The following is a 51,247-nucleotide window of genomic DNA, read 5'->3' as shown; positions in this document are numbered from 1 at the left end:
GAAATCGATACTTTTCTAGGAAAAAAATATTTATCTCTTAAAAAGGCACCACACCCAGGTGGTTTTGAAGATGAGTTCCTCAAACCTAAGGAATAGATCATTCACACACTAGGTCTATTCCAGGTCATATAAAAAGAAACTAATATGGGTCGTTTTGAGACCTACCCTAAACTAATATCAAAACTAGACAAGGACAACTAAAGAAAACCATAAGCCAATTTCACTTATGAACCTAGACACAAAAGTCCTATATGAAATACACAACAATTTCATCCAGCAATGTACTGGAAGAATACATACCAGGACTGTAAGGATGGCTCAACATTAGAAAATCTATTATCGTAGTTTCTATTACTGTAGGGTAATGGAGAAAAGCTATATGATCATCTGTAAGACTAATACTGAAAGTATTTGGTAATAAATACCCATTTCTGATTTTAGGAAGCAATAAAACGAATTGGTAAACTAGAAAAAGAACAAAGTGCAATTAATTTTTTAAAAAGGTAAGTGCCAGAAACCTTCAAAAACCCATCATGAACGAAAGGTAAGATGCAATTCAAGTAACTTCGGAAAGAGGTAAGCAAGCCCTGAGGCTAGTAAACAGCGTTGTGCTGGATTCTTCAGAAAATGCAAAATTGTTATTTACAGATGAAATCTTACCTACAAAATCCAAGAGGATTATTAGAAAATAAAGGTTCAGCGAAGTGACCACATAGATCCGCACACCAAACCCCAAAGTATCCTAGGGCACAATAATAGTCCATTAGGAAGAGCAAATAAACCAAAGCAGCAACAAAAACTTCCAGGAAAAAAACCTAAAAAGAAATGTGCAAAACACCAAGGAAACTGGAAGACTTCAGCTGAATAACGAGGGAAGACTTGAATTAACGGAGAAATATCCACAGTGCTGGATGAGAAATCTCAATATTGTACTGGTATCAAATCTGGGCAAACTAATCTATGGAAAACCAAATCCCAGGAAGCCTCTGCCATTTGGCAGCAATCCACTATAGAATTTGAAATGGAATCCCAAACAAATACCGGAAAAAGGCTGCCATTTGGCGACAATCTGCCTAACGGCTGCAGGTTCCCGACGTCGCGTGCGGAAACGCCCTCTGAAGAGCGTGACAGCCAGTGCAGAACCGCCCCCGCGCCCGCAGCCCCGGCTAAAGGACTCGCGGCCGGATGTGGCCCGTGGCCACGCCCCTCTCTGCGTCGTGGGCGGGGCGCCTCCTGGGCTGCTGCCCCAGCGCGTTGCAGTCGCGCAACGACCGCGTGGTAGAATATCCGGCTCCGTGGCTTTTGCTTCGGTGTTTCCTAGGCATCGTCGTGCAGGGAGTGTCAAGCCCGCCCCAAATGGTCGTTTCCCCTACAGTTTCCTGTAAGTGACGGTCGCAGTCAGTCCAGTGACTGGAAAAGGGCCGCATTGGCGTTTTCTTCCCCTTCCCGCTTCCCCCACCGCCCCTCAACGTCTCTCCCGACCTCTCGGCCACGCCCTGGGCTGTCCTCCTCCTCTTCCCAAATGAGGCCGCTTCCAAAGCTCCAGGTTTCCCTAAAAGATAAGACCTTTCTCCTACGCTTCATTCATCTTAGCCGATCTCTGGTTTCTCGTATATATACTGTGGAGGGTGTGTTCTTGGTCTGACACTTCTCCCAGCCCTTCCTCTCGCTGCCACTGAGGGGTCCTGCGGGTACACACCATGGAAACGCGACTCCTCGCCCTTCTTTTAATATACCTTACCTGTCTGCTACAGAATCTTCCCGCTTCCGACGGAACGGACCATCCCTCTCCGCACAGCGCCCTCCTTCCGTCCCCAAACCCTTCTTCTCGTTAAATAATAGCAACAATTAATGAAGGAGTGCCTTAGGCGTTAAGACCCTGACCTAAGCACTTCACAGGCATTATTTTAATCATGGCGACAATCTTTAGGGAGATACAAATGAGTAAACCGAAGCACAGGAAAGTTCAATAATTTGTTCAAGGTGACATAGCATGGATGTGGTGGAGTTGAAATTCGAATCCATTGCGTAGCTCACTCAAAAGCAGGTGCTGTAGTCCTTTCTCTTTAACGATACCTGGACATCCCCCTGTTAGTTGCTTCTGAGGAATTGTTTCTGAATGCTGTCTCGAGCATCCCTGTTTGTGGAAATTTGGCCTCTGTCTAGGAACTGTCAGAGCTCTCCTCGTGCAGACTCTTGAGAGTTCACATTATATCAGAGGCTAAGATCTGAGCTTACTAATATTTTGTGTCCTCCAAATGTGCTTATTATGCTTCTTAAAAATGTATTCCTAACCCAGTACTCGCTAACCAGCCCTCTTCCTTTGCCTCAGTATGACTTTTTCATTATCACTGTTCTCAGCAAACATTTGAGCAGCTAGTTTATGTAAGACAGTAAAGATAATTGGAGTTTCAAAGAACTCTGAGGTTTAGTTCCTGACCTCAAGGAGAAATATGAAATTTATTCATAAAAAAAGACCAGCAAAATAGCACACCAGCACTCAGTTGCACAGAAAAGTTCTACAGGAGCCACTTTGGACAAATTTGTTAAGTGCTGGATTATGTCCTCATCTGTAAAATGTTAAGGTTAGGCTAGATCATTAAAGTTATGTGACTCTTAAGTTCAGAGAAATGAGTGATTACTACTGATGTGGGAACTGTTGGAGAGGCTGTATTGTGTTTTGGTTTTTTTTTTTTAATAGTGTATTCTTGAGACATTATAGAAACAAAGATTAGGTTGAAGGTTTTTCCTAGCACTTTTTTTTTTCTTTTTCATTTTGAATATCTGATAATGGGTGGAACCTTGCCTTGGAAATAAAGTTCACATTCATATCACATTTTATACTCTAATTTTAGGAGATTCATGACCCATCCCTCCCTTCCAAAGCTTGCATGTTAAAGACCCCCCTGATTTAGGAGGATACAATGGACTGCAATTCAAAAGGCAAGACTAAACCAGACGTAGAGGATCCTTATCTTGTAGGCAGAGTGGAACCATTGGAAGTTAAGAAATAAAGCCTGGCAGGAGTGTGAAGGGTGAATTAAAGTGGGAAAAGGCAGTGAGACTGGTTAGGCAGGCAGTGGAATAATTAGGTAGATAGTTTAGGAGATATTACAGGGCTGTGCCAAGCAGTAATGGAAATGGAGGGAAACTGCAAGAAATACTGGCAAGGACAAATCAAAAGGATGCGGTACCTGACTGGATATAGAATTTAAAGACAGGAAGGAGTCCATGATAACAAGGCTTGAGGCCTCTGCAGCCGTAGTTACATACCTTCTCTTTTTTATCTGTTTTTGATCGTACTGTGTCATTCCTGATGTATACATGTTCAAAGAGAGTATCATTACTGACCCAGTGGATAATAAGGGAATAATATGAACAACTATATACTCACAAATTCAACAACTCAGATGAAATAGACCACTATCAAAGCTACCAAAATGTACCCAAGAAGAAACAGATAAGCTGAATAGTACTGTAACTATTAAAGGAATCAAATTTGTATTTAAAAGTCCAGATGGCTTCACTGGTGAATTTTACCAAACATTGAAAGACAAAATAATAGTTCTACACAAGCTCTTCCAGCAGATAGAAGAAGGAAGACTTCCCAACTCATTTTTATGAAATCAAAATTATCTGAGACCAAAATCAGATAAAACCAATATAGACAAAACCAAATCCATATTTCTCATGAACAAAGATGCAAGAATCCTCAAGAAATTTAGCAGATTGAATCCGACATGTTAGAAGAAAAATGCTTTGTGACCATGTGTCATTTATCCTACGAATTCAAGTCTGGCTCAACATTCAGATATGAGTATAATCTACCACATTAACAGACTAAACAGGAAAAACTACATGATCCTCTGAATAGATGCAAAAAAAAAAAAAACCACTAAAAATTCAACATCCATGATTTTTTAAAACTCAGCATCACAAACCCAAGAGGTTTCATCTGTGCTCCTATAAATAAATAAATAAATAAATAAATAAATAAATAAATAAATAAATAAAAATTTGGTTCATCCAAGATGAGGTCAAATTCATGTCTGGAGCCCCAAAAAAGAATCCAACCCATCTAGAGGTCATTGGTTCTTTAATAGCTATGGTAATGACCATCATCTGAGGACTTCACAAGAGGACTCTCAGGCTGGGACTCCTTGAGCAGTTGAGATGTGCCTGGCCAGATTCTGGCTTTCCAAGCAAAACTGCTCTGGCAATTCAGCATCCCTACGCCTACTCCATCAAAGAGACCACATCGGTAAAATGGCAGAGAGATAATGTAAGAGTGAGGAGGGGTGGTAGCATTTGACATGGTCTTAGTAGTCTCTTCAAGAGATGGCATTCACTACTTTTCTATGCATTTGTTTCTATCTTAAAAATTGTGCATTTTTACTTCAGCAAACAAATAGAATATAACCATAACATTTATAACGTACGTGGCTGTCTTCATATCTCAATGTTAAAAAAAAAAAAAAAACAATCTAGGAATAGAAGGACTCTGATTAAAGGCATCCACAAAACCTAGAGTTACATCACACTTAATGGGGGAAAGACTGAATGTTCCCTCCTCCCAAGATTGGGAACCCAACAAGGATGTACATTTTCCCTACTCATACCCAATATTTTGGTGAAGTCCAAGCAATTGCAGTAAGGAAGAAAAATAAAAGGCATTCTGATTGGAAAGGAAGAAATAAATTTATCTTGATTTTGAGATGACGTAACTGTCTATGTAGTAAAGCTCAAAAATCTACATAAAGGTCCTAATGTTAAGAAATGAATTTAGTAGGGTGTCGGGTAAAAGGTGAAACAATTGTGTTTCTACACTAGCAATGAACAATTGGAAGGTGACCCACTCCTCTCTCCCACAAATGAAATACTTAGGTATAAATCTAACAAAATATGTGCAGGATCTTTATGCCGAAAAGTACAAAATGCCAATGAAAGAAAGCAATGGACACCCATACAGTATTCATGGATTAAAGATTCAGTATAGTTAAGATGTCAATTCTTCCCAAATTGATCTATGCATTTAATACAACTGCAATAAAAATCCTATCAGGATTTTTGTACGTATAGATTAGTTGAATCTAAAAGTTATAAGGAAAGATAAAGGAACTAGAATAGCAAAAACAACTTTACAAGTGAAGAGCAAAGTTGAAGAATCCACACAACCTAATTGTATGGCATACTATGAACCTATAGTAATCAAGACAATATGGTATTGGTGAAAGGATAGACACATAGACCAATGGAATAGAATAGAGTCCAGAAATAGACCCACAAAAATTGGCCAACTCATTTTTGACAGAGGTGCAAATGCAATTCAATAAAGAAAGCATAGCCCTTTCTATACATGGTGCTGGAAAAACTGGATATCTACCTGTGAAAAAAATGAAACTTGACCTACATCTCACACCACATATAAATATTAAATCAAAGCTGCATCATAGACCTAAAAGTAAAAGTTAAAATATGAAACTCTTGAGGAAAACATAAGAGAAAAAAATTTTTGTGACTTTGGATTAGGCAAAGAGTTCTTAGATACAATACCGAAAGCACCATATTTAAAGGAGAAGACTGATATGGGGTGCCTGGGTGGCTCAGTTGGTTAAGTGTCTGACTTCAGGTCATAATCTCACGGTCCATGGGTTCAAGCCCCGTGTTGGGCTCCATGCTGACAGCTCAGAGCTTAGAGCCTGCTTCAGGTTCTGTGTCTCCCTCTCTCTCTGCCCCTTCCTCACTCGTGCTCTCTCTCCATCTCTCAAAAAATGGATAAACATTAAAAAAATTTTTTTAGGGGTGCCTGGGTGGCTTGGTCGGTTAAGCGTCCAACTTCAGCTCAGGTCACGATCTCGTGGTCCGTGAGTTCGAGCCCCGCGTCGGGCTCTGTGCTGACAGCTCAGAGCCTGGAGCCTGTTTCAGATTCTGTGTCTCCCTCTCTCTCTGCCCCTCCCCTGTTCATGCTCTGTCTCTCTCTGTCTCAAAAATAAATAAACGTTAAAAAAAATTTTTTTTTTAAAGAAAAGATTGATAAATTGGACTTTACCAAAATTAAAATATTTTGCTACATGAAGGATACTACAAAGAAAATGAAAGGTATGAAAAAGAAAAAGAAGATGAAAGGTATGGCTAAATGTCACAAAAGACTTGTGTCCAAAATATTTAAAGAATTTTCAAAACCTAACAAGAAAACAACTCAATAAAAAATGGGCAAAGTTTGAACAGACACTTCACTAAAGGTATACAGATGGCAAATAAGCACATGAAAAGATGTTCAGCATCATTAATCATTAGGGAAATGTAGATTAAAACCACAAGAAATATTACACATCTATTAAAATGGATAAAATAAGTAACAGGACTAAGTGCCAGCAAAGATGTGGAGAAACCAGAACAGTTGCTACAGGAATGCAAAATAGTACAGCCACTTTGGAAAGCAGTTGTTCAGTTTCTTATAATGAAGTTAAACATACATTTACCATATAATCCAACAATTCCACTTCTGTATGTTTGTCTCAGAGAAATGAAAGCATACGTTAACACAAAAATACGTACATAAATGTTTATAGCAGCATTTTTAGTAATTGTCCGAAATGTCCCAAAGCAAAGCTGGTTCAACATTTGAACATCAGTCAGTGTAATTCACCATGTTAGCACACTAAACAAGAAAAACTACATGAACTAAATGCCCTTCAGTGTGTAAATGGATAAACACATTGTGATTCATCCATACAATGGAATAGTATGCAGAAATAAAAAGGAACAAACTAATGGGGCGCCTGGGCGGCTCAGTCGGTTAAGCATCGACTTCAGCTCAGGTCATGATCTCGCAGTTTGTGGGTTCGAGCCCCACGTCAGATTCTGTGCTGACAGCTCAGAGCCTGGTGCCTGCTTTGGATTCTGTGTCTCCCTCGTTCTCTGTTCCTCCCCCACTGGTGCTCTGTTTCTCTCTTTCTCTCTCTCTCAAAAATAAATAAACATTAAAAAAAAAAAGGAAGAAACTATTGATATATGCAGCAACTCAAATGTGTTTATTAAGCAAAGGAAGCCAATCTCAAATGGTTACATACTGTATGATTCCATTTATTTGATATTCTGGAAAAGACAAAACTAAAGGGACAGAGAGCACACCAGTGATTGCTAAGGTTTAAAGGTTTTGAAAGGGTCTGACTGCAAAGGAGTAACATGAAGGAATTTTTTGAGATACTGGAATTGTTCTGTATACTGTTAATGGTTGTTAAAAGAATTTATGCGTGTGTTAAAATGCATAGTACTGTGCGCACACACACTCATACTGTATGCAAATTTAAAAGTAGATTTTTTAAGTTAAAAAAAAAAAGCACTGTAGTTTGTCCAGAATCTCTCTTAAAATCCTACCCTTGACTTCGACAATCCCTCCAGCCACAATGCCAATTTTTCTGTATAAAACTGTGTTTCATAAAATATAGTTTATGTTTCTTGGCTCTGTCTCCTTGCTTACCATTCATTCTTTCAAAACATAGTTTAAAACCTTCAGCAACATAATGCATGCACATGATTAAAAGATCAAGGAGTGTGGACGGTTTATGATGAAAAACAATTGTCTCCATCCCATTTGCTTTCTTCTAATTTTAGATTCAAACCTTTGACAAACTGAGTTGAAAAAAAAAAGAAATATAAGCAAATGCAAAGACTAAAAAAAGTTTATTATTATAATAAAAATTAAAAAATAAAGGATATATCAACAGATATATTGCTCTAAAAACTTAGAACATGAAAATGTTAATGACTGCTTACGTAGACCTATAAATCTGTCTACAACCCAGTTATACAAGAAATCCAAATTTATTTTTCTATAATTCTTACTTTCTTTTCGAAGGCTTCACTCAACTGGAGAGGGATGAAACCTGCTGTCTGCCAATTTGGAGTTTGAGGGATGGGGATAGAGAGATGAGGAAGCAGGGAGTGGTTTTCATGTTTCCACAGCATGGGTGGGGGGAAGATACTCAACTAGATTTCAGTGTTATCTGTTCATTCAGGTACCTTTTGAGATGTCCGTCGTTCTGTCTGGTCCTGCCATTGATCCATGCTATTTGCTACTGAGATGTCTTCATTCCTGTCTGCCTAGTCCCATCAGGTATGGTGGCTCTCTCTCTGTTACTTCCATGTCATGCCATGCAGGGATACCAAATGCAAGGTGATTTAAAGCCTGGTCAGCATAATCTGTCCTCCTGCTCATTTGTTCTCTGGTATCATGTTACTATCCCACAGCTCAGAGTATAGCCTCCCTTTCCCCCGGCCTTAGATTCCTCGTATTTGCATGGATCCTTACTACTTCTCTGGTGTCCAATGAATCAGAGTACAGGGTTTATCTTTTTGAGGTCTATCAACTTGTATACTCCTATCACTTCCCCACAATATCTATTTTCTTCTTCCTTCGTCTGAAAATTTCTTTCTAGTCTTGTTGCAGCTTGGGGTGGGGGTATGGGGAAGTGAGACTCAGTCCAATTCTCTCCAGTTATATTTCTCCCAAATATTGTATCTATATATGGAACCTTCTCTATTCTCCTAATGGCTTACAATTTTAGAAATCAAATTCAGGAAGAATTCTTTTTTTTCTGTTTACTACCCTGCTTTATTCCGTCCCTAAAACAATGAGCTCACAGCTGCCTAGCTGCCTACAAGGAGTAAGGAATAAGAGAAGGAATAAGAGGGAGGAGAGATAAGAAAAAGATGAGCCAAAAGGAGAAGAAAAGTTGACATTTCAAAATATTATCCAGTCACATAAAAACATGTTGAGATGACAAATTGGTAGAATAATGTTCGCTAATATTTATCAAACACGTACTATGTACCAGATGTTATTTTAAGAACTTTAGGTGTATCAACTAATCATCATAACAATAATTAAATAGGTGCCATTACTGGGGCGCCTGAATGGCTCAGTCAGTTAACCGTCCGACTTTGGCTCAGGTCATGATTTCGCGGTTTGTGGGTTCGAGCCCTGCATCAGGCTCTGTGCTGACAGCTCAGAGCCTGGAGTCTGCTTCGGATTCTGTGTCTCCCTCTCTCTCTGCCTCTCCCCTGCCTGCTCTCTTTCTTTCTCTTTTTCTCTCTTTCTCAAAAATAAATTTAAAAAAATTTTTAAAAATAGGTGCCATTACTATTCTGATTTTACAAATAAGGAAGCCGAGATACCAGATGGATTAATTCAGCTAAGCTTTGTTCAGTAGTGTCCCAGCTTGTATTCAAACCCAAGAAGTCTGGTTCTGTAGTCCACCTTCTTAACTACCATGCCATTGATTCTCAAATGACCTCTCCCAAGGGCTATTTGGAAATGCATGGGAGTATGGATCTAGCTTTCCTAATGACTGGGGAGTGTTACTAGCATTTAGTGGTTAGTGGCCCAAAATAATTGTCCTGCTATGTGAAGGATGATCCTGAAAAATAAAGAATTGACCCATCCAAAATGTAAATAGAACTCTCATTGAGAAACACTGCAGTATAGTACCTCTGAATTGCCAAGATTGACTCAAAGAGTTAACAAAACAAAACTTCTTCATGGGAGAAGTCATAAATGTTATCCAAAACACAAATTGATAGGCAGATTTTCCACTTAGTTCTTTTAAGATTTTCAGGGAATAGGTGAGTCCCATATTATATATGATAATCTCCTCCAGAATATGAAAGGATATAGAATACCTTTTAATTGATTTTATGAAGCTAATGAAACACATACAAATTAGATTTTGAGATATATTACTAGAGACAAAGAGGGACATTTCATTATGATAAAAGGGTCAATATATCAGGAATGTATACACACTATAGTGTGTTGAATAGTATCCCCTTCAAAACTCATGTCCACCCAGAACCTTAGAATGGGACCTTATTTGGAAATAGTCTTTCCAGGTGTATTTTGTTAAGATTAGATCACACTGGAATCAGGGGGATAGGAGGAACCTGAGTCCAGTGACTGGTGGTGGTGTGAGAAGAGGAGAAGAAGGGTGTTGTAAGAAGATATGAACGAGGGGGATCATATGACTATCAAGCCAGCAACCGGAGTTATGTGCCACAGGCCAAGGAACATCTGGGGGCAGGAGAAGCTGGAAATGGAAAGGAAAGATTCTTTCCTCGAGCCTTTAGAGGGAGAAAATATTTGCAAACCACACATCCAGTCCAATATGGTATTAATATTAAACATTTATAAAAGGAATTCATAAATTCAAACCAAAAAATAAAACCCCCAAAAAACCCAATTTAAAAATGGGCAGAGGACTTGAATAGACATTTCTCCAAAAAGACATGCAAACGGCCAACAGGTACATGAAAAGGTGTCCAGCAACACTCCTCACCAGGGAAATACAAACCAAAACCACCATGCAAGAGTGGGGTGCCTGGATGGCTAAGTCGGCTGAACGTCTGACTTGATTTTAGCTCAGGTCATTATCCCAGGCTTATAGGATCAAGCCCCACAGGCTCTGCACTGGGTATGAAGCCTGCTTAAGATTCTCTCTCTGCCTCTCACTTTGTCCCTCCCCTGTTCGTTCTCTCTCTCTCTCTCTCTCTCTCTCTCTCTCTCTCTCTCTCCCCCTCTCAAAAAAAAAAAAATCCCTCTTTCTCTCCCTCTGTCCCTTTCCACCTCTCACGTGTGCTCTCTAAAATAAAAAATAAGAAAAATATTTTAAAAACACTAAATCACAATGAGATATCCCCTCATACTTGTTAGGATGTCTGTTATCAAAAAGATAAGATAACAAATGCTGGCAAGGTTGTTGAGAAAAGGGAATCTTTGTATACTGTTGATGAGAATGTAAACTGGTACAGCCACTATGAAAAGCTGTATCGAAGTTCCTAACAAAATTACAAATAGAACTATCATATGATCTAGCAATCTCATTTCTGGGTATGTAAACAAAGGAAACAAGATCACTGTCTTGAAGACATACCTCTACTCCCAGGTTTCTTTGTTTTTTAAAGCTCATCTGTTTTGAGAGAGAGAGAGAGCATACATGAGCCGGGGAGGGTTAGGGAGAAAGGGAGAGAGAGAAAACCAAGAAGACTCCACTGACAGCCAGTGGGAAGCCCGACACGACATGGGGCTCAGTCCCACAGACTGTGAGATCATGACGTGAGCTAAAATCAAGAGGAACACTTAACTGACTCAGCCACCCAGGCGCCCCTGTTTGTTTGTTTCTGTTAAGTAGACTCCACACCCAGCACAGAGCCCAGTGCAGGGTTTGAACTCATAACACCGAGGTCAAGACCTGAGGCGAGATCAAAAGTCAGACACTAGCCACCTGCCCCACTCCCATATTTATTGGAGCATTATTCACAATAGCCAAGATACAGGGTGTATCTTACCTTTTGTGACAATATGGGTGAAGCTGGAGGGCATTATGCTAAATTAAATAAGCCAGTCAGAGAAAGACATATACTGCATGGTATTACTTATGTGTGGAATCTAAAAAATGAAACGTTGAACTCATAAAAACAGTAGAGAAATAGTTGCCAGGGGCCAGGTGTTGGGGGAGAGAGAGAGAGAGAGAGAGAGAGAGGTTGATAAAAGGATACAAACTTTTAGTTGCAGTAAGAATAATACCTAATCTATTACATAGTAACTGCAGTTGATGATACTGTGTCTATAATTAAGTTTGAACTTAAATGCTCTCACTAAAAAAAAAAAAGAAAAAGTAAACCTGAGAGTTGATGGATGTGTTAATCAACTCCGTGGTGGGAATCTTTTCACAGTGTATACATATATCTAATAATCACATTGTACCCTTTAAATATTTTACAGTTTTGTCAGTTTACCTCTGTACCTGAGAAAAAAATATTGGTACATGGCTAGATGGACAGGTCAATGAACTAACACAAGAAAAAAAATACAGACAGATTTGATATCTGATAAATGAGTCACCTCAAATCAGTAGGGAAAAGTTGGCTTATTTAAGAAATAGTGTTGATACAACTAGCTATCTGGGAAAAAAATTAAAGCCAGGTCCATACTTCAACCTTGTATTCAGGTAGGTTCCAGATGGATCAAATATCTAAGTGCAAAAAAAAAAAAAAAAAGAGAAACCAAAAAGAGTCGCAAGAAACCACTAGGAGATTATTAAAATAATCAACTGGAGAGTAATGCAGGGTCATTGAGTGCAACAGTCAAGAAAGAATTCTTGAGACATTTACGGCACAACTTACTAAGTTTATTTAAACAGCACGGGGACACGACCTGTGGGCAGAGAGAGCTGCACTTGTGCTGTGTGAGGCTGGTGGTTATGTGCTCAGTAATCAAAGAGAAGGGCCCATGCAGGGAGTATCAGATTACAAAAGTTTCTTCAAATTTCTTTGAATTTCTACTTGTAAAACTACTTTTGCAAGATTCCTCTGGTGCTTATCATTCTTCAGTATTAACTATCGGTGAGATATACAGGCAGTCAGGAGACCCTTAAAGAACGGAGCAAGCAGCACGTTTTTGATCCTTATTGAACCTATGCAGGCTTTAGGTCAGCCTTCTGGGCTAAGGGTAAACATTTTTCTGCTTCTGTCCCTCATCAGAGAGGAAGGCCTTTGTGAGATGTGTATATCTCACAAAACCCAGACGCCATGAAATAAACAATGATAAATTATATCAAATACACATGAAACACCTAGCAGTCATACTCCTACATATATTTTCTGGGTAAATTCATGCACTTTTATTCCAGTATACCTTCATGTACAAGAATGTTTATGGCAGTTTTGGTCATAACAGTCAAAATATAGAAAGAAGCCAAATATCAATCAACAATAGAATACATAAATAAATTATAATACAGGTGTATAGTAAAGAATTTAACCTTGCCCAAAGAGAGATCTAACCTTTGCCCTTGACTTCTGGGTGGTAATATTGAAACCCTTGGAATGTCTTGCCTAGTAGTGTCTTTGTTTGCTTAGGGGCCTTGGATCATGTGATTTAGGATGGGGCATAGGCTGATAGTCAGTTTCAGGTGGACCTCCAGAGGGGCTAGAGATTGAGACCAGCCATGTGGGTAGTCAGTCATGTCCATGTAACAGAGCACTAATAAAAACTCTGGATACCAGGGCTTGGGTGAGCTTCTCTAGTTGGCAATACTCCATGCATATTGTCACACATCATGCTGGGAATCCCTAACTTTTCAGTCCATGTCAGAAGTGAGTGTGCTCTTGGGGATCCTGGAATATCCTTACAATGGGATACATTGCAATCATAAAAAATATTAAGGAATCCTTTTCTTACCGATTAGGAATGGCCTTCCAGTTATTAAGTCACAGACTGGTGTATAAAATATGCTACTGTTTATGGAAATGGTGGTGGAGGAAAAAATATTTATACCTATTGGCCTATAACTGGATACAAATGTTTCTGATACACGAGAAATTTGCAAAACTTGTTGCCTTTGAGAAAAATTAGGTGGATGGTTGATAGGTGTGGAAAGGAGACTTTTTAACCTTTTAAATTTTAAACCATGTGAACATAATCCTTACTCAAAAGTAAATACATTTAAATAAAGAAAGTCTATGTATCTCTATTTTATTGAAGCAAATGATTATTTTTTTCTTTTTAGGACAAAAGATGAATCATAAAAAAAAGAAAAAAAAGAAGTAAAAACAAAAGGAGGAAACAACCACATGTTAAACCTTTCTGAGGCATTGTGCACATCATGTTTAAAGAGTTTATTTTGTGATTGGTTTGCATTTTCACTGGTTTGTCATGATTACAGTCACAGTGTCCAATTTGTTAAGGAAAAAACTATGTGTATAATTTTGCTTGTTGATTGCATGCAATGTAAATATACTTTAAAATTTAGATTCATAGTGCCATCTCTTAAATATCTCTGTCAAGATTAGTAGAGCAGACCCACATACTTCAAACCATCAAACAATGCCAGTTGGATTATTTTTACCTCTGTACCTTGAGAAAGATGGCATTCAGTAAACAGTTGTCTCTTTTCAAATTTTATTTTTTTATTTTTTTATTTTTTTTCAACGTTTATTTATTTTTGAGACAGAGAGAGACACAGCATGAACGGGGGAGGGGCAGAGAGAGAGGGAGACACAGAATCGGAAGCAGGCTCCAGGCTCTGAGCCATCAGCCCAGAGCCAGATGCGGGGCTCGAACTCACGGACCGTGAGATCGTGACCTGAGCTGAAGTCGGACGCTTAACCGACTGAGCCACCCAGGCGCCCCTCAAATTTTATTTTTGAAAATACATATTAACGTAGTTTCATATAATGATACTAAACTCAGTATAATTGATACACAGAATTGCAAGTCCTTAGTAAAGGAATCTGTTGAAAGTAAAACCATGTCCAATGACTCTCAAAATAAATATGATCAAAGCAGCAAAGATGGTTTTCATCTTGTCTTCCATTTTCTGTGGAACAGTTCGGGCAGTAGCTGCTCTTCCCAATCAGGGCCTTAAAATCACATTTTAAATCTCTATGTAAGAGCACATAGCAAACAGTACTGTATTTGTTGCCAATGATAAAAGTTGAGCTCTCAAGGAAAAACCAGAATTTTGGTAAATCTGTATCCACTACTCATTTTCCCTCTTTGTCTTAGATCATGAGGTTAACAGTTTATCCAAACTTAATGACTTTTCTGATGAGATTAGTAATGATGTTAATGAATATGTATTTTTTATGTTGTATAACTAAGGGAGTTACTTTTTAGAAGATCTGCATAATTTAGTAGACCAATATTTCTCAGATAATCAATGCACGATGTTACAGAATCATGGACCAGTAAAAGCCGTTTGAAGTACGAAGTTGACTAATGGATTTTAATGGAATAGAGTATGAAAATCATTGCTATGATTTCATATTCCACATTGTAACTAACTGTTTTGGTCTCTGAACTGTGGATAATTTGGTTTTTTTTTTTTTTTTTAATTGTGGTAAAATGTACATAATATAAAATTCACCATTTTCACCATTTAAAAAAATCTTTTCAATGTTTTTATTTATTTTTGAGAAAGAGAGAGAGAGGGTAAGAGAGAGCACATGAGCTGGGGAGGGGCAGAGAGAAAGGGAAACACAGATTCTGAAGCAGGCTCCAGGCTCCGCACTGTCAGCACAGGGCCCGATGGGGGGCTCAAACTGCGGGATCATGACCTGGGCCAAAGTTGGACTCTCAACCAACTGAGCCACCCAGGCACCCCTTAACCATTTTTTAAAGTGTACAGTTGAGTGGCATTAGGTGTATTCACATTGTTGTACAACCACCACCCATTACATATCCAGAATTTTTCATCATCCCCAACTGAAATTCTGTACCCATTATAGTAGTACCCTAGTTCCCCCTCCCAGCAGGATTGAAAAAAAACTAATAAAATACTTTTCCCTCTTCTAAGTGCGTATCTGTGAGAGGGTGAATTTTCTTCAGATACTTCAGTTAAAACATCTTATCACAATAGGTTGAATGCAGAAGCAGGTATAAGTAGTCATATGTATTCGTTTCCCATTACTGTGTGAAAAATAACCACAATCATAGCAGCTGAAAACAACACCCATTTGTATCAGTTTCTGTGAGTCAGGAGTCTGGATTCAGATGGGCTCCTCAGGGTCTTTGTACAAGGTCTCGCAAGGCTAAAATTAAGACGTTGGCCAAGGGCACAATTTCATCTGAGGCTCAGGGTCCTTGTCCAAGTGCACTGCTTATTGGCAGAATTCAGTGCCTTGGAGTTACAGCGCCAGAGTCCCTATTTTCTGGCCAGCTGTTGGCCGGGGACTGCTCTCGGCAACCGGAGGCCGCTCACAGTTCCCTGCCATGTGACAACATTAGTCTTTGCTTCCCACAACATTGTAACTACTTCTCCAAAGCCAGCAGGAAAATCTCACTCCAGTCTGCTATGATGGAGTCTTATATAACCTAACACAGTCACAGGAGTGACTCTATCATCACCTTCACCACATTCTTTTGGCTAGAAGCAAGTTGTCGGTTCTCCCTCACTCCCTTGACTCACTGGGGTCACCTTAGGGTGTGTTTACTCCAGGCATTACAGATGTTCAATAAACGTAAAAACAACATCACTCTTCTCACTAATATACTAATATGCAATAGTATATGCATATTATAGAATATGCATATTATATACTATGTATATGCATATATACTATGTATATACTCTGTGTATACTATATATACATATATATGTATGTATGTATATTTGTGTGTTTATATATATATATATATATAGGATTAAAAATATGTTAATGTGTAATGGGTTTCTAGTTGTTATTTTAAATGAAGTTTGTAAAGATTGAATTTATCAGTTTTAATTTCTAATACAGTAAATATTGATAGATATAACCCTTATAAACAACAGTTCTTTGGGATTCTTAGTAAATTTTAAGAGTATGAAGTGTCCTGAGACAAAAAACATAAGAACTGTTAATATAATAAATCCTAATGGCAATTCTACACAACAAACAGTTGGCATTTTCCAAATCCTTTCTGAGACTCATAGAAATACATTTTAAAAAATTTACAATTTGACAATAAATTTCATAATAAAAAATAAATAAAAATAAAATTGGAATGACACAGAAAAAAAATTTTAACATTTTTATTTACTTTTGAGAGACAGAGCGTGAGTGGGGGAGGGGCAGAGAGAGAGAGAGAGGGAGACACAGAATCTGAAGCAGGCTCCAGGCTCTGAGCTGTCAGCAGAGTCCAATGCGGGGCTCGAACCCACCAACTGTGAAATCATGACCTGAGCCGAAGTCGGATGCTCAACCGACTGAGCCACCCAGGTGCCCCTAGAAATACATTTTACATTGTGACCTAGCATACATATACATATGCATATATACATATTCACGGATACATAACCAAGGCAAAAGTTTCATGAAGTAATACTTATGTGAGGTACGCACTGATATTTTCTACTCTATTGCTAAGAAAAGCAAATTCCTAGTCACAACTCAATACACTGATTTCATGAACCACTCAATAGGTCAGGACCTTAAGTCTGAAAATCCAGGTTTATCATAGAACCGCTTGAAAAACATTTAAAAATACATATTTTCAGGGCTAAGCAAGTACTGTTTCCACCCAAGTGAACAGGAAAGGGGAAGAAAAAGAGTGAATCTATGCTTTCCTTCTCCCTTGAAGCACTCTTATGAGAATAGCCAGGGTTGATATTTTTCTGGGGATTATCTGATTCTGGCCATGGAAAGACTGAGTCATGAGAGTACATATCCTGGGTTATTCTGCATTAGACATTTAGTTATCCTAAGCAGAAATGTTTCCAAGCAAAGAGAAGGTGTTACTGAAATGCCCAGCACTGTGCTTGTGGCAACTGTGAGTACTAGGCTGTTCCTAGAGGATAGGATTTTATTGGAAGAAAAGCAGTTTTCCAGGAATCCAGGTTGCTGCCGGAGAGGGGGGGAGGCCTTTACAGCGGATGAGAAGGGGGTTCAAATTCTGGTATAGCAGTTACTCTCTGTACAACTTTGGAAAACTCACAAACTGCCTAAACTCTGTAGAGTGGGATAAAAATACCTGCCTCGCCATGTTGTTTGTGTGGATAAAATGACCTAATTGTGCACTGTGCCGAGCACACATAGTAAGTGTCCCAAGATGGCAGGTTGTTTTCTTGCTGTTCTTGCCATGATGTGCTCTTTGATGTTGGGCATGCTAGAAATGGTGCTGCTGCCTCACCTACCTCCCAGGGGAAGTATGGAGGTCAATGAAAAAATGGATCACAGGACAGAAATATCATGTGCTGTTAGATGGGAAGGAGGTGCCCAGAATGGAGCCTGGGGACAGGGCCCTGAGGACACAGAGGGCAGGTGAGTGGGTAGAAAGCAAGAGCCCACGGGTAGAAAGCAAGGTGCCTCTTAGCATGGAGGGAGGGACTCAGAGTAATCCTCTTCTGGTTCCAGGAGCTTTATGTGCCTTAATCTCAGTTAATCCCCACAACAACAGGGTCATGTAAAAATTATTACTCAAATGAGAAAACAGACTCAACAAGTTTAAATTTTTTTTTAATCTTTAGTTATGTTTGAGAGAAAGAGTGTGAGCAGGGAAGGAGCAGAGAGAGGGGGAGACACAGAATCCGAAACAGGCTCCAGGCTCTGCGCTGTCAGTACAGAGCCCGACACAAGGCCCGAACTCACAAACCGTGAGATCATGACCTGAGCCAAAGTTGGACACTCAACCGGCAGAGCCACCCAGGCGCCCCAGGACTCAACAAGTTTAAATAACTGGGCCCAGGTCACACAAAAGGAGAGGATATGATGTTGGAGCAGCATCTGCCCCTGCCCAGGCCAAGAGCCATCCCAGGCAGCCTTGTGGTTGGAGAGGAGAGGTGGGCTGGCTGTGGCCAGTTGGCGGGGGGGAGGGGAGAGACCTGTGTGTCCAGCTCATCCATGGGGACCCACAGCCCACAGGATGGACTCTCTGGCTGAGCTTCCCATGACCACCAGGGGGCCTTCATGCATCTTCTGCAGGTGAGACCCAGCTCAGTTTCCCAGACTGACTTGGGTCTGAAGACTGCTGTAAAGCCTCATGGGTCAGAGTGTCACCAGCGAGGGCACCTCCCCCCTCCCACTGGCTGTTGCCAGCTGCCTCCTGGTCTTGCCACCTACTGGATTTCAACTCTCTGTCTCTGTCTCTTACACACACACACACACACAGCCTCATGAATAGTTTTCTACAACACACACCAGATAATTGTCATCCTACCCGATTGTATGCTTCCAGGTTTATATGAAACAACTCAGAATCCGTCATTCTCTCCATCTTTTCAGTTGCTATAAACTGGTCTTTTCAGCATTCTTTAAAAGATACATCTCATGTCCTCTCCAAGCATCTCCTGAACATTGCTAAGCAAAGATGATAAACATCTATGTGACAGTCTTGCAATCATCTGTCTCTAACCTAACATAAGGCCAATGTAATAGTTCCAAAGTACATTCATCTCCTATTGAGATGAAGTTATTCAGGCACGTATTAGATTCAGATAGATTCAGATGTGACAACAGAGAATTTCCTGAGCCCCCCCCCTCCCCCCCACCCCAAGAGTAACCTAAAACAGTGGTTCTCAGCCTTGGCTGCACAATGGAATCGCCTGAAGAGTTTTAGAAAACCTGATGCCTGAGACCCATCCTGAGTTTCTGATTTATGGAGTCTGGGTTGCAGCTGGGCACTGGAATAAAAGCTCTCCTGATGATCCAATGTGTAGCCAAGCCTGAGAACCACAGATCTAAAAGATTAGGGCAATCAGGTTCAAGAGCAATGATTAAAGAGCTGAGTCTGGATATCCCAGAGGAAGGAAGGTGACAAATGATCTTCAGTGTGTCCCATCGACTTTCCATTATCCATACTAATTGAAAGGAAAACTGTCACGAACAACGGTCAGATCTTAAATTTGAAAGTTCCTTTATAGTTTGCAATGCATTTGATCTTATTTTAACCTCACCACAAGCCTGGGAGGTAGACAGCATAGCTATGCTTATCTGATAGATGAGGAACAGGAGCCTCAGAGAAGGGAGTGATTTGCAAAGATGTAAGGGGAAAACCATTTTGCGAGAACTATAACCCAGAATTTCCAGCAGTCCCAAAGTCCCCACAATTTTATCTGCACTGTTAAACTCCCCTCCAGCCCCCGAGGCAAGGCAAAATCTGTTTATGAGTAAAAGATAGGAAACCTTTTAAGAGCAGATGGAGTGGTAGAGAGAAAACCAACCAAAATGAAAAGTTCCTCAGCAGATGAGGAAGGATGTCCCATGGCTTCATCCAGGGATTATGAGAAGTGTTGCTGCTTTATTTCATTCACCACCTACTATGTGCCAGGCATATTTTGGGAGATACACACTCAAGTCAGACATGCACCCTGGCCTCATAGAACTTCATCCATTGAATGATATGGATACATCATAAAAGCCTTAGTGTTCATTCACAGCTCCACGGGGTCCCAGCCCTCCAAGCTGGTGTCCACATGCACCCATCTGTTCAGCACATTTGTAAAGTGCCTACCTGCATCCAGAAGGTAGAGCCCGAGAGATGAAAGACCCGGTTCCTGCGCTTAAGGATTTCACAGAGTATTGGAGGCAGCGGAATGCCTCAGAAGGGGAAGGAGTGAACAGAAACACCACATACACTTACATCCCTGTGTGATAAGTACAGCGATCAGGATCTGGGGGGCTGTACTGAGAGGATGTAAGGCTCTATAACACCGAGGAGCAGTGACACAACAGAAGGATCCCTGGCTTCTAGGTCTAGGCAGGCCACTTGCCTACAGCCTGAGACAAAACATAATACACCTCACCCAATGGTCAAGATCAACTGGAGATAAAGGGAGTAAACTGCAAAGGACCATTCAAACGTTAATAAAGGAATTTGCTTGAAGACAGAACCATTTCCATCCTTAGCAATATCGATGCACTGGCTTATTTGGATAAAAGATGTATTCCTCCCGTCCCTTGTGCACATTAGGGTGGTTTCTTTGCCTGGTACCTTGATTTCTTTTCTACTAAGGACAGGCTAACCTCAACTAGATCCCCTCTGTCCTGTGTTCTGGAGCCTGGACCACTTGGCGAGAGCCGAGCAGAGGCCCCCAGTCCGGAGCAGGGACCAGAAGTAGATGCTAAAGCTGTTAACTTCAGGACTCAGCTACACAGAGACCGACAGCTTGTTCCCAGCATGGAATTCTCCCCACACCAAATCCTAGCTGGGAGGGGAGACTGGGCTGGAGAACTTCCAAGTTTGACTGCAGGGCTTTGGGCATGTTGCATTTGTTCCGGCAAGGGAATTATAACTGGAACGCAATACAATCAAATGTGCTAGAAAACACTCCAACTTCTGCTGGCTTGTGAATGCCTTTCTCATGAATATAAAAACTCTCAGACATTTTTAGAAACTTTAAAAAATCATTCTGTTATTTTTGCCTTGAATACGATAGAGTCATGATTTTTAGTCAATGTTTTTATTTTTAGATTAACACCTGACTAAATAGAATCATGTTAATTTAATACTCTATGCAATAACACTCGTAAAAAGGAACAGATGCCAATTTCCCCATTTAACAAATGATGTGAAGTGTTAAATTGTTTTAAAATAACTGTCTAAAAATGATTTGTCGATAAATAAATTTTGAAATAACATTTTGTGTTATGTTGGGGAGCCATATGAATATTAAGACAGACCAAAATTTCACTACATGTTGAATAATGGCAATAAAAACTATTTTTATTACCTACTATTAGAATTCTTGAGATTTCCCCCGAGTTATTTTGATACATTTTAGTGTATGGCAAGAAAAGAGGAGGCTTTAAGGTTGCTATTTGCAAACATGTCTCAGAAAATAAAGCACACAGACACGGAGAGCATTTTCATCAAATGAAAAGTCAAATTAGATATATTGCCACTATCCATATTTTAACATTACTTTTTAAGGTATTAGAGAATCTTGGTTGCTGTGGAAGCATTTTAATCAAATGAAAATAACAAGGATCTGAGTAAAGAGCGTCCTTAGGCTAATTTACAGAGTTGTTCTCATTTACGTGCAGTCATTAACTTCTTGCATATTAACACTAATGTTCCATAAACACTTTGTTTAAGCAATTCTTCATTGTGAAATTAAATAAATGCTATCTGACCAAGTATAAAACAGATTATAAATTTTGTGTCAATGTGTGAGGCTTGATTAGATCCTCAGTTCAAAGAAATGAAACTGCAAAAATCACTTGTTGGGCATGGTTAGGGAAAATTGAATATGGACTGGCTATTAGATGATATTAAGGAATTACTGTTAATGTTGCTGGGAGCGATAGTATTGTGCTGGAGTCACGCAGGAAACTTTCCTTATTCCTTTGCTATGCAGAGCGAAGTATTCGGGGGTGAAATGTTATCCTGCCTGGGATTTATTTGAAAATACTTCACCAAAAAATAGATTAAAGCAAATATGGCAAAATGTTAATAACTACTAAGCCTTGGTGACAGGCATATGGGGGATTCTTACACCTTTCGCTATCCCTTTCTTCTGTTTGTAAATTTTCATAATAGGATTTTTAAAAAGTCCGCGAAGTAAAATAAAATCTTATCACCAAGGGTTCCAAGACCCCACTGGCGCCCTCTAGTGGCTGGTGGTGTTGAGCTGAGGGGACCGGGGCCGCCCTGCGGGGCCTTGAGCGTGCTCTACCCGTCCTGACCAACTGTGACCGCCGCTACCACACGCTCACAAGGAGGCTCGGAGGCTCTCAAACTGTTTTGTTCTTTTATTTGTTGTTTTTTTTTTAATGTTTATTTTTGAGAGAGACAGGGCACGAGTGGGGGAGGGGCAGAGACAGAGAGGGAGACACAGAACCCCAGGCTGGGCTGTCAGCACAGAGCCGGAGGTGGGCCTCAAACTCAGGAACTGTGTGATCATGACCTGAGCTGAAGTCCGATGCTCAACCCACTGAGCCACCCAGGCGCCCCTGTTCTTTTATTTGTTCTTACTGGGGATTTAAACATAGGAATTGAGTCAGAGATCATTACTCTCTTTTAATGACTTGAATCCAGAGGAGCGATTGGAATCCACTGCAGGACAACCTGTGTCTGAAGCTGGTGGGTTCTGTCTTGACCGAGGTGGGCAGGGAAGGCTTTCACGGGCGGCCAGTTACTTCACCTTAAAAAAGAATAGGACGTTGCGACACCTGGATGGCTCAGTCGGTTGGGCATCTGACTCTTGGTTTCTGCTCTGGTCATGATCTCATGGTTTCTGGGTTCAAGCCCTGCATCAGGCTCTGTGCTGACAGTGTGGAGCCTGCTTGGGATTCTCCCTCTCCCTCTCTCTCTGCCCCTCCCCCCCTCTCAAAATAAATAAACAAACATTAAAAAGAAGCACACAGCATTGAAAGTCTCAGATCTTCTTTTTCTTTGGGGAGGATAGGGACATGTAAGGTGGTGGGAAAGGAGGAAAACAGTAGATATTCTCTTAACTGACCTCCTCCAAATCATCTCCTCCACAACCAGGTTGACCCTGACACTCCCTTCCCTCAGAAAAAACACCCTGACCCACATCCCGTGTATCCAGAAAGCTCACAGCTAGCCGATCCTATTCTAACTCTCCCCGCCCCTCCCAACTGAGTTGTCTGCTCACCAAGGGTCACTTCTGCTTGTTCCAAACTTGTTTGTGCCCATTATTCTTATTGGTATGGTTAAAGTACACACAGGCCAATAAAACTGAAGTGTGGATCTCCCGTCAGACAATCCACACATGTCACAAAATAATGAACACAGCTTGGCAATTGAACGAACTTTTTCCTATGTCTTAACATAAAATATGTAAGATGTTTGAGGTATATATTTTTATTTAAGTGATTTTCTTTTTTTTTTTAAGTTTATTTTATTTATTTTGAGAAAGAGAGTGTGAGCAGGGGGAGGGGCAGAGAGAGAGGAGAGAGAATCCCAAGCAGGTTCCACACTCAGTATGGAACCCCCATGCAGGGCTCAAACCCACAAACCATGAGATCATGACCTGAGCTGAAATCAAGAATTGGACTGCTTTACCAACTGAGCCACCCCAGTGCCCCTATTTAAGTGGTTTTCAACTGCCACCAATTATGTAATGAGACAACTCCTTCATCTTGACAGTGTCAAGTGATTTTCTGTCTAGACTTGAATGAAAATAATCCCAAACCAGATGATTAAAAAAGTTTTTTTCTACTGAGCTTGGTCAGGGAATATATGGATTTTTTTCCCTGTTGACTTATCTCCTGGCATTTTATTTAGACTAATATTAAGATCCACTTACATTTTCTGAGCATGCACTGATAGTTGGGGACAGACACTTCCTCCACCATCCCACCACACCCCACTTCAGCCCTGGGTATGTGGGGAAGCCACTAGACTTTCCAGACACCGGAGCACCACATGTCCATTATAAAGGTCTAACCGTATTCGAAATGGAAGGACACCAAATGAAGCCTGTAGGGAGGCTCTTCTAGAACTTTCACTTGGTTCTTTGAGGCCAGTTAGGGGTTTAAGCATCACTTTCCTCGAGGACAGCCAAAGAGCACATGTGACCAGATACAGAAGGGGCCCTGGAATCAGAGACCTGGGCTCTCAGAGCAGTGAGTGGGAAGGCCTTGAAGCTCTACCTCCGGAAGGAGCTGCCAGGTGTTGGCTACATCCTACATGATGACACTCTGGGGTGGGGCAAGGGTAGCCTACTTCTGATCCTGGCCACCTTAGACCCTCATGCCAATTCCAAGGTAAGAGATGTGTCAGACCACAGGGAGGTGGAGACATGGCCCTTGGGTCTGTCCCATCATAGCCCAGCACTCAAGGACTCAGGGGCAGAGACTATGCCTACAGGAACAACCTCACTGGCTGCAGTTTAAGGTGTAAGAATGAGGCCCTCTCTGAGCCTCAGTTTATTCATTTCACTAGCTGAGGACAGTGGACCTACTGGCCTTTGTGGTCCCTTTCAGCTCTGCCTGACCATGGGGCTGTGACCTATCTGCAGCGGAGAGACCAGCCAGTCACAGCAAAGAATGGACATCACCCAACAAGTCCCACATTACCCAGGGTGAGGGGGTGAGTAGGACATCCTTGAATTGGGGGTGTGAACCCAGGTATTGGCAAAAAGGGTAACTCTTCCCCTTCCGGACAGATGGGGCCGGGGTCTGTCTGCCAAAACCCTGAATCTCTGCGAGGCAGGGAAGGGGACGCTGCAGCCGACTTTCCACTTTCGCCAGGGAGGGAGGGGGGCCCGCTGCGGCTCCAAGCCCTGACCCTGAGCCGTGTGGCTGGTGGCAGAGTGTGGGCCAGAGGGTTGCTGCATCTTACAGGGCTGTCTTGGGACGGGGCCACCTCTTGGGCCCCTTGTCGAGGGCAGGTGGGGAGGCTCCAGGACTCGGACCCGGTCACCGGCCTATCATGCCCTCCCGCAAGTGTTCTCGGCTCCCGGGCAGGGTAGGGCACGGGTCAGTCCTCTTTGGGCGCCCGGAACTCGGGCAGGCTCCAGGTCCGGAGCGGCGGCGGCGTGTCCCGCTCCACGTCCTCCGAGATGGTCCGGATGTCGCTGGTGAAGGGAGAGATGCGCGCGCGGGTCTTGAAGGTGGCCAGCGCCAGGTTGCCGCGGGGCCGCAGGCTCCACTGGCGCGTCAGCTTGCGGGCCTCCTCCTCCTGCTTCATTCTGTCCAGGACCTCCTGCAGCACCGAGCGGAAGAGCTGGGACACCTCCCGCACCTCGGGCTCCTGCTCGGCCAGCAGCTGCCGGAACCTGCGGGCAGAGCGGACAGGGCTGTGCGTGAGTCACGAGACGTGGCCCGTGGCAGGTTGGGGGGGGGGGTGTCTAACCCCGGGGGCTTCCCGTGCACGCCCAGGGGCCAGTTCCCGGTTCAGCCACTTCCCCGCTTCTGACGTCAATCAGAAACCACCCCCCCCCCCCCCCCCCCCACTGCTCCAGCCTATCCTGAGTTCAGCTCGCCGCTCGGCTATTTTTGGCTTCTGTGGGCCTCAGCTTCCTCATCTGTAAACTGGGGTCATAAACCCTTCTGTGGGGTTTAAAGAGCTACCATAGGTGAAGATCCTGACATTAACCTCAGGTTCTCGGTACCAGAGTAGTAAGGGTAGCCCACTTCGTGTTAGCATGGCCCGGCCTTACCAATGTGAGGCTTTCTGGCTAACCTCTCCCACCCTTCTCTGCCCCCTGGCCAGAGCGATCTCTCCCAAATGTGTATCTGATGATGGCACCGGCCTGCGATACTCCTTCCATAGCTCCACGCTACCCACTGGGTGAGGTTTTCCTCTGCCTCAAATGTCTTTGCTTAGAGCTCAAAATGAATAACAGTTATTAGCGAGTCCATTTAACATCTGGTTTCCTCCACCACCTTGAGAATCAGGACTTCTCAAACTTTTCAGCAGTGAGACAGGAAATGTGAGCGGACAATCATGAACACATGTGTATCCCCAGCCTCCTCCTCACTTAAGAGGTTTGGTTTACCAGCCTGAATTCTGTCAGCAACCCCCACTCCCCCCCCCCCCCAGCCACGACTCACCCACCCCTTTCCTCAGGTGCTTCTGGAAGTAGGTACATTTGGCAGGGGCGGGGGAGGGGGGGTTCCTTGGTACAGAACAAGAGAAAGGGGAGAGGGTAAGAATTCTCATCCTGGAGGAAGAAAGGGGGCCAGGGGTGGAAAAGACTACAAAATCCAAAGGAGTGTAGCTAGGACGGAAGAAGAAGGAGTTTTAAGGAGAATTTTCAAGAAAAAAAAGGTGTACAATAGATGCTTGTGTTGGTTAAAGAGACGGGGGACTAAAGATGTGGGGAGACTAAGTGGGGTGTTCAGATGCTTTCCTGTGGATCTGTATTCCTTTACGAGTGCAGCTAAAGAACTTGAGTGACTTTGGAAATTATTGTTGGTTGTTGGGACCACACTTCTTCCACATCACATGAATCCAACTAGGACCAGGCCATGTGGGTCCAAGCTTTAGCAAGGTTACATTTATATTCATGAGCATTGTGGTACCCACGCTTTAAATCTCTAAATGTTCAGTGCCCCAGGCCTCCGGACACTGTACACACACGCATGCACACACACGCACACGCACAACACAAGCAAGCCCACGCATACATGCACTCACGCGTGCGTGCACACCCCCCTTAGGCAAGCTAATATGAAAGCTGGCTTGAAATAGGATAATTGAAAACTCAATTTTGGAGAGATTACCTGGAAAGCCTTTCTAAGAAGGTAACAAAGAAGATGAACTGATGAAGGAGGAAGAGCCGGCTACGTTAAAATCCAGGGGAAATGTAAGCCAGGCGGGGAGAACAGAAAGCTCCAAGGCCCGGGGTTCTCTCCCGTCAAAACTCCTGTGCCTCCGGGAGCTGCCTCCTGCCTCCTTCTGAACCCCCAGCTCTGGGCTGGGATCTTTCAGGGTTGGCCTCCTGCCTTGCTCCTCTTAACAGGTAACTGGGTCATCTGGGTGCCCTGGCTCCCGGTCCAGTGGCCTCAGGCCACCGCCAGGGCAGCCACACCCCTGGAGCCCACAGTGCAATGGCTGGGCCCGGTGCCAGCGGCAGGGGTTACCTGAGGATGGCGGGCCCGCAGTAGGACGGGTGGATCTTGGCACAGACGTCCTCCAGCTGCAGCCGCTCGCCAGGGCTGAGGTCGTAGGTGGGCCGGGGTGTGCTGGCCAGCCAGCTGTAGTCCACCCCGGTGCAGATCTTCCTGACCGCGTTGCTGCGCTCCCATTGCTGCCTCTCCGCCTCTCGCATCTGCCCCGCCAGCTCCATCATGAGCGTGTCCAGCACCATCTCGGCCGGCCTCCGGGATGACGGCCGCGGGGGGCCTTCATTCCACCGAAGCCATGGGATGAGGGACATGGCCCCCCCAGGCCCTGCCGAGACAGGGCAGGAGTGCGTCTTCCTTGGACCCCTCTGTCAGTTAAGGTGGGAGAACAAGGGGGAGGGAGGACAGCTGGGACCCCAGCGAGAGAAGACCTGCTCCGCCCTCACAGCTGGGTGGCCTCAAGGAAGTTGCTTAACCTCTCTGAGCAATCATTTCTAATTCTGTAAGACAAGATCGGGCTGTCGTGAGAAGCAGTTGTGAATAAACTCGGGGCTCTCTGCACACCACGTACAAGTAGTCTCAGGTTATAACGATCCCTAATGCATGCAGATGGCTGAGCCCAGAGGCACTGCCCTCCTGAATCTCTGCTAATTCCAAACAAAGAAGGAAATATACTGTGTATGGCTGAGCACAGTCTTATCCCTATGATTTAAGGGGGAAAAATACACACTTACATCTTATGTTAACCTGACAGGAAAACACCCTGAGTTTCTTAATGCCCCAACCTGTTGCTGAAGGAAGCTTGGAACTGTATGGGGTTGACATCACCCTGCAAAAGACACAACTTACCATTCATTTATTCAAAAGCCTTAATCAGGTACTGTGTGCACACCCGTGGGAGGAACACAAGCAAGAAAGCATGTCGGGGACCCTGCTTTCCAGCAGATATCAATAGAAAGAGGTAAACGTGACTGATGAAGCATAGCATCAGTATTGATGGGGAGCAGAAGGAGTGACTCTGGGTGATGACAGGGGTCATGGAAAGCTTGTGGGTGAGAGCAGGGTGAAGAGGGAATGCAGGCTTCAGACACATGGACTGATGGAGAAGGTGTCCCAGGTGGCGAACCCAGCCATGATACAAGGAGTATCGGGTGCAGAAGCAGAGACCCTAACTCATATATCCACAAGGTCTTGTGCAATACAGGTTTGGTGACTGACTGACTAGATGAATAGATGGATGGATGGATGGGTGGATGGATGGGTGGGTGGATGGATGGATGGATGGGTGGGTGGGTGGATGGATGGATGGATGGATGGATGAGTGGATGGATGCATGGGTGGATGGATGGGTGGGTGGGTGGGTGAGTGGATGGATGGATGGATGGGTGGATGGATGGATGGATGGGTGGGTGGGTGGGTGGATGGGTGGGTGGGTGGATACATGATTGGATGGATACATGAACTGCCATCTCAGACACACCCCAATGGCTGTCAGAGGTGGGTTTGTTCCTCTGATAGCAGTGAAGGTGAGGGCCATTCCTGGGCCCAAATCTGAAGTGGGTCTTTAAGATGCCCCAACTGCCTTTTCTATGACCTTCCCCCTCTGGGGAACCCTCTGTTCCATGCACCAATGGTCTTCTTCCTGCCCAGACCCCCCAGAGGCCGAGGAAAGTGATTTCATGAACTCAGCCTCAACAACATGGCCATGAGGCATGGACACACACACATTTTTAGGCAGCCCTCCCACCACCCTGCAGAGAAATGAATTGTTAATGCTGGAGAATCAGACACAAAGAGGAAAAATATTATGGGGTAACAATAGCCTTCTGGGGTGGCACAAAATCAAACCTCTTCTTTATTCATGAACAATCCCTAGCAACCATTATATTTAGGAAATTAAAAACCTTCATCTTCCAGTCAGCCTAAGTCTATCATGAGTGGGGGCCTCAGATTACACCCTGATCCCTTCCTGGGAGGTTGGGAGAGAAGGACAGACCATCAGACCCTGTCCTTGGGGTCTGGACAGTTAGGATCTTTTCTTCTCCACCCTTAACTGCTTCGTGTGTTCAGAATAATTGAGGCTGGGTTGTAGTGTGGGGAAATGGGTTGGGTGTGGGTGGGCTATGTTCTGTCCTGAGAGCCGTGAGCACCAGGATCCTCTGTCTGAGGCCAAGGGATCTGATTGAATCAGGCAAAAGGACACCTTGTAACTGTGTTTGTGTTTTCAAAAGTGCATGGGTCAGGTTGATGCTTAATATCAAAAGAGTGAATGGTGTCTTCATGGTGCCTCATGAAGGGCACCCCAACTAGAGATGGACGAACAGTCCCGTAGGTGCTGCCGAAGATGCTGGCCACCCACAGCTCCATACTCTCTCTCCAGTGTCCCTCCCTCCTCTGCCTGGGGACTTAGCTCTAGGGTCAGCAACTCTTCTGACACGTGTTTCCTGATATGACCACTTTCCAGCTGGTACTCTGAAAACATCCTGTACAGACATTTTTCATAGCACCAGGAACACTTAATGGAGTGTGACAATTTACCTTCCACCACCCCCCTGCTCTGTGTCACATGGGGGCAAGGACTGTGCCTTAATCATCCTTCCATGCCTGGTGCTGGGTAGTACTGCGAATGAATGAGTGAATAAATGCATGCACAAAGGAATGAATGATTAAAGAATTCATGCATGCGTGATGGTGAAAGACCAAGTCCCCACAGATCTGACCTTCCCCAAGTGAGGGGGCATTTGTCAGCGGCCACGTGGAGGACAGTCTCCTCTGGCCCCCATGGCACCACACTCTCCTGTCGCTCAGAGATCCCTCCTGAGGATGAGACACTGGCCGAGCTGTGGGGTCAGAGGTCATGTGGGGACCCCCCTGATGGAATAGTTCCCTCTCTGCCCCATGGAGCCTCACCCAATGATGCTTCCAAACCTGGCCCTGGCCCTCCTTCCCCAGGAAGACTTCCTTGGTTGACCTCCCTCAACCCCTGCACCCCAACATCCCCGCCCCCCTCCCCGCTATCACCAGTTCATCTTGCACCTGCACCTGAATGCTGGGCACCCATCCCTGGAAGATGATTGGAGGAGAAAGAGACTGGTGAGGCTCAAGGCAGAGGGATGTGACGCCCTTGAATGGTCTCTTAGTGTAACCTGCCACATACACCCTCCCCCCCACAACCCCCCCCCCCCGCCACACCCCTGCCGGCTGGTTAGCACATGTCCCAACTCACCTGAGGCTGCCCAGCCCAGCCCACTGACCTCTCCTCCCTGTGGAAATAATCTTTCCTTGGCTTCCATTAGACCACAACCCTGGGTCTACATCCTGCCTCCGTCTGCCTCCTGGGACTCCCTCTCAGAGCCCTTATGGGCACCCCTCCCCTGGCCTTCCTTGGGTTGTTGCTGTTCCCTGGCGCTCCATCTCAGGCTGTCCATCTCATTTCAACCGGCCTCATCTGTTCACACGTCTCCACTGACAGTGAAGATAGTTCCCAAATCAAAATCCATACGCCAGTTGTCTCTTCAACCTGAGGTCAGGGTGACCAGATGCTTCCTGACACCTCCCCCTGCAGGTTCCACTCACACCGTAACCCACTTCCCTCCCCACTGGCTGCTGCTTCTCCGTAGCCCCTGCTTGCCAGTGGGCATCACCTCATCCCTTTGCCTCATCTGTCGAGTCCTGCATCCAATTCCTTTTGATTCTCTCAAATTTAAATATTATAATTCTCCTAAGTCTGTCCACTCTCTCTCCCTCCTTTAGTTCAGGCCTTGCCCATCTGCCAGATATATTTATTACAGCTGCTGCCTCCTAGCTGGCAACCCAGGGCTGGTCCTTCTGAGCCAATCTCCACTCCATTTTCCTTTAATTGTGGTTAAAAAAAAAAAAAAGACAAATAACATAGGGGCATCTGGGTGGCTCGGTTGGTTAAGTGTCTGACTCTAGCTCAGGTCACGATCTCACAGCTTGTGGGTTTGAGCCCCACGTTGGGCTCTGTGCTGACAGCTCAGAGCCTGGAGCCTGTTTTGGATTCGGTGTCTCCCTCTCTGCCCCTCCCCTGCTCATATTCTGTCTCTCTCTCTCAAAAATAAACATTAAAAAATAATTTAAAAAAAGCAAATGACATAACATTTACCACCTGAAACATTTTGAAGTGTACGGAATGTTAACTGTAAGCACATTGCTACACAACAGATCTCTGGCACCGGTCCAGACCGAGTGAGAAGCCAGGTCCTGGGTATCATCCTACCCAGCACCCAGCAGGGGTCTGGCCTATGGCGAGTGTCCATCAGTAAATGGAGTACAGTACTTACTTGGATTAATCCCAGAGTGATGGATGGGGTTGCCTTGTGGTGCTTTAGTCCTTATTCTCTCTCTCTCTCTCTCTCTCTCTCTCTCTCTCTCTCTCTCCCCACCGGCCCCCCACCCTGCTCCCTTGGGAGTCCCTTCCTACTCCAAAACTTCTCACCCTTCCTAAGACCTATTCTGAGGGACTCACCTTAGGGTCAAGCATTTCCTCCTCAAAGAGCCTTTTTTCTTCTTAGCCTGGATTTGACCTGAGCTGGAAGCAGGCAGCAGGAGAAGGAAGGGCCCGGCCTGGAGGGCCTTCCTGTGGCAGGGGGAGCACAGAAAGAGGGGATTGGGAGGCACTGAAGACTTTCATCTCCACCCCAAACTGGTCTCCGGAACGCGGCAGCAAGGCCACTCCAGGCCCGGCCAGGGCACCACACATTTGCTAGGGGACTCGGGCAGTATCGCAGATGGAACCTCACATTCCATGCGTCTAAATATCCATAAGTTACAAATTGGGCTAACGAACTATTAAATAAAATATGTTTTGCTTCCTTGTCAACCGTACCTTCATAACAACTTGGAGGCTCAGATTCAAACTGAGAATTCTTGGACTCCCGAGAGGGCTCTGCTAGAACACGGAGGCGTGGGTTGAGCCGGGTCTGGCTCCCAGCCTGACCCCTTCACTTCTCACCCCCTGAAGGGCCTGGCAAAGGTGTGGGGACACCCCAGCCTTCACGTCCAAGGCCCATCCGCACGCCTACCAACAACCACTTCTTTGCCACTTCCGCAGACCTGGGATTGTTTACACTGGTGGTGTGGCTCACCCTGAGCCCTGGAGGGGACTCCTGGACGGGGCCCTGGAGGGGACTTGCTCACGTTCTGGAAGTAGGCTGGGGACTGTCTGGCCAGGGAGTCCCGGGTCTCAGAATTTAAGGCCTGATCTGGAGGGAAGTGACCTCAAGATGTGCACGTCTTCCTAACCCCGAGACTCCTTGCTCCAGGTGGGTGAGGCCAGAAGAAGGCCAAAATGCGGCCTAAAGTACAACCCTGGCTGGAGTCCCTTTCCCCTGGTTTCAAGGCTGTGCCCCTGACCCCAGCTGGCCTGTCAAGACAGGTGCTCACCCCACGGCAGATGGCAGGGGATGGGCGGGGTGACCTCACCTAGGTCCTGGGTTCTGTGGGCTCTCAGCGTCTCTGGTCCAGATGGTGGGGGCCCCTGAGGGCAGGGGGCAGGTTCTGAATCTTCCCCCCTCCTCCCCATGCTCCTCCCCCAGCCCTCACTGGGGCCGGAGCTTTTGACAGAGACCAGGTTTCTGCGGAGCTATTTCTGTCTCTGGTGCCAGCTGCTGTCCCGGAAGGCTCTTCAGCAGCTCTCATTAGGTTCTTAAAAGGGCAAAGGAGGGAAAGAGGGATAGACGCAGGGACAGCCAGGACAGAGAGTCAGGCTGGCTACCCAGATGCCAGAGGTCATTGGCTTAGCTCACAGCATCCCCAGGACCTGACCCACAGCCGAGCCCCCGTGTGAGTCTGTGTTGTGACTTTGTGTTGTGACTGGGGAAGAACATGATGGCCAAATGTGGTATGACAAAGACACCCAGAGGGTTCATCAGAACGGCAAAAGTCGTCTTCTCTGGGCACTTTGCACAATGTGGATTTGACTCCTCCCTACCCCCCAAATCTGGATTAACCCCCCTCCCTCTGTGGCAAAGCCAAATTCCTCAGTGTAAGCTTCAGGTCCCCTCACACTCCTGCTCACTGCCAGGCCTCGCCAGCACCGTGGTGACTGACTCCAGAACCTTCCCATCACGAATGCCTGCTTCTCATTCAGTCAACGGCACCTACAACCTGCCTCTGATGCGCAAACATTGATTGAATCCTTGTTTAAAACAGGACTTTGGGGGAAATTTGAGTATGAACTGGAGGTGAGGGAATGAGTGTTGATTTTCTTAGGTATAAAAGTGGTGTTATGGTTGTAGGGGAGTGTGGACAAATAGCCCAACTTAGGAGGCCATGTTGAAGTGCCCATGGCTGAAGTGTCCTGATGTCTGCAATGTCCTCCCTTCCAGTCCCTGAGAAAAATGTCACCTATATATGTGCGCGGACACACACAGACAGGGCAACTATGGCAAAGTAGTGACGGTCCGTCTTCTAGGGGGATTTTATGTGTGTTTACTGCATTAGTCTTTCAATTTTCCTGCATCTTGGAGCATATTCACAATTTAAAAGTTGGGGGAAAACTCTGGTTCAAAACTCACTTTCTGTAGGAAGCCTTCCCAAGTCGTTCTAACCGGTGGGCTCCACTTCTCCTCAGCCCCTCTGCCCGCTTTCCGTCAGATTTGTTGAAGCGCTGCAGGGTTTCTCCATGGAGGGGCGTGGGTGCGGCAGTGGGGAGCCGCGGTCTGCGGTGTGGACACCAAGGGCCAGGCCGGGTCTCTGACCCATGAGGCCCCGCACACACAGGTGGGAGTGTGCAGGGGGCCTGCACTGTGCCTGCTTCGGGGCTCCATCAGGGAGCGCCCGTTCAGGAGGGGAAGGAAAACAGGGAGAAGGGCAAGGGGCAAGGACCTTACTGCGGAGGGGCGCGCCGGGTGGCAGTGTAGCCCCCTACGCGAGGGCACTGCTGTAACCCGGCAGAACAGCTCGATGGAGGGCGTACCCGCCCTGCCCTCCTGTGATGGGGTGATCGCCAGCTCAGATGAAGCAGGCCGGGGTTGGGGGCTCTCGCGGAGACAGCCCGAGTTCCTATGCCTTTTCCTCCCTGCCAGAGGTTTCCTGTGTCCAAGTCCCTTTCACTGCTCCCAGCCTCAGTCTCCCTGTCTATAAGATGGGGTAGTACGAGTACCTACTCCACGGTACTGTGAAGAGCAAAAAAGGATGTTCATGTAAGTGCTTTATAAATTAACAAGACATTGAGGTTTATGGACTCAGGTAGGAAAAAAAAAACATCTCTACTTTCACTAACTTTAACTGAAATGTGGGATTTCTGTCAGTTATGAATGCAGGCCACCACTGGCCAGAGCAGTATGGGTAGCTCCTGTGACTTTATCTCCAGCAGGGATCACAGGTATTTTCCTAACACTTGAAAGCTGTCATTCTTAAAATATGGCTTATGTTTATCACTACTGTGAAATCGTGATATTAACCCTGCCACTAGATTTTATTCTTTTACATGTTGATAGATAGGCACATATATTACCATATCTTAAACTGATTTAAAAAAAAATATATATATGTATATATATATATACATACATATACATATATACATATATATATATATATATATATACATATATATATATAACTACATTTCAGTATAGCTGATTTCTTTCCTAATACTATGGACTTAATTTTATGCATTTAGAAACATTTTGCTAAGAATATGTCCAAAGCCTTTACAGATTTCCAAAAGGGTCTGTCTGTACCATAAAAACTAAAGGATCCCGTCCGTGGTTTTGGTGCAAGTTTGACTCCAACCTTGTTCCTGGCCTTGCCCTAACCCTGAATTCTGGTCATGACATTGGGAGAGCTGAGCCCCCTGGATGAAGGGAAAGCTCGGGCAGGGGAGCCTCAGTTTACCCCCACCAGCAGGAAAGTCCTCCCATGCTCTCTCTACCTTTTGGCATCACTCAGCTAAGCCCTCTCCCTTTTATTCTCTGCTTTTCCCTCTCCTCCCTCCCTTCCCCTTCATTACCCTTTCCACCCCCACACTCTCTGAGCTCCTCCTTCAGCCTATTTTTGAACATCCCTGAGGATAATCTTTTCCATGGCTCCCTGGGAGACACTACCACCAGCTGTGGCTCGTTAGATAGTCTAGAAAAACCATCCCCATGCTCAAGGGCAAGAGGAGGGGTCTGGTTCCAGAGGAGATGGGGGATGTCTCTGGTGGGAACATTCAGGGGTGTGCCCTCGGAGTTGGGAGCCAGCCTCTGATACCCAGGCAGCAGGCATGAGAGCTTCACCTGCTTCTGCTGAGATCAGGCCACCAGCCCCCTGGCCAACCAGGGAGGGGCCGTGCAGTCCTGGCCAGGAAGCAGCTGTCTCAGTACAAAGGGAGCCACGCCCAGGCCCCTCCTCCGATGCAGGGCTCCAATAGCTGAACTGGGTGTCTGCTGCTCAGGGCGGGGGCTGCCTCGCATGTCCCCCAGGCCCATGGGCATGGAGCGGTAATTCGCTGGGCTGTCCCAAATCGCCCACTGCTTCACAGAGCAGGCAGGATGGCCCTGCTGAAGCCAGACCCTCTATCTGGGCGGAGGCCTCGAAGCAGGTGCAGAGAGTAAATGCTCCCCGCTGTGACCTTCCTTCCAGCCCTGTTTTTGCCAAGGCCCACGGCCAACTTCACAGATTACAAACTGACCTTATTTCTTTTTGGCATCATAGAAAAATAACCTGGAATCCACCAAGCCAGGTGTGACTCGGGCTGACTTGCTGATCTGTAGGCTTCCGTTCACCTGACAAACACCTGCTCATCTCTTAAGACTCACCTCCAGGGTGGGCCCCCTGCAGCCTGCCCCTCACCGACCCCCACTGAGGTAAACTGGGTGCCTGCTGGTGCCGGCATGAGAGCCTATCATATCATGGCATCTGTGACAAATACATTTCTCACTTTGTTGATTGTTTTTTTCTCTTTCCCCCAGCTAGCTATGAGCTCTGTCGAGAGCAAGAGCTATATCTCTTGTATCTGCTGGCATGTGAGGCAACTCATAAGTGGTTCCTGGATGAATGAATGAATGAATGAGTGGCAGTGAGTCCTCCTTGTTCTGAGGCACACGTGCAACCAGGAGGGGTCAAATGCTCAGGTACTACTGACCACGGTCATGGAGGAGGTGGTCCTCCATGGAGGAGGAGCTCCACCGACTTCGTGGGTACTCAGTCGCAGTTCTCAAATCGAAGAGAGAAATCTCTGGCGGGTTTCCCCTTTCTTCCCCCTGACTGGGTCCTCCCCAGCAAAGCAGGAGAGAAAATGCTGGGGCTTGCAGAGCAGATGAACCTATGGCTTCCCACGGGACAGGCCACGGCCCTAAAGATACTGCGGAATCAACCGACCCTCGTGGAACAGATTAGGACCGATGAGGCCTCCCTCAGGCCATCTGGACCCTGGACTCAGACTGCTCGGTAGGCTGTCCCCAACCTGCTGCAGCCCTGAAGCCACCCCTCCCAGCTCTCAGCCTCTGCTCTCATGTCTAAAAGGTTTCGGGACCGGCTTCCTGCTTCCAGACTTCAGGTGGGGAAACCACAGTCTCCTGGGGAGACCACCCTCTTACCTGGCGTTTTGAGGTCACCCTCTCCGGAGGTGAAAGTTCTGGTGGGGGGCCTTTCTGCTTCCCAGCCTGGGAGAAGAGAGTGTCCAGGGGAGGGTGGGGTGGAGGGAAGACTATATTCTAAACGTCTTCTTCTTCTTTCTCTTCTGCTGCTGCCTGCTACCTCATGCTCTTCCCTCTTTCTGTCTCTCGGAAGTTGTGCTGAGAGAGAAAACAACCCTGACGAGAGGAGGGATCCAGCCCGAGCTGGTGTTAGTGGAGCGTGTGTGTGTGTGTGTGTGTGTGTGTGTGTGTGTGTGTCTCAGGAGGCTGGAACCACAGCTCCTCCTCCTGAACCTCAGAGGCGGGCCAACCCCTGATCTGTGTTGCCATGGCGACCCACCTAAGCCTCTTTCACCTGGAGCTGTATTATCCGTAGAGGGAGCCCGCCTGACCTGCCACAGATGCCTGGGAAGACCCAGGTGGTGACAGGGCACCTGTGTCCAGATGGCATTCCTCACTGCGCTCTGGCTGGCGCACCTGCTGGGGACAGATGTTTCCATCTTGGTGAAGCTCCCCTCTTCCCACGCGCTGCCCTCCACCGGGAGAGGGGACCTTCTGGGGGCTGGCCCTGAAGAGCCATGTCCTCGCCTTTGCCTCACCACCTGTCCTCCTCTTTGCTAATTGAAATTCTCTCTTTCCCTCAAGCAAGCTCAAGGGCAGGAAGTTCTGCTGACTTTCTCAAGGAGAGGTGAGGCTGAGAAATGATCTGGGGAGAAGAGGGAACATGGATCATGGGGATGGATTTTGAGGTATTTGAGGTAAATGCGGGACTGGCAGGAGTCTTCTGTTGCCCTTCTCCCGTATCTGATACTTGCGTCTGAGCCTCCCGTCTGTCTCCAGGCTCTGGACGCTTTATCGCTTGCAGACTATTTTGGTTAGGGGCCCAGTGTATCCAGGCTGTGCGCCCCCCCAGACATTAGTGGGCACGGACACGGAGGCATGTCGCCCTGTGAGCGGCATCGACCTCGGTGATGGGCACCGAGCTGCGTTATAATAGATCTCAGGTGATGCTGTGCCAGGTACCAGATGATGGAGTGACTTCTGGACGCATCTAGTCCTAACTGTGTTGAAAATAAAGCAGAACGCATAGCCAAGGAGAAATTACACTATGATGAACTGACTCAGCTTGTCCACCTGCCTGCCTGTGTGTTTTGACTTTCTCCCTGGGTCCTGTGCCACTCGGTGCTTGCTCTGTGGTTGCATCCCCTAGGTGAGTCTGCCTCCCTCATCCATCTTCTCAAGCAGGAGTCTTAAGTCAGGATCTGGGCCATTCCTTCTCTCTCTCTCTTTTTTTTTAAAGTTTATTTATTTTTGAGAGAGAGACAGAGCGCGTGTGTGCTCATACAAACTGGGCAGGGGCAGAGAAGGGAGAGAGAGTCCCAAGCACTAACTGTGCAGAGCCTGACTCCGGGCTCGATCTCACAAACCGTGAGATTGTGACCTGAGCCAAAATCAAGAATCAGACACTTAACCGACTGAGCCACCCAGGTGCCCCGAGCCATACATTAGTCTTAATACTTCACCCTCAAACACACGCACACACACACACACACACACACACACACACACACTCACAAGTAATGTAAATGAGGTTATACAGGTCAATGTTGTCAGCCATCAAAAGGAAGATCTCACTGCAGCAAGGGGTGAGGGGTGAGCTTCAGGACCCCTGACCTGTGACTCTGGAGAACATGCACACAGATGACCAGGTTTTTTTGTATCTTCCTTCCTGGCACAGCTGGCTCCTTTCTTGCACTTTTCAGTGATGTCCGTGACCAGGAGAGACGGTCATCCCCTCCCTCCTTCCCTCCCTTGCCTGCTGCCTTAACACTGTAGCTCAAAGAGGGCTTGGCGTTTGTGTTGACTGCTAATTTATTTTGATTTGTTAGCCTGTGGAGGCTTTGTGATTATCCATGCTGAGTGTGAATTTGTACTAGAGAGAGAAGGTGGTGGTTGTTTTTTCTCTCATTTGACATCAATGGAAGTTGCTGAAGCGTAGTTAAATATTCAGCAGCCATTCAGATGGAGAAACACCAGTGGGGCCCATGACATTGCCTCACAGATGGCGCTTGATTAATAAATTGGAGATGTGGATTTAGGAAGCTGTTGAGCACAAGGCTAGATTAAACACCATGAGGAGACTGGAGAAGATCCCCTATCCCAGATGTCAGGCTGCCCTTATGGGGGTTCTCCTCCTGTTTCCTCCTCCCTGGCTTCCTTCCAGGCTGTGAGGACTGTTCCAAACCACTTCTAGCCGCTCAGTCATGCATGGGGCTTTCAGAGTCCTGCAGAAAGTCCATGTAGCCCAAATCCTGAATGAGATTGGATTAAACTGACATCATATTCATAGATACAGACCACACTCGTGTTTACTCACACCTCTTCTCTCCAGGCAGCCCTCTTGCCACTCCTGTGGCCCCATTTCCTTCTCCAGGGAAAGGCAGCATTGTATCTGACTACAGGAAAAACGTGAATGTTCACCTTCCTCCTCCCAGCTGGCTGGCTTAAGCCCCTGCTCCCTTTCTCTGTCCTTCTCCCCTTCTCCTCCCTCTAGCTTCATTCAGGCTAAACTACATTAGGCTAAACAGAACTCAGGAGAGAGACATAATGCATTTCTCATTCATTCATTCACCGCGTTAACTGACCATCTACTCTGTGCTAGACAGATGGCTCATTTCCATAGAATCCAATCACTACCAACTTCTTTTAGATTCTTCCCTGTGTTTTGACAGACTGACCTGAGAGCCCGTGGCAGAAACAGCTAGCTATCCACCAAAGATGCATGCCCCCTTCCCAAGTGTAGGCACATTTCTGGGAAGCAGCTGTCCACCCAGGGACTTCATTACCCAGCCTCCCTGGCATCTAGGGAGCACCACATGACGACGGAATGTGGGTGGAAGGGATGTGTGTGACTGCAAGACTTATGGAAGTCTCCAGTGTAATTCTCCACCTCCCATCTTTTCCCACTTGCCGATGGACAGCAAGGACTCGGGCTCTGAAGGATGGCAGAGCCACAATTTGGAAGGAGCCAGAGTATAACTTATGTGGAAAGCCGCCTGCCAGTCACCTATGCTGAGCTCTAATAGCACAAGAAATGCATTGGGTCAAGCCATGTGGAGTGTCTCTGCCACAGCAGTTGGCCCTACCCTAACTGCTGGAGAGCCCTGTGAGAAGGGACGGATGTGGGACCTTTCTGCCCTTCCCTTGGTTCCTGGAGATCAGAGCTCTTCCTGACATGTCCCCTCCCAGGTCTCCCATCTTCATCCCAAAGAAATTAACTACCTCACTCCCCATTGTTTCATGACTTTGTGCACAATGCACCCTCTGCCCCACACGTGCCCGCCTGGGGAAGTCTCACTTGCCCTTGAAATTTCGCTCCAGTGGTAAACCCCAGTAATCCTTCCTGTCTTCCTGGTTGCTCCTTCCTCTCCACAACCTGAAACTTCACTGGATCTTCACTACTCATGGATTCTCTATTTGCAAATGTCCCTACTTGCTAAAATCTGTCATCCCCAAATCAATGCTCACAGCACTTTTGTGGTCATTCTGGACCCGTACAAAGCATTGAAAAATTTGACTTGCCTGGTGAGCACATTCCCAGTTGAGGTGGAACAAAGCCACCCTCTGCCTTCTTGTCTCAGCTCTCCTACTATAAACGTGTCCCTTTCATGGTCTAGTTAGTGCCACACTTTTCATACTTGGTGCCTTTTGTTGGTGATTTCTCTGCTTGAAAAGGCCCCAAGTACAGTGCTGAAGTGCTGTGTACTGTTCCTAAGCACTGTGACGTGCCTCACAGAGAAAACACACGTTACATAAGCTTGGTTCAAGCATGAGTTATGGCACTGTTGGCCATGAGTTCAATGTTAATGAATCGACATTATATATAAGTAAAGTGTCTTTAAATGGTAATACACATGCAACAAGGTTATATATTGATTGATTGGCAAAGATGTCATGACCAGAGGCTTTTAGGAAACTAACCCTGTATTTCCCCAGGAGCGATTGTTCAGTATTTGCTATTCCAGCATTTGCAGTGACTTTGAGAACATTATCGTTATCTCAAATAATGAGAATCAGCTGTGCTTCACACTGTTTCTTGAGCATTTGGTTCAGCATCCCTGCAGAGTCCAAGCTCCTCAAGGGCAAGGAGCCCTGGCCCCAGCACATGCTAACTACATGTTTGTCATACATGTGATTTAAAGATGATAGCTAGAGCGGCACCTGGGTGGCTCAGTCAGTTGAGTGTCCGATCCTTGGTTGCAGCTCAGGTCATGATCTCACAGTTCATGGGATGAAGCCCTGTATCAGCCTCTGTGCTGACAGTGCAGAGCCTGCTTGGGATTCTCTCTCTTTCTCTACTCCTCCCCCGCTTATGTATGCTCTCTTTCTCTCTCTTAAAAACAAATAAACATTTAAGAAAAAAGATTATTATTAGAGCACCCTGAGCCTGATGCCTGTGCTAAGCAAATGTCACAGACCTGTCCCTGGGCTTTCTGGGAAGAAAGAGCCCCAAGAGATGAATTGTCACAGGCTCAAGGACGCACGGGCACCAGGCACAAGCCAGGCAGGAATGGACTGTGAGGAGCTCAGGTGCACATGCCAGGGAAGGTGGGTAAAGTCGGGGGCCTCTGGAGGGTGGTCTGGGAGCCTGGCCATTCTACACCCAAGTCCAGGCAGGGTCGGCCTAAGAAAGCCAGAGAGCCCCTTCCTCTCAACCTGGAAATGTTTTTGGGAGGAGGCCAGGTCATGGAAAATCAATGGGAAGAGGGGGCCTGCCATGTGGCATTGCATTCGAGAGAACAAAACCTGAAGGGGCACAAGCAGATGGGGGCCCTGAGGGTAGGCACCACGTGAGACTATGGGGGAGGGGTGCCCTGGGGCCTGGGAGAAGGTATGACTGTGCAGGATGAGACAGGTTGTCCCATGTGGGCCTGAACATCACATGTGGATCTTACTGGATTCTGAAGTCCGTTCCCAAGGAAGGACATCAGTGAGTCCGGAGCAATGGTGGCAGCCCGGTGATTAGCTCCCTGCCTGACCACCAGGAGGCTGCAGGGACTGGGTGTGGAGAACAAGGGACGGGGGATTGTCTGGGAGCTCTGACTTCGATGGATGGTGGTGAGACATGACACCCAAGGGGAAGCCAGGCTCAGCTCTAGCTGTGTGGATGTGGAAGAGACAGAGATGGGGTGATTGTTGAAGATACAGATCTGGGAGGTTGTCAGGGGCTGGGACCACAAGAGGAGCAGGCTGAGAAAGTGCCAGGAGGCCTGGCAACATGCCCTGCCTAAACTCGTACAAAGGAACACAGGGAAAGTAATATAAGCGTCCCTTGGCCATGTGTCTCCATACTGTTCTGACACCATCCCAGGGCCCTGGCAAAACCCTGGGCTGTATTAAATAGTATGTGAGCATTTAGAAAAGGGAGTGGAGTGGCGCCTGGGTGGCTCAGTCGGTTCAGTGTCCGACTGCGTCTCAGGTCATGATCTCTCATTTCGTAGGTTCGAGCCCGGCGTCGGGTTCTGTGCTGACAGCTCAGAGCCTGGAGCCAGCTTCAGATTCTGTGTCTCCCTCTTATTCTCTGCCCCTTCCCACTCGTGCTCTGTCCGTCTCTCTCTCTCTCTCAAAAATAAATAAACTTAAAGAAAAAAGTTTAGAAAAAGGAGTGGAGATCAAGCAGAGTTGGCAGATATTTTTTGACAACAGGTCCGGAGAAGCACCCCAGAGAGACAGGGGAAAGGTGGTCAGGGATAGCAGCAACGATGCCTCCGGTGCCCCCAGCGCATCCCCCTGCCCTTCTTCTGCTCTGAGCACAGCTCCGGAGTCCAGTTCTGTTTGAAGTCAGATGTTCCTTTAACTGACAACATCCTAGCTCGAGCTCACGACTGCCTGAGACCGAGGAGGCCCCGTGGGCCCACATACAAGTGTAGTCCCCAAACATGGGGCATTTAGTGTCACTGGGGACAATCTTCAACCTACAGGGGGTTGGAGCTGGCAGATAAATGTCCAGACTCCCGTCCATCAGGTTGACAGTTCTTGGAAAGCATGACGTTACAATTCCCAAGGGGTCCCCAGGGATCATACCTTGCTGCCCTCGGCAGTGACCTTGCTAACACACCCTAGGCTGGTTTCCTTTCTTCCTGTCTCACTCTCTTGTGCCCTCACTCCTGCCTCCTCCAGTACCTCCCAAGCCCCAGGATCTGCACCCATGTCCTTGTCCTGGGCTCTGCTTCTAGAAGAGACAGAGGGGAAAAGTCAAGAATGTAGGGGTCGTTTGTGACATTAAATGCCACCAAGAGGTCCAGTAGCATATGATGCGCAGGAAACACCATTAGCAACAGGGAAGTGGTGCAGGTCTTTGTGGGGACACTGCTGTTGGAGCACGGGGGCAGGACCAGTACCCCTGCGGCAGCCACCCCAGCATATAGACACTTCTTGTCTCTGCAACCCTGAACACTGGGCTCAGCCTCAGTCTCTGGAAATACTTATTCCCTAAACCAGAGTTGACTGAAGGGTTTATGGACAAGCTGAATGGTGGGGGGTGGGGGGTATTACACCCTGCACTGCAAACCCTGTCAACCCCCTTTTGGACATTGACTCTTCTCGGCCAGCACCAACCAGGTCCCTTTTCTGATGCCTGGGGCCCTCTGCCCTGCTGCTTCCTGGATACCTGTCCTCCACATAAGCGGGCTGTCTCTCTTGCCGCCACCTCCCTGAGGGCTGGGCTCGCCCATTCGGTGACACTGAGCAGTGAGCCACAGAGAGAGGCTTCAGGTCTGAGTGACCCTGTCCTCCGTGGGGTTCCCACATCAGCAGAGTGTCTCCTCCTCCAGTGGCTTTGTACAGAGAAGACCTGCCAAGGACAACAGAGAGGCTAATCTAGTACAATCTTTCCCCATAAGTCAGAGCCGATGCCTTACTGTCACACACAAAGGCCCGAGAACAATTCTCTCTGGAAGTCTTTCCCTCAAGGTCTTTTACAATAGACTCATAAATGGCTAGAGCTTACAGGAGCTCTCCGGGAACTCCAAGTGTATTGTTTCATTTACCACATCCGGCCTTCACTGCGCGTCCTGGCCCCCATTCATCTCCCCAACAAAGCTTCGCTGAGCAGGTACTTTGTGCCAGCCCCAGGCTCAGTGCTGAGGGTGAAGGTGGAGAAGGCAGGCTCATCTGTGCCCTCGGGGGCTTCCAGCCAGAGAAGGGGAGCAAGGCTGTGTACCGCTGGGCTGATGGCCTGCAGAGATCCAAGGACACCCCCAGAGAGTAGCCCCTGGCTCCCCAGCTCCCACTCCCTCTCCCACACTGTACACACCCCTCTCTTGCCCCCGGATTGCTCAACTGAGGGTCCCAAAGCAGCAGGGGCTTAGATGCCCTTTACTCCCACACCTGCTGAGATGAGTTCAGAAAGGTCAAGCAACTTGCTCTCACAGCACAGTGAGTGGGTAATAAAGTCAGGATGATAATCTCTGCTCATTTTCTCCAAAACTCCCCTGCCCATTGCTGCCTTTGTGGCATCCACAAATCAGATGGACATGTACGCCCTAAGCCTTGGTCGTGAACACCAAACACATCTCATTTTCTCTGTGTTACAAGTATTTTATCTGGAGCGATAAGGAAATACTGTGTGTGTGCGTGTGTGTGTGTGTGTGTGTGTGTGTGTTGTGTAGAATTCCATGTTACTTGCTCTTCTCATAATCCTGGAAGGCTGCTTGGAAAAGGTGCTTCAGCAGTCTTCCACATAGATAGATGTACTTGGTGAGTTGATTAACGAGGGACCCCAGGGACAAGGAGGGGTGGGGGATTGAATCTGAAATCCAGGGCTGGTGAAGAAGTCAGGATGTCAGCTGAGGCTGAGCCCTGTGCTGTGTAAGACCCTGTGCTGGCTGCTGGAAATTGCCCGAAGGTGGCAGCAGGCTCCCCAGAGTTCCTTTCACCTGTGCCCTTGGTTCTCAGAAGATAAAGCAAAAGCTTAATTTAACTGCCTCCTGCCAAACAACCAGTCAGGAAAGAAGAGCAGAGCCATCCAATCAACCATAGACAGGCAAAAACACAGAGAGGCTATAAGCCGGTGTTGAGGCCCCAACATGCTTCTCACTGGGGCAAGGGGCCCCTTTGACTTCTGGGTGGAAGCTGAGTGCCTTGTGCCAGCTGCCTGGGATCTCTGAAAACCTCCTGGGGAGGAAATTGGGAACAGGAATTGAAAAGCCAAGATTCCGAAGCTTGTTCTGACACATACTGGAAGCAATCTAGCTGTCTACCAATGGAGTGGCTACTTACAAATTACGTTACATCAACCTCCCAGACTTTATCCCGCCGTAAGATGATAATTATGCCAAAATTTGCCTAGAAACAGCAGGGCCCACCGTGGTCGGTGTACTTGTGGATAAAGGCGGGGATAAAGGCCAATTTATTGCACCCAAGAACCCCCTGGTGTTGTGCTGGAATTAATTTAGTAGCCTAAATGAAGAATATGACTTCATATGTGCAGGGATTCTTTCCAAGGTGTTCGAATTATGGTTACGTTGCCCTTTAAAACCAGGGTATAGGGGCACCTGAGTGGTTTAGTAGGTTGAGTGTCCGACTTCGGCTCAGGTCATGATCTTGAGGTCCATGAGTTTGAGCCCCAGAGTCGGGCTCTGGGCTGACAGCTCAGAGCCTGGAGCCTGCTTCAGATTCTGTGTCTCCCTCTTTCTCTCTCCTACCCCGCTCATGCTCTGTCTCTCTCTTCTCAAAAATAAATAAACATTAAAAATTTTTTAAAAAACCTAGAGTATAATATTAAAAAAAAAAAAGGACTCTTGAAGGAAAAAAGAAGTTTATCCATTTATTTTCTAGGCAATAGCTTTTCAGTTTCCATTAAGTTCACACTATTTTCTTGACATATGTGAAACCCAGAGGGAACTGTAGGGCTTCTTTTGAGCTTACCCATTTCCTCAAAGGGTAAGAGAATTCAGACTCTCTGCCTGTCCTGGTTTTCTTAACAGGCTAAAACCCAACATGCACCTAACAGTTAAATCTGTCAACACAAAAGAGTCCCTTTGGATCTAAAGTTGGAAAAGATCTCTCAGGGAATGTGTAATAATAAACTATTTGGTGCACACTGTACTGGGCGGAAAGTTGTGTAAGACTGTGATTGTGGGGCTTGATCAATCTACTTTAGGACTTCACTAAAGAAGGATTAACCACAGAAACCCAACCTCATAGTTCCTTGGAGAGGCATTATGCCCACCAGGGAAAGTAAATTGCAACCATGTTGCATTTGCATAGTGGTCTGTCCATTTGCAGTCAAATGCTCTACCTCTGAGCTATACCGCTCCCCCCCCCCCCCCCCCCCCCCCACCAGGCCAGTCTATTTGTAAAACCCTTTGACTTCCTTTGTTTCATTTTCTTAACAAATAACCATTCTCCTCCAGAGTCCAGGGAGGAGGGCAAGGCAGGTTCCTGAGTGTTGGGGCTGTGGAGAATCCTAGCGCTCATTCTCTGAGTTCAGGAAGCCTCAGAAAACATTTGCTTTCTGGTGTCTGGGATGAGTTGCCCAGAACCATCCTTGTCCTCATGGGAGCTTGGCATAGAGGCAGATGGCCTTACGGATGAGGAGGGGTGCTCTTCAAAGACTTACGTCTCTCTAGTTTCAAACCTAGACTCAATGCTTGTTTGCTGTGTGATCCTAGCTTTGTGTCCCAACTTTTCTGAGCCTCAGCCATAATTTGGGGGCAATAATACCTTCCTCGGAGAGTCGTAAGGATTAGAGGAGATGCACCGCTGAGATTAGCCACCTCAATAAGCCAGCAGCTAGTTCCAGGTTTGGGGACCCCCAGAGTCAGTTTCTCTGTGTTACTGCACTGGCACATTCAGAGGCAGAGCCCATGGCCCCAAACTCCTTTGGTCTCTCTAACAAAAGACACCTCAATAAAGCAGATCTTCCCTCTGTGAGAGGCAGCAGGGCGGTGAACTAGCTCTCCAGACTGTGAAGAGGGGCCCGGCCAGGGTCTCCTCTTGTCTTGCCAGGAATCATCACCTCTCAGACCAAACCCTGAGGTTCCTGACAGAGTATCCAGAGAGAGTCTGCTCCCTGGCTGGAGAGATGCTGTTTTCATGGCCCAGGCTGGGCACTCTGTGAGAATGGGGGCAGAGGAGGCTGAGACTCACCTCAGGGTTCTCCTGAAACTTGGGGAAACCATCACTCCGGCCCTTGTTTGCTTGTGCAAGCCCAAGTGTCAAGGCCGCATCGGGTAAGACTGGCAGCCATACCTCAGATGCCGTTGGGCACCTTCTCTCCAGTTCTCTCCCTCCTTATCTTCTCATAGTGGCTGCTTCGCACACAGGAGAAAGGGCCTAGTCTACCATAGCCAGGCCTCTTCAAGGCCGCTGACACATCAGCCCATCTAAGTCCCACAGCCGCCCCACAATGGCATTCTTAGTGTCTTCCTGTGCCAGTGATAAGCTGAGGCTCAGGCAGTAATTGTTGAAAGTTTCAGAGTTAAACTGGCGTCCAGTCCCTTTGCATTACGCCAGAGGTCGGAGCTGTCACTTGTGGTTCTGGTGATGGCTGCACAGGGTCAGAGGCCCCCTCAGGCTGACGAAACAGGGAAGGAACCTGCTTCTTATGGAGCCTGGACCATGGCTTTTGAGAAATGGAGCCAATGCTAGGCACACCCTTCTCACTCCCATGCACCCTGGCTTAGAGCCCTGCTGTTCACCTATAGGTGCTGTACCTCCTATCCCATATTCCTCCTCAGTCCTCGTTCGCTGGGGCAAGCTCCACCGCCCCCAGCTCCCTTGTCTGATGGGTGGCGGCAGAGCAGGGTCAACGGCAGTGCTCGGAATTCCCTGCTGGCCCCTGAGACTTCTACCTGTTGATGCAGAAGTCAGGCACCACACCTAAGGGGCTACTTAGAGAGGCTGCTCAGAAAACCCAGCTGCACTCCTCCTGCCCTACCCTTAGTCCCCAGGGCCACCTGAGCCGGTAACCATGGCAACAGAAGTCACCTGCCCTCATTACCTGGCATCATCCTGAACTCAAACATCTCTCTCTCACCAGCCAAATAGACACTGAGGCAGCCAAGCGTTAGGCTCCAGCTGGGAGGCCGGGTTATTCTACCCATCACGTGCAATGCCACTCTGTCCCCAAGGGTTTACTGAAGCCTCATTGCATGAGTGCCCTAGAATAGCTTCCTCCACTTCTTCTAGGGTCCTGAAATTTGGTGGTAATAATTTGTTTGTTTATGATTCACCCTCTTTCCAGGGGTGACTGGGTGGCTCAGTCGGTTAAGCATCCCACTCTTGATCTCAGCTCAGGTCTTGATCTCAGGGTTGTGAGTTCAAGCCGTGCATTGCACTTGTGCTGGGCATAAAGCCTACATAAAAAAAAGTAAAGTCTGATCTGCCTTCTTTCAGAAACTGCCTGATGCACAGAAGCATTCAGAACGTTGGTTAATAAAATTATCTACTTACATATATTTACATACATGCAACACACGATCGAATTAAATTTTTATTTATTTTTTATTTATTTATTTTTTTTAATTTTTTTTAACGTTTATTTATTATTGAGACAGAGAGAGACAGAGCATGAACGGGGGAGGGTCAGAGAGAGGGAGACACATAATCTGAAACAGGCTCCAGGCTCTGAGCTGTCAGCACAGAGCCCGACGCGGGGCTTGAACTCACAGACCATGAGATCATGACCTGAGCCGAAGTCGGCCACTTAACCTGACTGAGCCACCCAGGCGCCCCTCGAATTAAATTTTTAAAAAATGGATGCTAAGGCCTGGACTGTGATCTTGAAATGCCATTTATCCCCAAAACTAATGAGGGTTTCTTGGAGAAGAGGCTGATTCCAGGTCCAGGCAGGAAAAGTACAAGACAAACCTGGAACTTCTTACATTGCAAAGCAAGGGAACCATTGCAGACTGCTAGGGTCTACAGATCTGAGGGCAATGCCAAGTCAATGCTGGTTTGAGGAAGGACCCAGCCTTGTTGAGGGGGTGCATGTGGCCAGAGGTTCAGTGATTCACCCATGATCACAGAGCTAGAAAGTGAATCCAAACCCAGTGTTCTTTCCACCACTCCACACCGTGGCTCACCACACAGGGGCCTGGGAACCATGTTTTGGGGACAACCTTGAGAACATGAGCACTGTGTTGGGCTGCCTGAGTTCAAGTCCAGCCCTACCACTTGCTAGCTAGATGGTTTTGTGAAAATGATGTAATCTCTCTGTGCCTTAGTGTCCTTGTCATTGTCCCTCACAGCACCTACTTCATAGGGCTGTGTGAGGATTAAACAAAAGAAAATAGAGAAAACAGGTAACTCAGGATCTAGAACATGGGGAGTGCTCAATGAAAGTTGAGCTTTTATTAGCAGGCTGTATGTTGCATTGAGCATGGCTTTCCCTGGGTCCCTGAATGGGGATACTGGGTGGGGAGAGAAATAGGGGTGTTGAGAGAAGGAAAAAGAGAGGATGGAATCGTCAGCACCAGCTGCATTCAACTGTTTGGAGCTTGTCATGAAGGGAATAAAACAGCAGCGGCCACGACGCACCCTTACCGCATAGTGCTCTGCCGCTGCAAACACATTGTCAGACGCTGTCTCGCTCTGGCCTCTTAAAAGCCCTGTCCGGTTGCCAAAGAGGAAATGGAAGCTCTGAGAACGTAGGTCCTGCCCAGGTTAGGTAGCAAGATGGGGACTGCAGGTTAGTGACAGGCTGACCACCTGCAGAGGAGCAAGACCTCAGAGGCAGCGGGGCCTGCAGGATGACCTATATCAGTGGTTCTCAATCATGAGTGTGCAGCAAAATCCCCTGGAGGGTCCGTTAGAAACACAGATGGCTGGGTCCACCCCCAGAGTTTCTGATCCCAGAAGTCAGATCCGGAGTTGGTCCAGCCCAATGCCCTCTAACTGTGAGCAGCAGCGACATCTCGTGGCGAGGAGGGGGACGAACTTTGGGTTCCCCGCGAACCTCCGTGCAGGCTGTGCCCAGGCGTCCAGGATGATGCTGGATCAGGGCAGCACCTCCCACATAGAATGGAATCGGCCCAGTCTTGCCTCGGCGTGCGCAGGCGCCTGCGTGCCTCATTTTACCCTAGGGATTGGGAAACCTAATCTTACTTCTCGGAACTTCCAGCTTCATTTCAGAAGCTTTTATCCTCATTTCTGTGAATGGGTTCCTTCCCTGGTCTTTCCACCCCCGCAAAGGCAAGGCCTGCGAACCAATAGCTTAAAGTCTCAGCCACAGATGGGATGGCTCCAGGGTCGGGAGAGGGATTTCTGGGACGGAGCGCCTCACTTACCAATTGCTTCCAGCCCAAAGGAGCATTTTATAATGTAGCTTGACATGAATCCTTGGCAGGATTTTCTGACTGATTAAGGTTGTAGTGATGGCTCCTGAGCAAGTGCAGACCCTTATTTCCTCTACTCCTGTAGTCCCTCACTTGGTAGACTGGGGTGTAGACGCGAGTTGGGCAGGTGCAGGGACAGAAAGCGACAGTGGGCCTGGGTCTACAAGACCTTTGGTTTGCCTCTGAGCTGTGACACCTTGGACACCTCACCCCAGCATTCTGAACTTGTTCATCCAGCAAATGGGGAAGACGAAATCAGCCATTTAGAGGAAGCGCCCTGCGGGGGGCACGGGGAGGCGGGAGCTGGATGGACAGTTGGTAAGAGGAAGCCGGCGTATGGCGCCCCGAGGGGGGGCTGGCCCGGGAGGAGGGCGCCGAGGAGGGGGCGGTGTGCGGGGAGCAGGAGAGGAAAGAACTTAATGGTTCCATTCCACCTCCTCCGGAGTTCCCTCCACCTCCACCCCAGCCGCGTGCCCGTGACCTCATCCCGCCCAGGCCTCCGCCTCCCGTGGTAAAAGGCTTCCGAGGCTCTCACCCCATCTGAGTCCCGTGGAACTTTCGCCTCTAGCTGGGAGAAAAAAATTAATAACCTTCAGGTTAACGGGGACGGCTGGGGCTCGGAGGGAGTAGGGTGCTTGCCCCCAGTCCGGATGGCTCCGGGGGTAGGGGGGAGGAAGGGAGCGCAGGCCGCCCTCCGCAGGTGTGCTGTCACCCTGCGCTCTGCTCGGCCTCGGCCAGCTCCCTGCAGCGCTGACCTCCCCGGGGAGGAGGGCCTCCCCGGCTCACCGCGCTGCGCGCTCTGCCAGCCAGCCTCCTTTGCTCGTCCCGGCAACGCGCCCCCTGGCCCTCAGCACTGGCCCTGCGGCTCCCCGCCGGCAGGGGCGCCCGCCCGGACCGCCCAGGGGGCGTGACCTTGAGTGGGGGAGGTGGTGCCTTCCCACAAAGCCTGAACACTCTCGCAGTGATGACTGGGTGAGCTGAGCCCTATCCCCCAACACCCCACCCCTACGCTGGACAGGCCCAGTTTCAAAAAGGGGCCTGTGAAGTTATTCAGGGAGCCAAGGTCAGCCTCTTGCCCAGCCCTGTCCAGTGGAACTTTCTGCAGTTATGGAAATGTCCAGTATCTGTGCTGTCCAACCCAGGAGCCGCTGAGCGCTCCAGGTGCTCTGAATGTGCAACTGGGGAATTTTTTGTTTCATTTTTATGGATTTGAATTTAAATACCCACATGTGGCTAGTAGCTCCTTTATCAGCCACCACCACCTCCAATTGTCCTGGAAAAGATCAGACAAGTTAGTGGACAATGAGA

The 51,247-nt window shown here is 46.9% G+C and overlaps 1 protein-coding gene and 1 long non-coding RNA gene across 2 annotated transcripts; one reads left to right on the top strand and one right to left on the bottom strand.

Moving 5' to 3' along the window:
* Positions 1–1,249: 1,249 nt before the first annotated feature.
* On the top strand, positions 1,250–14,012 carry LOC102972912. Its single transcript, XR_446819.3, has 3 exons — positions 1,250–1,381; positions 8,022–8,119; positions 13,569–14,012. It is a non-coding gene; the product is annotated as an uncharacterized LOC102972912 (long non-coding RNA).
* A 10,910-nt stretch (positions 14,013–24,922) lies between these two features.
* On the bottom strand, positions 24,923–27,374 carry RD3 (RD3 regulator of GUCY2D). The gene is made up of 2 exons (XM_042977043.1): positions 27,031–27,374; positions 24,923–25,220 (listed from the first exon to the last, which is right to left on the bottom strand). The coding sequence occupies exons 1-2, from the start codon at positions 27,324–27,326 to the stop codon at positions 24,923–24,925; spliced, it is 594 nt and encodes a 197-aa protein (XP_042832977.1). The 5' UTR covers positions 27,327–27,374.
* Between the last annotated feature and the right edge of the window lie 23,873 nt (positions 27,375–51,247).

The sequence above is a fragment of the Panthera tigris genome, chromosome F3 (genome assembly GCF_018350195.1).
Source record: "Panthera tigris isolate Pti1 chromosome F3, P.tigris_Pti1_mat1.1, whole genome shotgun sequence".
In the NCBI taxonomy this organism is placed as follows: domain Eukaryota; kingdom Metazoa; phylum Chordata; class Mammalia; order Carnivora; family Felidae; genus Panthera; species Panthera tigris.
This window is presented reverse-complemented; position numbering and strand designations above follow the sequence as displayed.

Coding starts and splice junctions, on each gene's coding strand:
- RD3 (XM_042977043.1), bottom strand. CDS start 27,326: ATGTCCCTCATCCCATGGCTTCGGTGGAATGAAGGCCCCCCGCGGCCG. Junction 25,221..27,030: donor TGCGGGCCCGCCATCCTCAG/GTAACCCCTGCC, acceptor CTCTGCCCGCAG/GTTCCGGCAGCTGCTGGCCG.